Raw genomic sequence first — 63,487 nt, forward strand, 5'->3', positions numbered from 1 at the left:
ACCTGAAATTCGACATCCTCCCCAAGGAGGAAAAGGAGGCCAAGAAAATCCGAAGGGAAGCACAACACTATACCTTGGTGAAAAATATTCTCTATAGAAGGGGGATATCAACACCATTGTTAAAGTGTGTACCGACCTCAAGAGCCACCGAGGTATTAAAGGAGGTACATAGTGGAATCTGCAGGAACCATCTCGGAGCAAGGTCATTAGCCAGAAAGGTGATCCGAGCTGGATTCTACTGGCCAACCTTGCAGAAAGATGCCACAGACTTTGTGAAAAAGTGCCAACCATGTCAAATGCATGCAAATTTCCACGTGGCCCCCCCAGAGGAGCTCATCAGTATCACCTCCCCATGGCCCTTTGCAAAATGGGGAATGGATTTATTAGGTCCTTTTCCCCAGGCGCCAGGACAAGTCAAATACCTGATAGTGGGAATAGATTATTTCACAAAGTGGATAGAAGCAGAACCACTGGCCACCATCACTGCACAAAGAAGTCGGAGGTTCCTTTACAAAAATATAATCACAAGGTATGGGATACCTTATTCCATTACCACAGATAACGGAACCCAGTTCACCGACTCCACCTTTAGAAGCCTAGTAGCCAGTATGAACATCAAACACCAGTTCACCTCAGTGGAACACCCACAAGCCAATGGGCAAGCCGAAGCAGCCAACAAAGTCATACTGGCAGGGTTGAAGAAAAGATTACAAGATGCGAAAGGAGCTTGGGCTGAAGAGCTCCAACAAGTACTATGGGCTTACAGAACAACCCCCCAATCCGCCACTGGAGAAACTCCCTTCCGACTAGTTTATGGCGTAGAAGCCATGATCCCAATAGAGGTCAATGAGCAAAGCCCAAGAGTGATTTTCCACGACGAGATCAGGAATATACAAGGGCACAAAGAGGAGCTCGACTTGCTCCCCGAAATCCGAGAAGAAGCCCAGATAAGAGAAGTAACGTTGAAGCAAAGGATGACCGCGAGATACAACAAAAAAGTCATTCGAAGGAGTTTCACCCCAGATGACTTGGTCCTAATCAGAAACGATATTGGAGTCAACAAATCGGGGGAAGGAAAGCTCGCTGCTAATTGGAAAGGACCATACAAGATCAACGAGGTCTTAGGAAAAGGCTATTATAGGGTAACCGACTTCGACGGCAACGAGTTACCAAGATCATGGCATGCTTGTAATATGAAAAGGTACTACAGCTAAAAGCGAACCCTACTCCCTGATGTACTCTTTTCCCAATTTCATGATTTTTTCCCAAAATCAAAGGGTTTTTTCTGAAAAGGGTTTTTAACGAGGCATCATAGTAGGGGCTAAGGGAAAATAAATTATCAAAAGCCCTTAGTAGCAATAAGGTACCTCCTCAATTAATAAAAATCTCTTTCAAATATCTCTTTTAAATTCCCTTTTTATTCTCTTTCTACGAAACGCGCCGATTTAAGCTCGACAAAACGTGAAAATCCCATGAACCGACCTAGATGGTCGTCAGGATAAAACGACGAGGTACAAGTCGGCGTAAAGAGGCTATAGAAGTCGATCATGATAAACTCGGGAGCAATCCGACTCATAAGTCGGAAAGCGAAGCCGAGTAAAATTAAAATGAATCGCAAAAGTAGCCTAAGTCACGAAAAACTCAATGAAACAAAATTGAGTACTAGGAATAACAAAAAGAGATAGGAAAAAGCTAAGAAAAAGTTATAAGGCTGCCTTGAAGATCAAAAAAGATTCAGAAAAGCAGGCAAGCCCCAAAGGAAAGGTGTTTTTCCAGAAAAGATCAAAGAGTCAAAAGAACCACGAATAGAAAAGCATGCGCGCATAAGGTAACTCAAAACCCTTATCCGAAAAAGGGCATTCATTTAAACGCTAAATTAAACCCTTATTAAAAAGGGTATCGAAAATTTGTTTTGTTTACGGCCCTAAAAGGCCAAAAAATTGTTGCAAACATCAACAAATAAATATAAAAGAGTTTAAAAAGAGGGGCCCACAGGCCGGGCCCCAATAACCAAAATCACTTCTTAGCAAGAGGAGTAGAAGGATCACCACCACCAGGACCAGGAGTTGGAGAGAAAGTCGGAGGAGCGCCAGAAGAACTCGGAGCGTCCTTAGAGCGAGGAGGGGACTCTATGATCCTCTGCCCCCGAGTCTTCAAATCAGACTCAGACTCCACCACGGGGACAGGAGGATCCACGATGGCACCATCAATAACAATCTTATCAGGGTCCAAAGGAGAAAGGTCCAAGTCAGGAGCAATGACTCCGACCTGCTCCTTAAAAACCCTCCAAGCCTCATCAGCACCATCCGCAATAGAGTCCTCCAACTCGGTATAGGCCTTCCGGGCATTCAGCAAGTCATTCTTTACAGACACAAGATCAGCAAATAAACTGTTGTAGCTGGCTTGCGCTGCCTTCCTCAAATCCACCTCCATGTTGCATTGGGCTTGCAACTTCTTCTCCTTCTCCCGGAGGCTGCCTCTCTCCTCCTTCAGCTTGGCAACTTCCCCCTCCAACTCCTTCTCATGCTCCTGATATATGCGAAGCCTGCCTTCCAGCTCCTCAACCCTCGAGGTCGTCCCTAAAGAGCTGAGAGGAGTCTTCTCAAATATATCTAAGAGTTTGCCACAAACCCCCGCCGTCCTGAGACTCTCCTCAACCACAGTGGTGAGGTAGTGCCGAACAGAAACATCATCCATACTCATACGAGCATGGGGATAAATGTTCTTTCGGACGAACGCAAGAGCGTCCGCCTCACCAGAAGCGCCAGACTCTAAGGTCTTGCGCTTCTTCGGCTCTGGTTCAGGAGTAGGTCGGACAAGAGGGGGTGGCAGAGAGGAAGCAGAGGAAGAAATTACAATAGGTTGGGAGGGAGTCCCGACGTTCCGAGGAGGAGGAGGAGGAGAGACAACCGCCCTAGCACCACCAGATCTGGCACGAGACCTTGCCTTGGCTTCCTGAACCCTCTGGTAAGACTCTTGAGCGTTTTTCTTTGCCATCTCTGCAAAAACAAATTGGTAGCTAAAAGTCAGACAAGTCGGTAAAAGAAATTGCAAGTCAGAAATAAATGAGAAACGCAAAAAGCTACCTAGTTGTGACTGGACAAAAGTCGGCGGCCCCTGGAGAAATTTTTTAGTATCCAAGTATGGGGCCCTCCCCCACACTTCTCGGAGGAACCCTACGATGGCCGCCTCCACTTCGTCCAGGTCGTCCAGACCATATTTTTCACAGGGGGAGGCCTCTAACCAGTATAGAGGAAAGCGAGGAGAAGAACTCTCATCTAAGAAAAAGGGGTGGTGACCCTCTACTGCTTGAACTTTGAAAAAATAGCTTTTAAAATCGTGAAAGGATTCGTCAAAAAGGGTAAAAAGCCTCCGGCCTTGTATGGCTCGGAAGGACACCCACTGTTGCTTATTATTTAGCCCACTGAAGGGCTTGGTCATATGGAAGAGATAGAAGAAAATCCTCAGAGAAGTCGGGAACTCTAAGGCCTGGCTGATAAATTGGTAAATTTTCAAAAAGCCCCAAGAATTGGGGTGAAGCTGGGTGGGAGCAACCCGGCAATGACGTAACACAGACATTTCAAACTCTGAAAATGGAAGAAAAACGCCCAAACGGGTGACCATACTCTCATACATAAAAAAGAAATGAGGGGCCGCCTCGTCGGCCCTCCCGAAGCAAACCCGGTCTTCTGGACCCGGGACTACCAACTCATACTTCGGCTCATCCTCTTCAGAAGTACAAATTCTGTGGTGAGTACGAAGGTGGGTGATAAACTCGGTATCGACTGAAGGCTCCTCCCCTAGGACCGTGACATCAACCCACTGAGAGAGAACATCTACGAAAGCCATTTTCTTTTCTTAAAAGGGGTGACAAGAAACCTACAAAAAGAAAAGGAAAATCAACACACGATCTCTAAAGGGAGGGGGTACGGAACTAAAGCCTACAAACCAATCTACCCACAAAATAAAGGCACGCAAATAGAAAGCATGTTACAGAATGGGAAAAAGCTAACCTTTAAGTCTGAAATCAAGACTGGAGGAAGTAAAAGCCTTCGAAACGCAAGAATGCAGCACGAACGAATGCAAGGGAAATTTGAAAGATCGCAGAAACGAAACAACGAAAGAGAGGGAAAGTATTTATAAGAACGTTAGGGGCATAATGGTAAAATTGGGGCAATCATTAATGAAGATGCACCGTTACCAAGGCCATTAAATCCCTACGCACACCCCTAACGGACACGACGCTTGATTTGACGTAACTGTCAGAACCGAAAGGTCAAGAAAAATCACGTCGGTTCTTAAACCATCACGTCGGTCCTCTTGCAAATCGGCTACGACCCCGAGTTGAATACTCGAACCCCAATCCTAAAAAGAAATTGGGCTCGAGTAGGGGCACTGTTCATACCCTGACCCAATAATAAAGGTCCAGGATCCAAGCAAATAGGCCCAACCCAAAGGGTTGGCCCTCACCCAGTACCAGCCTTCATCCCAAGAAGTCGGTACTGAACACGACCTGCTCCAAAGAAGTCGGATACGAGGGTTAGCTGGCGGATAACACTCATTCGAATGAGTAACTACCCCTAGAAACTCTCTAACCACTTCATGGAGCCATATCTTAACCTCCCTAAGATATGGGAATGGTTATCCACCTAAAAAGGTGGCACTACTTCAGCGGTGGTTATTGGTTCACCACTATAAATACGCTGACACCATTCAGGTATCCCTAAGTTCCAATACTCTCTAACCTGCTCACACTCTTGCTAACTTAGGCATCGGAGTGTCTTTGCAGGTACCACCCCCCATTCTTTCACACATACAAGTCGGACGGAGGAACGCCGAATAACATATCCACTCGAAAGCCACCTCCTTCATACGTTTGGCCAACCAACGCCATCCAGCCCATTAATCTCCGGTTATCCATCGTAACAATACCAAAGAAATACTTTTCGTCTTTCTTACAAGGTCATTAAATTCATCTTTAATCTTGTTTATGACATTCAAAAGTGTTTCTGAGCCGAGATCATTCAATGCATCCGCAAAATCTATTTGTGAATATATTGAATACCTCACTTAAGTTCTTTATTGTAGCAGAAAATCAATAAATTCTTGCAGTAGAAGAAATTCACAAAGATGAGAAAATAGAATGAGAGAAATGAAAGATTAAAATGTTTGGACTGAATTAAGAACAATCACATTACACCTCTTTTATGGAATTTTTACTATTAAAAAATAAAATAAAAAACTTTTTTTTTAAAAGATATTAATCTAACTTTATATTTCGAAATTCATTTTTTTTTGAAGCAAGTTAACTCTATAAAATTCATAAAGTTCGTTGGATTAAAAAAATTAATTATATTTTTTATTTAATTTATTTAATATTAATATATAATTGATAAAATAAATAATAAATAAGATATATAAAAAAAGTAAATAAAATAATAAAATCGTAAGAAGGCCAATATAACTTATTTAGAAAAAAAAAATTTCATGTAATTTCTCTAATTAGTGTTATGATCATCATTAATTTACGAGATGAGAAATATTATCCTATTTTCTATCAATGCATTTATATATACATAGGTAAAGCAACGTAAAACATTTTTTTCTAATAGAAATTGATTAATAATAAAATAAGAAATATTTGACACGTAAGAGGAGATAAAATTCTAAAAATGAGTCTAGGTTGATCTTACTTGTTTGTGGTTCTTACTGAATATAAGTATATATTGAATTAATATTTTGAATCAATATCATAATAAATACTATACGATTAAATATTATAATATTTTAATATATATATATATATATATATATATATATATATTTATTGAATATATTTATAGGAGATTTTTAATTTAAATTAAAAAAATAATTATTTTTTCTATCTTTTTTAATTTTAAATATTATTTATTAATATAATAAAAAAAATAAAAATAACAATAATCACTCACATCGTTAAAATAGATCATCCTAATATATATATATATATATCAAGAATTATTATATATGATAAATAATTTTTTATTTTTTGTAATAACGTTAATTTATGTGTAAATTAACTAATTTTTATAACATATGATTTATTGAATAATTTTTTCTCTTAACATGAGTAAATGATTTAAGATATAAGATGTTATATATACTATTTAACATACTAAGTAACTTAAATCATCATCTAAGATAATAAGCATAATAGTATAAATATCTACCTACTTATTAGTGTTAAAAAAATATAAATAGTATAAACTGATATTTTTTAGTAGAATAATAATAATAATAAAGATTATTAATTAAGTTAATTATATAATAAAATTTATGAATAATTTTTAAATAATAATAAAAAATAAGATCACTATTTTTATATACTACAAAGTTATAAAAAAATTACTCTCAATAGATTAATATTAATTCTGTCAAAAAAATAAATAAATTATACATAAGATATTATTTATATACTAATATAATATATATATTATTGATTATTAAGTTATAATTAATTTTTAATTTAATTTTTAATAATTAAAATTTAAATTATTAAAAACATTAAATGCTCAATATTTTATATTGAACCAATTTTATTTTGTTATTAAAATTAAAAAAGATGAGTTGTTAATTTGAATTTAATTTTTTTTTAAAATAAATATTATTTTATTAAAATAAAATAAAAGTGTTTCCATAAGGAAGTACAAAAGAATTGGGTATTCTCATTTATCACCAACTGTGACTGAAAGACTAAGAGCTTAAAGAAGAGTAAAGTAAGAGTAAAGAAAATTAGTAGCATCTATCAGGTATGGTTCACGAGTTCACACACTAATTTGCTGACTTCTTTCACTATCTCTGGTGCCGGGCTTATTACCTTTTCTCAAAAACACACCGATTCCTCGCTTTCCAAGTGCTCCAATACAGCGCCGCTATGAGGAGGGTCTTTTGTCTACCATCGAATTGAGCCGCTGCCCAGTATAAGACTCGTTGCCACCAATAATTGAAAAAAGTTTCTTCTTCTCTCATCCATAGGTCAGGGGTTATTAAGTTTAGACTCCATATTATTGAAGACAGGGGGCATTGGAACAAAGCATGAGAAATTGATTCAGCCTTCAACATGCATCTTGGACAAGTGACAGGAGTGGATGCGAACCGGCTGTGAACTTGTTGCAACACCAGAAGCTTTTCATGAAGACTTTTCCATAGAAAAATCTTAATTTTATGTGGTAATTTCAACTCCCAAATGCTATTTCAGACTCTGTTGTGTATGTTCTGGGGCCTCAATGAAGTAGGAGAATGAAAGAATCCATAAGCAATTTTGTATCCTGACCCAACTTCATATATACCAGATTTTGTCCAGCACCAATTAACTTCATCCTCCTCCTCTGTTGGTTTGATTGAAAAAATTTTATTGCATATATCAACCGAAAAAATCGACTCAATCAGATTTCTATTCCAGCTTCTATCAGGATTTAGTAACGCACTAACGTAATACACTTGCAGATTTGGCGGGATTGTGAGTGCATTTTGAGGGACATTAAAGGGCACTGGTAGTGGGAGCCAGGGGTCATAGAAGATGCGAACATTAGTGTCAGAGCCTATTTTCCATAACAAGCCTTTCTCGATCACCTTGCGCCCTTCAAGAACACTTCTCCAACCCCACGATGATACGCTTTCTATCTCTGCATGTAGGAAATCTGTATATCTGAAATATTTAGTTTTGAGCATTCTTGATATAGTAGAATTAGGGTATTTCATTAGACGCCAACATTACTTGCCCAATAAAGCCAAATTTTGCGCCCTTGGATCCTTGATCCCCAGCCCTCCATCTTTTTTCGGTCTCGTCATTATGTCCCATTTAATCCAAACCATTCTTCGTTTTGCGCCTTTTTGACCCCACCAAAATTGCGAGAGCATGCTATGAATCTCAGTCAACAGCGTGTCCGGAAGCTTGAAACAAGAGAGTGTATAAATAGGAATCGCCTCCCCCACCGCTCTCAATAGCGTGTGCCTGCCACCTGATGACAATAGACTTCTTTTCCAACCCATAATCCTCTTCTGAACTTTATCCTTGATAGCTCCAAAGGTTGCTTTCTTTGATTTTTGAACTATAGAGGGCAGTCCCAGGTATTTGTCTTGTGCTTCGATATGTTCAATATTTAGTGTTTGAGCAACTGCTAGTCTTGTGTTCTGAGGTGTGTTGTGACTGAAAAAGATAGCCGACTTATTCAAATTGACTTTTTGTCCACTGAAACCCTCATAGGACTCTAGCAATTCTAGAATGCTTTGGCTTGTATTAGGTGCGCTCTTGCAAAAAATGATTGAATCATCACCAAACAAAAAGTGATTAACTGTTTGGCATCTCCGATTAACTTGAACTCCTTGAATTAATCTGTTTTGCTCTGCCTTGTGTAGCAAGAAGGAAAGTCCTTCTGCACAAAAAAGAAAGAGATATGAAAATAGGAGAGTTAAAAGAAATATTATTTTAAATTTTATCTCACTAATTAATTTTAAAATAAAAAATTATTTTATACATTATATTATTAGATAATAATATGGTCATTTTTTTAAACGATAATTATTGGCGGGTCGTTTTTTTTAATGACAATTATTATTGCCGGATAAAATAGTATATAAAACTTAAAAAAAATATTTACCAGTTTATAAGGGATGATTTTCTAATAGAATAAATTATATTTTAAATAATAAAAGTTGTTATAATTTTTTTTTTCACAAATTAATACCCAATGATAGTATTTTAATGTTACTAAGAAATATCAATCTCTCTAATAGATTTTATAATGATATAAATCTAAAAATTTAAAAATTATATCATAAAATGTAAAATTTTAACAAAGATAAAATACACGATTAAACCAGACTCAACTTAATATTATACAATTCACTTAAATAAAAAAATCTTACATAAATTTTTCCAATCACGTTTATATGTAAATTAAACGAGCTAGACTAAATTTAACTCTTTATATAAATCGAAAGATACTAATTCAATTTGTGTATACATACTATGGTAAAATTTAATCAATCTGTTTCAATTTATACATAAATACATAAAAACTAATAAATCTAATCAACTTCTTTCGATTTATACAAACATGTGAGCCCATAGTAAATCTACACATACCGTTTTGATTTAGTATTAAGACACAATGTTGATGTTCGACCTGAATTATCAATCCCCTTCGATTTTATTTGGGATTCTAATTTCTCTTCAGCTTAGATAGAGCCCATTAATTAGCAAAATAACAGTTGTCCCTAGCCCTACATTACTTATTTAATTTAATGATAATAAATGATTGAAAATTTGACAAAAAGCATGAAGGTGGAGGGTTATGCAAAAATAATAACAACTGTATTTAATATAATAAATTCTAAAATTTAAAAAATCATGATAAACGTAAATATAAAATAAATTGATAAATTTATTAATATATAAAATTATATTATAATTTTTTAATTTTGATAAATACAAATTAATATAAAGCTCTTTAAATATTTTAGAAAAACATTTTTTATTTTTAAAAAATACAAACACAAGCATATGATCATTCTAATATAATAAACACAAAATAAAATATTTACAAATTTATGTATTTTATTTTAATATTTATAACAATATTTAAAAAATACACACAAAAATTTATTATTTTAATATTTGTGGTAATATTTGAATAAACATTATTTTAATATAAGGCTAGAAGCCGTGGCTACACAAACGAACGACGAAAAAGAAAAATCAGTTCACTCAATTGAAAAATGGTTAGCCTTGCTAGAAAATACTTATGGACAATATGTCAATATCAACGTTCGCAATAACATCAAATAAAAGCTTCATTCAAGCCGTGTAAAATTGCTCAATATTTTGGATATAGCTCAAGAAATGTATAATTCCATGAGATGTTATGATGAGAGGATTGTATGAATATGGGGTGGAGAAAAATCGCTAGTAGCAATAATTTTGAAACGTAGAAATAGCTTTTAGGAAATATATATCAAAAATGGCAAAGTAATGAATAATTGGGCATGTTACACATGCATGTAATTATGTTGGTTCAATACCAGAAAAACTCAATACTATTAAATAAAACGTGAAATATATGCGTCCAACACATAAAAAAATTACTCTTGCTCAACGCTTCTTCTCCTCCACGCTTCTTCTTCTTCTCCCGTACTTCTTCTTCTTCTTCTTCTCACGCTCGTTTACGTACGGAACGTCTTCTTCTTCTTCGCCTTCTTCTTCGCGTTCCTCCTTCTCCTCCTTTTTCACGTTCCTTATTCTTCACGTATTTTCTCCTTATCGTCATTCTTTTGTTGTTGTATGTTGCTGCTGTGTTTTTTTGACTTTTCCTCCTTCTCTCTATGGTGAAGAAGCAGTAGAATGTGAGGAAGAAGAGTTTTAAATAGTGCAGAATGAACCGAACACAGTATTCATGGTGAACCGAACACAATACAATTGTATAGTACTGAGTGAACGAAACATAATCCATTATATAAAATCAAATTCAAACAGCTTTCGCATTCCTTTTTCTTCACATGTTTTATCCTTATCGTCATTCTTTTGTTGTTGTTGCTGCTGTATTTTTTTGTCTTTTCTTCATTCTCTCTCTGGTGAAGAAGTAATAGAAGGTGAGGAAGAAGAGTTTTGAATAGTGCAGAATGAACCGAACACAGTACTCATGGTGAACCGAACATAGTACTCATGATGAACCGAACACAATACAATTGTATAGTACTGAGTGAACGAAATATAATCTATTATATAAAATCAAATTCAAATAACTCTGCCTACAATTTAGATATTATCAATTCAATTCGGTACACCTCCGTCCATTTAATTCAATTCAAATTAGCAATTGCATGTCATTCAATTCGATTCAAAATTGAATAATCCAAACTTTGTCAATTTGATTCGTTTCAGAAGAGTAATCCAAATCGCTCTCCTGATTTGAAGTTGAGTCATTTATTTTTTCGATTTAGAAGTGCAGATCGAAAAAGAAAACGAAGAAGAATAGGAAGAAAATAAAATGCAACGTAACCAGATCGAAATAAGAAAACGAGAAGATGAACACGATCAGAGGAGAACGACGAAGGCAATGCAGATCAATAAGGAAGAATGCGAGCAGAGAAGAAGAAGGAGGAGGAAGAAGAGGTTTATGTTGCAGCAGAAGGTTTACGTTGAGTAAAATTTTAGGTTACAGCACGTTATATGTAGCGCGTGTATGACAAACGAGTAAAGGGTGAGAAATGCGCGTGTAGAAAAAATTAGTAAAAAATATATGATGCAGAACTTTTCCGTAAATAATAATAATAACTTTAAGAGCTGAAATTGCTAGACTCATTTTAGAGTTCAGAGTGTTTTCTTTTTTCAAACCATATATATATATATATATAAAATAATTAGAAAAAATATGAGAAGTCAATGAAATATTTGTACAATGTATACAATGGAGGATTAGGAAGTATTAAAGATATAATCATTAGTGTTAGCTGAAATTTTTGGGATGAGTAGTATCATGACATGATATTAGAGCTCTGGATCCGAAAGATCAAGAGTTTGATCTTTGGTGAATCCTAAAATCAGTTTAAACTTTTGGAATTTGGATCCTCTAAATTTTAAATTTGTACTTTAGAAAGTAAAGTGTAATCTTCTACCTTTGAATGGTTTCTCTTTCATATTTATTTTTTGTCCTACCTATAAAATAAATGGTGAGAGATCACACTTTATTCTCTAAAATGAAATTCAAACTTTAAAGAATTCAAATCCAAACTTTTGGAAAGATGTTTATTATCCCTAGTATTCAAATAGTTATTCTAGATAATATAAGAGATGTTTATTTTATAACTCAATAGCCCATTGTACAACGAGAATATTGCCAGTAGTTATTATCAAACAGATGGATTGCATAGTATAGATGGTAGGAAAATTAATTGAAATTTTATATAAAATAAAAAATAAAATAAAATACATAAAATATAAATCATAATATAATGTAAATAATCAAATCATAAGGTTTAACATAAAGCTTTAGAATTTATTTATTTATTTATTTTGTAGACTACTCACATTTATTTACTTAAGACAAAATATAATTAGAAAAAGGAAAAAAAAGGAATAAAGGATAATGTTGTTGCATGAGAGAAATCGTGGTGTGACTGCGTATTCGTCATCTTCTTGGGAATGAGAGTCGTTTATAACTTGTTCTCTTCCTTCTTCTTCTTTCTCTAATTCTCTTCTAAGGTTATAAGTGTAACAGTCATCACTAAGATTAACAATAGATAGGATAAAATAAGATTTAGACTCGATTTTAATTTTATTTATGGTTAAATTTTTTTTTAAAATTCTATCATATTTTATTTATAAGTTAAAAATTTCTTAATTTTAACTCTATCTGCATTCTAAAATTTTAAATTCTACCATATCTAATTTTATTCATAAAAATAAAAATTTTTTAAATAAATATAAAATTCAATAATTTTAAATTTTATATCTATTAATAAAATAAAAAATAAAAAATTAAATTCAAATTAAAATTAAAAACAATAAAATTTTAAAAAATTTAATATAAAATTACAAATAATATCAACTAATTCAATAATTATTTTAAATTTTTATAAAAAAAAGAATATGAGTACAAAATTCACTTTTTTCGTTACATTACATAACTTTATATATGTTATATAATATATTAGGGTGCGAATAAGATAGAATAAGATATACCTAAATTCGTATTCTATTCTATTTGTATACAAATTTACATCTTATCTTATCCTATTTTATCTGCTCATTGGAGATAAAGTAAACAACCCTAAACAGAACGAATTAGTCCGAATTAAATACCCTCGCATAGGATATATACTACGAGCCCTAGTCATCACCCACTACTCATTACTTCACTCGTGTTTCTTCTTAAACACACACTCTTCACTCTTCTCTCTTCTCTTTCTTCATCACCATCCATGGCTCCCCCATCACTCTCTCAATCTGAAAAAACTGAACAACAACTGCCACCTCATCACCACCACCTCCAAGACCTCCTCAATGTCGCCCGCCCTTTCCTTCGCCGGGAGCTACACTCTGTTGACAACAACCTCCCGTCGTTGTTTGACCTACTCTGCTCTGTCGGCGCCGGCGAGTGCTGGCACAAGCATGGCAGCTTCCTCGACCACCTCACCGACGTCTACCGCATCCTCAAGCTCTGGAAGGCACCGGACTCCGTCTGCCTCTGCGGCCTCTTCCACTCAGCATACTCCAACTCCTACGTCAACCTCGCCATCTTCGACCCTTCCACCGGCCGCGACGTCGTTCGCGGCCACGTCGGCGACGAAGCCGAGCGCCTCATCCATCTCTTCTGCATCGTTCCAAGGCAGCCGCTCATCCACGACGACCTCCTCTTTCGTTACTCCGACGAAGAACTCGTCGACCACCTCCGCGAATCAGAGATCTCACTCAACAACGCCAAGGAGAAAGGAATATTCAACGGAGAAGAACACTGGAGGAAGAAGGTGCAGGGAATCGTTCCGGCGGAGGGAGTTATCGTGAAGCATATCCGTACGGGGGAGGACGTTAGGGTTTCGAGGAGAGCGGTAGCGATTTTCCTGATGTTAACAATGGCGGACTTCTGCGACCAGTGGTTCGGTTTCCAGGACACGCTTTTCGAGAACGACGACGGCCGCCTCGAGTTTTCCGGGAACAATTGCGAGGCTCTATGGCCCGGAGACGGAAAGCCCGGGCTTTGGTTCAGCTCGATTTCGAGAATGGGCGCGGTTTATAACCTAATTTGGAGGGAGGAAGAAATTTTTGTGTTGGAAAATAAAAAAAGTAAAACTGATTATGATTTTCATTTTGATAGGGACGAGCACATTGAGCTGGTTGTGCCGCCGGTTTTCGATAACTGCACGAAGGTTGTGGCGGCGGAGGATGGGATAGCGGCGAGGGAGTTGTACTGGGATGCCGTGTGCGGCAAGAAAGAGGGTTTGGAGAGGAAGAAGGAGTTGTTGTTGGGGTCTATAGAGAAGAATCCGTTTGCAGGTGAGCCGTACGTGGTGCTGAGTCAGGTGTACCTGACCGAGGGGAGGTTCGAGGAGGCGGAGAAGGCGGCGGAGACAGGGCTGAAATTGTTGCTGGAGTGGGGGTGCCCTTGGGATAAGAGGACTTCATGGGAAGGTTGGGTTGCTTGGGTTAGGGTCTTGCTTTTGAAGGCTATGGAGAAATCTTGGCCTAACACGGGCTTCGGTATTCTCAACTTGGGCCTTGTAAAGTAAAATGTATCCATGGCCATTCGTATAAGGGATTTTTTATTTATATAAATTAAATAATTTTATTAATTACCGATTTACATTATTTCTAACGTTTTTACTAAAATATATTATATCTCATAGATTCATATTTCGTTTACAGTATAAACGAAAAAATTTTAAATGTATTTTATTTACACTATAAATGAAATAATTTTAAATATATTTTGTTTACACCGATTTAAAAAATTTTGATCAAAATTATATTTTTAATATTGTTTTATTATTTTAAAAATGATATTTTTATACCTATAAAAATTAAAATTTTTTAATTACTATTACCCGTATTTCATTTAGAAACAAAATACATAGAGTACATCAATTTTCAATTTTCACCTATTACGTGTGCAGCTGTATTACGTGTTTAAAATTTTCTATATTTCATTCACGGTGTAAACGAAATAGTTTACACTATAAATAAATTATGAGATGCAATGCATTTTAAAAAAAATGCTAAAAATGATGTAAATTGATAATTAATAAAATTATTTAATTTATATAAATAAAAAGTCCCTCGTATAAGGGTAGTTAACATAGTTTTGTGGTTAATAAAAATAGAATAAATAGTCATTTTTTAGTATCTAAATTTGATAAAATAAGATTTTAATATTTTGTTTTTAATAAAATAAACTTTTAAATATTAGTTTCATTTGATAAAATGAACTAATTATTAACGAACCACTCTGAACATTTAAATTATTTTGTCAAATAAAACTGATATTTGGTAGTTTATTTAGTTAAAAACAAAAATTAGAGTTTGTTTTATTAAGTTTAAAATTTTATTTAAGATCAAAATAATTATTTGTTCCTAAAACTATGAGCTGAAATATGGTTAAATAATTTAATAAGTTTGATACAACGTTAATTAGAGTATATGTTTATATTTCAATGATAGCTTTTCATACCTGTAATACTTATTATTATTCTCTACTCAATGGTAACAAGTTCTTTTATATAACTATGTATATAATAAGGTTTATCAAAGTACATATTAATATTTTAGGCTGGTTTGAGCTATTTGTTTGCTTCCATCTTAAGCTATTCTAATCTTATCGAACTCGTTTGTTGGATGGGTACCAAAGAAATGTGTAATGGATTAAAGCGAGGCTTCATTCAATGCATAGCAATAATTCATGGAAAATGACTCCACGTGAACAGATCTGAAACTGAAAGCTTTTGCCTCCATCAGCAGTGCTGCAATGAAGAATATGACAATGCATGGCAGGAATAACAATTCCTCATAATAAGATAATTTCGTGTAGTCAGAGAATTTGTCTCGACTCATTTCTTATCGACGAGTTATTTCATATTTACCATTTTCGCCTTGTGCATCCATTAAATGCTAAACAAGTGTTGATAGTTTGGATGATTGGTTTCTTTTTAATTTGTTTTAGATGTTACTTTCTTGTTAGTATGATATGAACTCTTTAATAACTATTTGACTCTACTTCTTGATTGGATACTTGCATACAGTATTATCTCTCTTGGTTATGGTTTAAAAAGAAATATTATCAGTACACTAAAAATAAGTGATAACAAATAATAAAAATTAATTTTTAAATAGTTAATATTAATATTAATATTTTTTTTATTGTAATTTTTTTTGAGAATTTAACGTTTAAAATTTAAGATATATAATTTAGAATTAAAAAAAAATTATTGATGTCAACTAAAAAAAATTGGCTCTGTTTAAATTTGTTGTCAAATTAGTTTTTATATATTTATATATATTTTATTTTTTATATTTTTAAAATGTATTTTATATTTTATACTAATTGAAATACATAGAAATACATAGAAATCTATGGAAGTGTCTAGATGCCTTTAAAATGTGAAAATGACATGTGACTATAGCCTATATGTACATGCAAATAATGACTAAATAATTGTATTTTGTGGGGACTACGGCTTTTATGACTTCTACGATATTTGATTTAAAGAGCTCAAGAGCTAATTGTATTATGTTTGTATAATTTGAACCACTCCAAATTTTTTTATATAATTGATCATAACAACCACAAAACTTTAATGTTTCACCTCATGGTTCATCTTATGACATCTTTTTTGCATTCAATCTGCACCTTTCTTTGATCAAGTTGGTTTATTTTCCTCCTAATAATTGTGGACCTGATTTCAAAATGTATGCTTTTTAAATCAGTATCAACAATATACAATTGATGAGACATTTAACCACACACTTATTAGGAGCTCATCTTATTCCAATGACCATGATGACATGTTGTCATGTTCTTCACATTATGCTGATAATGGAGACCATTACAGTCAAGCCCATCATAATTGAAAATTTGTGAACATTATGGACTATGATTCACAGAGATGGGAGTTTCTTGAGTTAGAGGACTCATTCCTATATGCTTTCAAAATAAATAAAAAATTAAAAAGACTTACTCTTTCTAATCAATTTATGTCATATATGCTAAACTGACTTTGTTGTAAATATCTATTAACTAATAGATGAGTACAAGAGTTAAAATTTGCACCGAAAGCACCTAAGGGTGTAGTGATTGTTGGACTAAAATTTTGTAAAGGGAGGTGGAAATGACCGTGAAGTGTGAACTTTGATTAGGAGAGAAAATGGAAGTATATATAAAAATCAGGAGTTATTTAGAAATTTGGATTCTGGATATTTGGATAATTTTAGGGGTGTACGCGGATCGGATCGGATATGGTCAAAAATTCTATCCAATTCGCACAATTTTCATCGGATCGGATATGATATCTGCGTTTTTTTAGCGTCAGATCCGATCCAATCTGATCTGATTCGCAGATCGGATCGGATCGAATATCGGGTATATCCGCATACTTGAACCTTCTTTTTTTAGTCATATTTCTGTGTTAAAGAAATTCAATAAAAATGTTTCTTTCACACTTTTAAACTTATTTATTTCTAAATAACAAAAATAAAATAAAACAATATATGAATAATAACTACTAACTAAAACATACAAGTAAATATAATACCAAATATATATATTTACATTTTTTAATTATTATTGTGCGGATCTGCAGATCTGCGTATCGGATACGCGGATGCAGAGCAGATATCCGCGATCCAATCCGTAAAGAGTGTAGATCGGATCCTATCCAATCCGATCAGACTGCGAATCGGATCGTATTCGCAATTTTCGGATCGGATGCGAATATTAACCGCGGATTTGCAGATACGATCCGGTCAATGAACACCCCTAGATAATTTGATGGTTGAGAATTGCACATATATGAATTTTGTGGAGAGTTGGAATTTGGCATGTAATAGACAGAATTAAAATTAAAATGATTTGGATGTATTGTCTCACAAAGTAGAAGAGAGAAATTTGCATCATATCTGATATCACTCTATTAATGAGTGAGAGAAGCAAAACTTCGATGTTCAAAGTGGGACTCGTCCCTTTACTATTCATGGAGGGAGAGAAGGAATGCTTTCCATCTGGACAAGGACAGTCCCATATGAGAGGAAAAGTTATTGGCAGTGCAAATCAGCCAGGATCTTCAGATGTTGAATTGGAACAAAACCATATCCTTGATCTTTAATGTTGTTGGACTTGATCACTTGGTGGCAATGACATCTGATTTTCTCTTAGGACTAAATGCTTTATAAGATTCCATAAGTCTTAACCAGTGAAAAATTAAATGGAAGGCTAAGATTTAAGCTTTTTCTTTTTATATACAATGTAATATTTTAACAATTCCTTATTTTCTTTAAACTTGGTGAATTGTACTGTGGCTGGATTGAGTCAAGGAGAATGTTGGGAACCAGGCAATTATATTTAAAAGTGTAATTTTATAAACTTTTTTTTTGGTCGTCGGTAGGGGTGGCAAACGGGCCTAAACCCGCCGGGCCGCCCCGCGTAACCCGCCAAAAAAGGCGGGCTGGGCTGAAAAATTGGGACCGCCAAATAGCAAAAACCCGCCTAACTCGCACCGCTTAAACCGCGGGTTTTGGCGGGCTTTGGCGGGGCGGGGCGGGCTTCTCCGCCGGGCTTGGTATTTTTTTAGTGAGGGGGTATTTTTACAATTTTTTGGCCAAAACCTAACTTCCCCCAACCTAACTTACAAGAGTATGAAGATAAAAATTGAGTGGTTTGAATTATGTTTATGTTACTTTGGAGACAATATTTATAATTATGTTTTAAATTATGTTTATTTTGCTTTGGAGAGAATATTTATACTTATGTTTTGGATGAAAACTTGGTTTATAATTATGTTTATTAGATATTTATAATTACAAAGATTTTATTGTTTATACATATAAAAAATAAAATTTTTTATGCCTTTAGAAATTATAATAGTTAAAAGTAAAAAATAGAAGAGATTTTTTTATATTTTTATATATATTATTTAATAGTTAAAAGTAAAAAAAAAAAGAGGATATTTGGCGGGCTTAGCCCGCCGGCCCGCCAGCCCGCCGTTAGGCGGGGCGGGCTGGGATTTTGGGACCGCCTCACTAGGCGGGGCGGGGCGGGCTTCTGGCGTGGCAGGGCGGGGCGGGGCGGGCTTCCCCGCTTGCCACCCCTAGTCGTGGGTAACTTTAAAATTTTAAGATTCCAAATACTATCAAGGTCTAGAATTCCTATTGGCCCACAGAAGTCATAACAATGATTATATTGCCTTTAACAGTGATTTTCAATGAATAAGACTCTACACATTAATACATGGATTTATCTAAGAAGTGTCATGGAAAACACTATGAAGACTCAAATTTGAAACAAAACATCTTTATTGGATAGGAGAGACTTGAATTTAGGTGGAATACCCTACTCAGAAAACATGCACATATAGACCAAATGCTAATTTATAAGAAGGCTTCCACAATGAAAAGGAGTATTATTTGCCAATTACAACAGAAGATAATAAGAAAGAGGGGGGAACCAAATCTTGTTTTCATTCCCACTACAAAAATGAAACATCAGCTTAGGGAAGCAATCCACATCATGAAACAAAGTTTATTATGTCCATTTGAACTTGTAGCTTAAGCAAGTGCACCAGTACAAGCAGTGACTGGAGTAGCTTCCTGCTGTTTCTTTGGAGTACTATATTTCTTGGTAATAAACCTGGAAAAAATTAACCAAAGTTGGGAGTTCGCAAACCATTCTGAGTTAACAGCCATGTTAATTGTCAAAAACAAGTATTCTTTGATACTTTTCTTTGTTGCTTGCTAACAAATATCACACCAACTTGTGTGTAGCAGATAAAGAGTTTATTCTGTGAGTCATCTTTTTGGGGTAATGGAAGAGAGAGAGAGAGAGAGAGAGAGAGAGACTACAACTTCCAAAGAAATAATTAGCTTTAAAACAGAAATGGTTAGTTTCATAGTTTATTGTGATAGATGGCAAAAATTAGCACTTATGCCACAATTTTGTTCCTTTCTGTTTAGTTGAACACTTCATGATAGATAGTTAAAAAAAATTATAACCCTTTGTGTGTGTGTGGAAAAAATAGCACTAATGCCACAAATTTATAACTTTCTACTTAGAAGATACCAAATTATGAAATTTTAAATTGTCACACCAAAAGTTCAGGGTTCATGTTTAAGATATCAGCAAAGGAAAAAATAGAGAGGAGCAAACAAGGTTACCTAAAGAAGTCCCTCCACAGCAACTCAAACATCAACCAATTTGTTCCATTGCTGGATGAGCCATTTCCACCATCATTAAGCTTTGATGAAGCAGCAACAGTTCTATTAGTGGCAAAATGCATCAGTAAATGTATATCCCAAGCATATGTGACAAAATGATATCATTAAATAAAATGAAAGAATACTTAAAATAGAACCTGCTGGCAGTTTTCTTTAGCTCCTCAAACATTGTACGAGGAGAGAGACATCCCATTGCCAACCATGGAGAAATTTTGCAGGAGAAGTTGGCACCATAAATACTATCTTGTGCACCATCTTTAATCCCTTTGTTTGGTTGAGCTTCACACTCAGCTGCAAATTTTTTGAGCCTTTGTAGGGCTTCAGTTTCCCCTCCAACCATAGAATTATTAGCAGCTGCTTTCCCCTCCTACATGATGAGCAATGGCAATCAATATCATCACAATTCACCAAAAATCTATTTGCCTTCTCCAGGGAACATAAGAATGCCAAGGTAGATACACTTTGGCAATAGAAAAGAAGAGATATTTTTGTCAAGTAAAAACTTATAGAATTCAAGTTAGGTCTCAATAAACAGGAAACATATTATGCTGGTAGTTGTTTTCATCCATTTCATGACAGTTTCCTAGACGTGATTAGTGCCTAGTATAAAACCATAAGCCATTTTGAATTCAAAGTTTTTTACAGCAACTAAAGGCTAAAGCACTTTGAGAAGATCTAGAACTACTTTATGCTGATGCCTGAATTAAACTGAACGCAGTACTACAGATTCATTTATGGTCCAACATCTATTGGTAGGAGGGAAAGATGCAGGACCCGGCGAAGATACCCGCAACATTAATCCATCCTACTTTGCCACTGGACATCCAGTCCAAACACCTGAATCAGGACACTAAAATCTGAACATTCCTAAATGGTTTCACCTATAACTTTTATTTGTTTTTCTCTACCTCTAGCTATTGTATTGGACTACCCTCCATCTGATCATTTTTATAAGTTCGCGTCTTCTCATATAACTAACCGATTAGGCAACATCTACCTTTTTCCTCCCACAATAAGTATTACCTAAGCATTTTCCTCTAATGCATTAATTCCATATCTTATCAGAACCAAAAAATTCAACCGAAAAACTAACTACATTACTCAATACAATGCTAGACAAATATGAATATAAGTATGCATCATAGCTCAAAATCATCATAAACCAGACCAAACCAAAGACACAAACCTGAGCCATTGTAGCAGCCGGATTAAGGCCAAGGTCAGTCAAAGTAGGAATATCGCCGGGCTCAACATCGCCGCGCTTCGGCAGACCTTTGAGCTGATCCAAAGCCTCAATAGTCTTCCTAATATCCAAGCCTTTCACCTTATCCCTAAACCCTCCATAATTGGAAGGCATATCTTCCAACCCAAACGGCAAATCATCAACATGGTACAATGTGCTTCCCCAAAAGCACTTCACTTCAACATTCTCCTCTTTCATAACCTTCTCCACCTTCTCCTCAGTTTTAACTTCATCATGTGAAACCTCTTTATGCATATACACAGCATCAGCACCAACGGCTTTAACAAGCTCAACTAAAACCGTTTCTGGTTTCCCAACCCTGACAACGAGATCCGACCCACGTTCTTGAAGATTCTTCCTGAGATTCGAAACCGATTGGATCAAGAAATTGGCGCGAAAAGGACCGGTCTTGTCGAACCCTGAAGAGGATTTGCCGTAATCCGAAGGGTCGAAGCAGTAAACAGGTAAGATTGAGAGTGATTCGTTGTGCGCGGTGTTTAGGGTTTCGTTGTCGTGGACGCGTAGGTCGTTGCGGAACCACACGACGGCGGCGCGGCGGAGTGCGGCGGCGCCTGAGGGGTCAGAGGGGCGGTGGGGGAGAAGAGGGAAAGGGGATTGGAGTGGATTGTGGGAGATTGTTGACTTGAACGAAAGCTTGTTGTTAATGGAGTTTGAGGAGAGAGAAAGTGGGGTTGATGTAGAGAGAGAAAGGTGGGTGAGGGAAGAAGCTTGGGTTGGGACTTTGAGCTTATTGGGTTGTTGGGGAGAGAACAAAGTTTGGGTCTTTGGTTGGAGGAAGAAATGGGTTGGGAGGATGGTGGAGAGAGAGAGGGATAGTGAAGCCACTGCAAATGGTGGTGGTGGAGGAGGTTGTTGTTGAGTGGTGTGTTCTTCGGAAAGAACTATGCTTTGGTTTTGGTTTTCATTAGTTTGGTCAGTGTTGTGTGGTGGTTGTGGCATTTGGTGGTTGGAATCCATTGGTGGTGTTTGGAGATTGAAGATAAGCTATCTCTATTTTGGGGTGCTATTTGGTTTATGTATGTTTGTACCTACCTATCTCTGCTTCTGGGTTGGGTTGGGTTTCGAGGATGATGGTGTGATTAGGAGTAGGTGAATGTGAGTGTATGTGTCAAACTGTTACTCTCTCTTTTTGAGTTGTTTTGTTTTTGGCCTTACTTAGGCTTAGAGTTCTGTTTGCAAATATCAAATGTGAAGAATTTTGTAAATGTAATAATCATTTGTGGGGATTTTTATATTGTGTGTTCCTTGATGACTTTCTTTTTGTAAAAGTAGGACTTGGAGATCACAAAGTTACGGTTGCCACCTAACCTTTCTTTTTTTTTTTTTTATTTCTATTTTTTTCCTACTAACTTTTCAATAGCGTTTGGTCTAATGCAATACATTGAACATGCTTAAGTTCATGTTTATTCTACATTTTTGAAATAGCATTAAACTCATGTTTTAAATGACATCCATGTAGAGGGATGGCCTTCCATGCTCACAAACCATAAATCATCATAATTTATTGTTATTGCTACTATTATGCAAGAGTACAATATCACCTAGTTGAATTATCTTGTGAGATTGATAGAAAATAATATATTAAAATTTTGTATATTAATACTAAGATTTCTAGTTTTAGCATGATGCTAAAAGAAAAGAGATAGATAGAGTTTTAATCCCTTACTAGTAATACTAATTTCTAAAAGTTTTATTAGGTTTTTGCTAAGATATATTTAACCAAAATAAAGGTTACAATTTATAAATCATTTCATAAAGGATACCAAACATTTTGGTGAATTTAAATAATTTTTATAAGAAAAACACTATATTAAACCAAATTTGGTGCTTCTTCTTCAATTTATTAAAAATTTTGTTATGATAATTGTTATAAAATAAAACAAAATTTGTATTTATTTGGTTTATTCATAATTTACTTTTACCATTGGAAAACATCATAAATTTGGTATTTTTTCCTATGTGGTCAAATATTTCTATAAAATTAACAGCCAGATTAACACATTCTCTGGTAAAAAACAGGAAAATCTAGTAAGTGGGCCAGAACTAGAAACATAATCTTTGGTTTGCATCAAATAGTGTACTGTTACACACAAAGACAAGGTTTTCTCCTTAGTCTTTTCCTTCATCCATTACAACAAACAAGAAACTACCACATACAAATACATATTTAACACAAGGTCAAGGTCATGGTCAGTGGTAACTAGTTAAGGTGAAAAAGTCAACAAATTTTCATAGCTTAATGGCTTTTTTACATGTACCTGCCATTGTTGATTGTGTTAACATGAACATGAACTTTCACCTTATGCCACTGAGATGCAACTCCAAGAGAACATTCTGTGTTTCTGCAGTGAATCTCAACAATGACAGCATTAGCAATAATGACCCTTTACTCCTTTCAGCAACTACCTCTGCTTTTCTTCGTTCTCAGGAAACTCTAAGGCCAGGCAAACACTACATCATAGTTCTTTTTTCTCTCTGTGACACATTTTATCAAGCATTTGGAGTTCACTACCTTGTATATTCATTGTGTGCTCAAGGTTCCTTAGTTTCAAGTTATTATCTTAAGATATGAATTGCGTAAATAATACTCTCTTTATTTCATTGTTACTTCTTGGTACAAATTGTATCCAAAAATATTGATACAAGACAGTAACAAATTGTATAAAAAAATATTGTGCTAATTAATATTATGTACTTTTGTGTGCCTTGTTGTAAATAAGAGCAACACTCATAGTAACTCTTCTTCACAAGTGCAGACCCTTTATTTGTGGACCAGTATGCTTCATATCTTGTCCCTCAAAATTTTCACAAGGAAAAGGTGCAGGATTTGAACCCCTATTGCCTTGCAACTAAGTTCATTGATGATAAATTGCTTCATACAGTGAATCTTATTGATGGAGTTAAGCAGGTACTAGTTGATTGCATTTACATATGACATAAATTTGTGCTTCTTTTCATGTATTCTGATAGTTTGATAAGGTTACTTCCTCTAATTGCAGGTTGTTTTGTTAACTGATGGCATGGATACGCGGCCGTACAGACTTCGGTGGCCTGCTTCAACCATAATATTCGACATATCACCGGAAAGGATATTTCAAATAGCAGCTGAGAAGCTTGAAGGTGACAATGGTTCATCAAGTTATTGTGGTATTTTAAGCATGTATTATTTGTCAAAATTTAATATCTTTTAATCATAGTGACTATGATCCGAGTGGGAAAACCTGTGTGATTATGTAATCACTGGCATCTAGGCCAGTCAATTCTTAGGGATCAAATTCAAGACCTCTCTGGTTAAGGAATCAAGAGATGTACCACCTTAGAGTGAAGTGAGTTACATTTTTATGTTTATACCAGAAAACAAGTGTATGTTACATGGTTTTTTCAACCAAATCAAAGACTTATATGATACCAACCACCAACCGAAAAACTCTGAACATGTTTCAGGGGAAGAAAAATTATGAAGTTATAGACACCTAATTGTGTTTCTTTCTTTTGATTCAGGTGCTGGGGCTAAGGTTCCCAAAGGTAGCTTACTCTATCATATTCCTTTGGAATCATCTGACATAAAGCAAAATTTGCAACTTAGAGGATATAATGGTAGTAGGCCAAGTATATGGGCAATGCAGGTGATTAAGTTTATAATTCTTTCACATTGATAAACAATTGAACTCAAACAAAGTTGGCAAATCATGAAAGAAAGAAAAAAGAGGAATTCAAATAATGTTACTCATAAGAGTTTATTCCTGCAGGGGTTTCCTATGATGACATTGGCAAATTTTGAAGAAGTTTTGTCAATGTTAAGCAGTTTGGCCATGGAGGGAAGCTTTTTTCTGGGAGAGTTGCCTACATTTTTATCTGATGCAGAAACAGAAATTAAGGTTAGTTTGCTATTAATTTTCAAGTAAATTGAGTTATGTTAAGATGCATTGAGTTATGAATGTACCAAATTTTCTAAGTAAACAAGCTTTTTTCTGCTGATGCCTTGGACTGTCCAACACAAAGCAATGGCTGGATAAACTCTTCATGAGCAACGGCTTTCGTGTCGAAATGATTAATCATAAAGGAGTTTCTGAAAGTTCAAAAGAAGAATTTGCTTCAGCACATTACAGTAACAAGCTGTTTGTTGCTGAACAACTACGACTTTCAGATGATCAGGTGAGACATCTTCTTTTCACTACAAATTTGTCTTTCCTTGGCCTAACTCCTTCTTGGTAAAAATACACTAACTTCTCTTAAGATTTCTGTTAAATAACATCTATTTATCTATTTATTTTTATTATATAAAAGTTGATACCAACATCTTTTACATTGAGTTTAAGCCATGTTTTCTCCTCTAATGATGTCATGTCAGCAACTTTGATTACTTGGCAAAACTTAAAAATCAAGTAAAAGATTTTTAAGAAATTAAAAAAAAAATCTTATCTATTATTATTATTATTACCCAATTTTTGTATGTTTTTGATATTTTGCCAAGAGATGTGTCGTGTATAATATCATGTAACTCCGAAGAGTGAAATCTAATTTACCCTATTTTCACATCTATATGGTTTTTGGTTATGTGAAGACATCAATGATGGATGGTGTCTACAGAGATCAAGCTTTTTTATGTGATACCAATTTTCATTTCATATTGTATTGAAGTTACAATTGGCATTGTAAAACTCAAGTGACTATCAGGCATTGATATTTTGGCAGATGGAAGCATGGAGAAGACAATTCCAAAGGGTAGAGGATGAAGGAGATGAAGAAGGCTTTGAAGAGTTATAGAAGTAATTAGATATATTTCTCTAGTGTTGGAAGTTTGCATGCATAATTGTAAGTTTATAATTTGATTGAGCATATTCAAATTATCAACTATCAAGTGCCAGTTTGCTCAGTGAATAACCTTCATTATGCAAACTTGTAAAAAGAGTCAATTTGATTTAATGTGATCCTTTGCTAGGCAAATGAAAAATGGCAATTTCCATGAAAAATTACTAGATGGTACAGAACATTAAGAGTGAGAATAAACTTGTTAATAAAGTCTCTCTTGTGAAAAAGAACAGAAACTTCAATAAACCTTAAAATAAGTTAAAAAAAGAAAAGTGACACTATATACACCAATCACTGCTCATAGCTCTCACACTACTAAGACAACAAAATATCCACCTACCAGCTACCATCTAAGAAGCACACGCATGAAACCACCAAACTGAATTGTATTTACAATAAAATAAATCAATGAGCTAGTAATGAAGTGGAATTTCAAAAGGGCAGTTGCAAGATGGTCAAATGGAAATGGCCAGCAGATAGCAACTTGATTGTCAACACTCAACAGTCCAAAACTCATCCTCGAAACAAGGTGCGGCGGATGAATAATGTGAATGTACTCAACTGAAGGTCACATGTCAATACCCCCTATAAAAACAACAGAAGAACTTTGAAGTTGCAGTGGAAGGATACTACTGTTGATTCAAAACAGGAAGTGACGGCCGTGGTCTGACAACATTCAGAACTCCCCTTGCAGTTGCCTGTTAAGGGACAAAACAAGAGCTCGATTAAGAAAACTGATCTAAACAATTCAGTCAGAAAGACAGGATTTTCTTGCTTTTGTTATTTCTTTCACATAATCTTAGAAACAAAAAAACAGATTAAAACAAGGAAGCACTTCTGTATTAAAGACTGAAAACAAGAAATAAAAAACAGAGAATAGAAAAGGAAACTAGATATACACCATGTATCTATCTGACTGATTTACCTCGAAGAAGGAATTCAGATTTAACCGCAAGAGAAAACGTCTTAAGAATGGAGCCCGCTGACTCCCAGCAAGCCTACTGCTGCGCAGTATAGTGTACAAGGAATTTGATTTCTTGTTGAATTCCTATAGAAATTAAAGCAAACATAAGAATATAAATTGAAGACAATGGTTTAATAATAAAAGGTCGAGTTAAATGAGACTGGTTTAGGACACAAAGTGTATGATCCATATAACCAATCTTAACTAGAGCGGTAAACGGCTTAGTTGTTATTATGTATTAATTTCTTCCTTACCTAAAAATTTTCAGGCATACCTCTAATCAATATATAACCTGTATGAGAGAATAATGGCTATACTCATTGTGGAGTTATTTGACAAGATCAGTGATGCACAATTACCTCGGCTATGTGTTCCAGTTCCACAGTATTTGAACAATGATCTTGGTTCTCAAGATTCCAGCAGAATTGTAGGCAGAGCTTCATGATACTATCCAGTATCCTTGACACAGAACCAATGTCCAAGAACGTTTGCGAAATTAAGGCTAATAGATACCTGTTGGAGACATAACATAATGTATTAAGGATGCTGTAATAAGCAATATTTAGAAGAGAAAAAAAAAGAAGGGGGGGGGGGGGATATCCCATAAGGAATAAAAATATCAACCTTAACAAGATAACAAAGCTATAAATTTGGTAAATACATAGTTATTTGATGGTCAACAACAAGCCAAATTTAATTTGAATGAATACATTTATGACCATAATAATTTTGCACGTTAAATAGTTTGGTAATAATACATATTTACGTCAACCTATAAGATGTGAAAAATTTAAAGCATGCAATTGAGAAATTATTACTCTTGATGAAACCCGACAAGTTCAGTAAAGTCATGAGAGTCTTGGATATGTGTTTGTAAGATATTCCATTGAGACTCTATTACATCCACCTGCAAAGGAAAGCAGAGGTTATAAAATATGAAATAGATTTTTTTTTTTTCCAGCGCTCCGCCTTCTTTATCAATACAACAGAAGTATCTGCCTACAACTAGTAATTTACATTTACATTTAAAAATCACTCATGCTAACCCAAGCAGTAGAAAAACCATACAAATTTGAAATGACATCAAAATTTGTAAATGTATTGATCAAATATTCGCAAAAATGAAATATGCAGAAATGAAAAGAACATAAATTGTACAAGATCTGTTGATCACCATTTGTTCCATTTCTGCTCATATGAAGCATTTTAAGTAAGTTATTAAGTGCATGAGTATGTAATTAGCACAACAGCACTGAACTAGTGTAATAGATCATACAACAACTTCTAACAATGATTATTGCAGTCATCTAAAATTTTTAGCATAAATATCAAGTCATGTAGAACAACCTGAATATAAAATTGGAGATTTCTGATCAAGAATGCCATATGTTCTCTAACACGCCACATTGGTCGAGATCGCTGAGATTTCTGCTGTGCCGTTGGGCTCTTAGCTCGATCCTTTTTGCGTTTGGCAAAATCACGGTGATATTGATGCATTACAGATGCCCACAGTTTCTCTAACTCCATTTGTGTTCGTTTGAGCCGCAGTAAGTATTGGAAAACTCTAAGATATCTGTTAATTGTGCCAAAATTTAGTGGCCTATTGAAAAATATCATGTTTTATTAAGCCATGTAATGTCACATTATTGTCCTAATACGTGAGCAGGATTATTGAGTCTCACATAGATGGTCAAAATTAACAGACAAAGTCATTTGACTTTTTTAATTTTATTCTAAGAACTCATTAATCTTGACCATTTAAACTAAAAATAAGACCATAGTCAAGATTTATTCATAATTAATAACCAATGATCTCTCACAAGATATATCCTCTACAAAAGATGTCTCTCCTAAACCAAATGGTCCCTTTAAGGTATTCAACATCTCCTATATGCCTTGATGACACGGTTTGCATCTATGAGGCCATAACAATTTCTAAATTTATCATTTCAGAAGGGAATTCAATCACATCGAGTATATCTAAGCAGGACAGGAAGAGGAAAGAATCCACCATTAACATCAATATTATAGGAGTAAAACCTTACTTAGAGAGGACTTCTTGAGTAAAGAACAAATGCAAAGGCCAATCAACAGAATACTCAAGGGCAAGACCATCCCAACCATCAAGTGACATTTCTGAAGAAGCACCAGAGCTTCCATCTGCTGAAGTGTTTGCCCTTGATACATCTAATGGGGAAGGTCTAACTGTGATTCCATAAGATGGCATCCTAGAAGAGGGAAAGTACATTTCATAACAGCTCCAAGCTAACTAAAACAGAAGAACTAAAAATGAAGGCAGAACCTTACCGCAAGGATACTTTAGAGAAATATTTATCTTCTTCACCAATAGTTTTTAACGCAGCCTGCATTTCAAGGAATTGGAATCAGCTTTCATTGATGTAGTTAAAACATGAACAAGCTTAAATAGTTAAACGATGAACCGCGATAAGAAGTAAAGATCATATGCAAAATTTAACTGACCAGCTGAAATGGCACCATAAGATCAGCTTCAGCAGTTGATTGCCGAGGTGGCAAACGCATTAGCTGGCGACTTTCCTCGAGGAAACACTAGCACAGAAAATGATGCATGTATAAAAGATTTCAGTATTTTTTTCATAAAAGACAAAATATTAGTAATTAGAAAAGGTTACTACAAAAGGCAAGGAGGACAAAAGATCCTCATACAAAAAATAAAAAAGATCAATAAAAAATAAGAATCAACACAAGTCAGCAGAAAAATGTTAGTAGTATAGATAACTTTTCATACTTTACCTGGAAGAAATCTCCTTTTGCCAAAAGAAAATAGTCTTTCAGGGCCTTCAAGTGACCATTCAAGTCAGCTCGTACAACCACAAGCTGTGGACAGAGAGAATCAACATGAATGGTGTAGAATGCAAATGCACCAAATACTAATGAACATATGAACTGAAATATGATGTTAAGCACCTGCCAGAGACGACTGGCTGCAATAGCCTGAATAGAGTCCACAGCACATTCAAATGATCTTTTATGAAATTCAGATGATTCCTGTGGAAAACTAACTATGAGTTTGCAACTTAAGCCTAGTTGGAAAACGGGAAAGAGAATCCATATCAGAAGGCATAATCCATCAATCAGTTAGCATTGTCAAAGTAAACCGAACTATACAAGTTCACCAACAACCCAACGTACGTGTAATAGAAGGCAATAAAATAACAAAATTAGTATAAAGAATACAGTTAAGTGATAGGTTAGGAGACGAAAACCTTTAGGTCGAGGAGCATTGCTTCAATCTTATCCGACTCATTTTGTGGAAGTAAATCTTCTCCCATTCCTGAATTAATTAGGGGCTCCCTCTGAAAATGAAAACGTCCTGCTAATCCATGTATTTTCTGAAAGCTTTTTGGTATTTGAGGATTCACAGTATCCCCAGACTGGAAGGAAGGACTAGGATTCCGCAGAACCCTAACAGCTTTACCAGCAAAAAGAATTGATTCTGCAACATGCATAGGTATATACTCTGGCAGCATATCCTGCAAAACAAAAAGTATAAATAAATTGGCAAAGTTCATTAACTCATGAGTTTCAAAAATAAAGTCCATGTATTGGAAAATTTATGAAATTTATTTGTATGAACCTTCGTATCCTGCCACTTTAAAGTAAAAGCAAAATTAACTCCACAATATATTAACTAGAACAATTTTCATCTGAAACAAACACACTGCATCATATGTCAGGAATTAGAATTAGAATAATTACCCAATAAGGATGAAAGCCCAAGTGCCAATCAGATAGAGATGCATCATTAGTTGACATGCGTGCCAACTTGTCAGAGATGTCTGAATTAGATGAGCTATTCTCTACCTCTCTATCTTCTTGCCTAAAGTGTAGAATGAATAAGGTCAAGTATATAATTTGCAAAGTAATTGAAAATATCAGATCTCAGAGACTAAGAAATCAGAAATCTTCAACGTTATCCAAACAACTGCAAAGTTTTAAAAGAATTGAAGAGACATATACATGGATATCAACAGTATACTAGCTAAAATATTGCTTTACCTCCTAATGAAAAACTCTCCATGCTGGTCTTGAAGAATTCCATAAACCATCCATGAAGCAAGTTGATTATACATCACCTGATGTGCGTGCCAAAGAAGCCTAAGCTTTGAAAAACAATAACCGCAAAAAGGTCAACTAATTAGCAGGGAGCGAGATCAAAGTCAATACAAAGAGCTTAGCATTTCAAAAACCACAATAAAATAAAACATCACTAAAATGCAACCCAACCCAACACAATAGCCTTCAATAATTTTTCCCTTCACTCCAATGATTTGTCTACATTATATACTATACCAATTACTAAACCTAACATATTTACAAGTTAAATATGTAAATATTTTATTGACTTGTACAAACCCAAATTTTATACAGAACATATAGCTGGAAATGACATAGCATGCATCTTACCAATAACCAGAATATTGTGAGAAAAGAACCATATACCTTTGCATGCATGTCTGCAGTTCAGGAACTCCACAGTGGCATCTTTTATATAGAAGATTAAGAAGCTGACCCCCTCGAATATCATCACGCTCAATCTTTAGGATGAGCTCATACAGAGGTGGCAAGATGGTAAAAAACTGAAAAGCACACCCAAAAAACAAAGTCAACATAAAAAAGAAAACCCTGCATCAACAAGAGAAAAAAAGAAAAACAAACGAAATCCACCTTGTTAAGGCCTTGAGTGACTGTAGCCAAGATTGGCTTGGTTTCAGATAACAACAACTGTTCAATATGCAGAACAGCTGACCTATAAATCGAGAGAACCTCAACAATTCCATTGGCTAGTGCCCTACGATAAACACTAGGCTTTTCTACTTTCGACACATCAGAAACATTCCCCAAAGGTTTTGCATTCAAATATGCAGTTGAAGACCTAATCCAGCTTAAATTTCTAGACTTGCATGTGAATCGATCAAGCTCCCTATAATAAAATCCCAATGCAATGATCTTCTCAATAAGCTGCCTGCAACAACACACAATCAATTCCAATCCCTAAGTGCAGTGTCACAGCTCAACAAGTCTCAATTGTTAGAAGGTTTAATGGGGTTTGGGAAAAGATTTGAACTTTGGGGGTAGAGAGAGAAGAGAGAGAAAGCAGAACCTGTCGCTAGGGTCGATGAAGGAGATATCGGGAGCGAGAGTGAAGGTGCATTCGTCGGAAATTGGGGTTTGGTCGGAGAGGAGGTGGTTCTCCTCACGGCGGTCGACGATCAAGTCGCCGGTGTAGCCCAGCAACGCCATCAGAAGCTCGTGCAGCATTTTTTTTTTCTTTTTTGAAAATGCGAGGTTTTGGCGCAAAATGTAGCTATGGATTGTGGTAACTGTTCATGTGAATTTTGTGAGGGATTATAAATCGTTAATGGTGTTAGTGATTAACAATGAGAATTGAGAGTGATTAGAATTTGTGGTTGGTGCAGCTGAGAAGAAAGTTGGAAGAGAGAGTCCAAACTCCAAAGTGAAAGTTGCAGGCTTTGCTTCCTTTGCTACGCTCATTTTTCTTCCCAACCGCTCGGAGAAAATAAAATTAAAAATAAAGAAACAAAGAATAAAAGTGATTATTTTGGTTTAAAAAATTAACTTTTTACTGAAAAGATTGCCTTTTATATTTTGCTGTAAATTTTTTAAAATAAAAATCTGTATTAAAAAATTATTTTTTAACATTTTTTATAAGTGGATAATAAGATTTGTTTAGATATTATTAAATGGTTAGAATGAAACTTTTTTTCTATTTTTTATTGTATTTGACAAATTTTTAATGATAAAATAAAAGTATTAGAAAAAACAAAAGATATTTTTTTTTAGAAACTACAAGCTTATAATTTATATTTAAAAAAATATATTTAAAAAATATTTTTATATTACTATCTTTAAACATAATTAATAAATAAAAAAATTAATATAAAATATTTAAACATAAAATTACTTTAAAAAATCGTTAAAAAAATCGAAAACTCATCCAAATAAATCATAAAACTAACTTCAACAAAGATTGTTTTTAATTATATAAGAAATTAAAACATACATTCGCTATAAGAAATAATTATAAACAAATATTTGCTATAAATTTTTATGATATATACTATTTTAAGGTATAAATTTATGATAACACCATGTTTACCATTAACTTTTTTTTTTTACTTTTTGGCCAATAATCCAACATAACTGAGTGTTATTATAATTAAATTTTTTTTGTAAGATTACTGTCTTCCGGTTTTCATTGCTGCAATAAGTTCTGAATCATCTCTAACAATTATTTAGAAAATTAAAGGAAATTTAATTTTGATGTATTATAGTGTAAATAGTTTTACACGTGTATCTAATTATATAATGTTATATCATTAAAAATAAATATTATTTTTATTTGACTGCATAAATAATCATCTAAAAAGTCGAATATAATTGTAAGACTGTGTAAAATTTTACACTTTAAATATATCAAAATTAAACTCAATTAAAGTATGGGCAATATTTCTCCACTCCAAAAAACTAGTACTTAATAGTTAATACAAGTTGCTTTAACTCATTTAGTAATTTTACAACTTTTATATTAGTTCAAACATCTGCAAACAATATATATATATATATATATCACTACTGAGTACAATGAAGAGATTAAAAAAGTTTTAACATTGATGATAATATTACTTTGGGTTGAGATGTCTCCAAACACTTTAAATATTTGTAAAATTATTTATATATTATCCATTAAAATGGTTCTCAAAATAGTAATGAGATTGAGAACTAAATTTATAAAAAAATATATGTTTATTATCAATTGCTTTAATTCGATTTTTTTACTATAAGTGTATTACAGTGAATGGTTGGTTCAAGTACATGTATATATGACATTGATTGAAAAAGTGTAAAATAGTTACATAGTTAATAAGTTAAACTAGCAACAAGTCTGTGTGAAAATTTATTGTTCCATCTAATATAAATTTCATAGTTGCTTACCCTAATTTAATTTGTCATAATGTTTCCCTATATACTATATAGTATATACTATAGTCTAGAACCTCCCATGGGAGAAAATAAGGTGAAAACATTTAATGTACATTTCATTTTTTTCAATTACATTATTACAATCTAATATCTATACATACTTACATAGGCCTTGTTCATTTGCAGCATTAACTTGTATTACACTCCAAAAAAATATTACTAAATCAATATATAACTATCAATGGCTGATTTACATGCACTAAGCTGACATTTGGTCTATAGATTTCAAACCACGAATACCATACATTAACAACCATGCTTAGAATGTATGAAATTAAATTATATATTATTCGTGGGGTAGTCATCAATAAGCTGATATAATGATATACAAATTTATTTCATCTCTTAGCGTGTTAGGATTTTAATTTTCTCTCCTTAAAACCATGGTTTGAAGTGGATAAAAGCTCAAGTTTAACTCATTTGAATGATTTGAATGATTAAAAGGTGATTTTATAAAATGATGGCATAATTTGTAGAAAACATATACAAATGACAGTTATAAAAATATTGTGAATGAAAATTGTAATAGAGAAGATAAACAATACGATGTATCCTGGTTTAATCCCAAAGTGGGATCTACATCTAGTTTCTACCACAACAAATAGTAGAATTTTTCACTATAAACAAATTCATGTTACAAATACCAATTCAAGGCAATACAAAAAAACAGAAATTGAAACATCCTAGCTCTCTTGCCTTTTTCATAACAGAAATTGATTCTCACTTTCTAAGCTCTCTCTTTCGTATAAATAGAATAACTCATATCAGCTCTCCTAAAATAGAATGAAACGATGAAGGCATGAAAACTCTTAAGGAAAAAAAGATAATTGTTCAGTGTAAATAAAAATATAAAACTAAGTTTGTCCTTCCTTTTTTTCTTTGAAAATTTTGTAAGCTTTCTGCTTATTTTTGACAGGTTGCTCCAACTGTATCCATATCATTGAAGGTAATCATGTTGCATTTTGATTGGTCTGTTTGTCCTTGCAAAATTATGTTTTTCATCATCCATTTCTTCTCTTGATTTTGTACGAGGATGATGTCTTCCATGAATTCTGCTTTTGAATTGATGCAGAGACTGCACCTCATCTGATTTGTTTGGGATTCATTGTTCCTCCATCATTCTTGCCCAGATTCCTTTGGTCTCCTAATTAGGCTTAATCCAAGTTTGCTCCGATTCGTCTCTTGCTACGCCAAAACAAACACATTAGAACAACTCATACAATTTTTGCTTAGTGCATAGTCATCACAAGGTTAATTAATTTCTTAATTCAACAGAAGTTAATAAAAAGATAGTAAACAGCATACCAAACCAACGAGGGCCACGAGCAAGCAAGAGCAACACCAAGAAATGTAATAAAGGCCTTAGATTTGGGTGAGTCAGGGGGTGGTGCAAAAGTAGCTGACAGAAAACAATAAAAAGAAGAAAAACCATTAATGACGAAGGCAAAAGTTGAAAGTAGAAGATTTCATCATTCTCAAGGGTTTATCCTTGAATTAACAAAATTATAACCTCCTAATAAACATTCTATGTTGTATGTAGTTTATATATAGCATTATGGCCAAAATCCCCTAACAGTAATAGCCACATAATACTATTCAAAACTTACTCAAAAGACATGCCTCAGAATTCATTTGTTCCTTTAGAGGAATACTGTTTTGAGATCACCATACCAGCCACTCAACCTTGCTTTCAACATTATTTGCTCCAAATAACCAAGTTTTAACATGCTCTCAAGTAGGGTAAAAAAAAGGTAAAAAAGCAACAATCTAAGAATTTTGTGGAAAATTGGAAAAAAGACACGAGATAAATTTAATGCTTGTGCTTTTTTTATTATGATCACAGTAAAATAGGCTGTACCATGGGCATGATGATTGTCTTGTACATACTTCAATGTAGCAAAAGCAAAACCCTTATTCACAATGGTTATAAAAAGGTGCATGAGAAAGTATATTGTACAAGAAAATAGTCACAAGAGTAATGCAGTGCAGGATTATACCACTCTAGCTTGAAGTTGCTGCCTGAGACAACAAAGTTCAAGTATATACATAGCTCCTTGTCCATGTACTCAACCAGCAAAGAATTAGTACATAGAAAACTTTTAAGATCATCTGCATTAAGAAAATTCAAACGAATAACTCAATTATTCTACAAGATCTTTATTTAAGCATGCCCAAAGATTTCCTATGTTTGTTTAATGCAGATTTCAAACATGAGACTTTGAAGAGTATCGAATGATAAGAGCATTTTTAATGTTAAGATTGTACTTTAATGGCAATTAATTCTCCAGGAATCCTTTAAGAGAATAAAGCAAATGTTAATTTAAATCCAAATAGATATCCTTACAAGATTGGAGGCGCAGCACCCAAATGCAATAAATTGACAAGTCCCAGAAGAATCAATAGATGTCCCTATACATGAAGAAAGAAAGAAGAAATAATAAAATAAAGGGAGAGGAGGGAATTCCAAAATTGACATTGTATCCTAAAAAAAGTTAACAGTTTTGTGATACTATATGTTGGGGGAAGTAGGCATTGACTGGAGGGGTGATTAAGAGTGTTAAAAGAGAGGAATGGGTTTTGTATTTGCCTCAAAAAAGAGTAGGATAAATTTTTGAAATAAAAGGAAGATATGTAGGAGAGAATGAATATGATGTTGGGAAAATGAAGTGAAGTGGGTTTGGGATATAGAGAGATAGCAAAAGAGTTACCTGTTTTAAGATGTTGAGTCATTGAGGATCTTTGTGCCGTCAACATAAATTTGAGGGATGTGGGAAATGGATGGCCAAATGTGGGGGTCCTTCCTCTCTATGCCTTCACCCAACAACCCACATTCTCTGATTCTGAGTTCCCTTAAAGAGCCAGGCACCCTTATTATCTTCTCCAGCTTAGGGCACTCTGAAATTATTAATTCTCGGAGGGACTGTGACTGTGACAGCTCCAGAGATGTCAAATTTTCACTTCTTGCGATTGTGAGAAACTTCAGATTTGGAAACGCTGGCAATGCGAAGGATGTAAGCGAATCACAGCTGTTGTCTATTGTAAGACTCGTTAGTGAGTAATGTTGTTGGTGTTGCATTGGGAATTCTACATTCTTGCAATCGTATAGGCGCAACTCTTTCAACGAAGGGGGCAAAGAATCCCCTGGAAATGATATAGCTGATGAGCACTCTGAGATCCTTAGGTCTATGAGAGAGGTTGGTTGGGTGTGGGTCATGGCCTCAAACACATACTCCACCTGCTGCTCTCCATTAACCCATAGTCTCTCCAACATGGAAAGTGGTAGCTCCCGCATTCTTGCTTCCTGTTTGCCATCTATTATTAATTGGCGTATGATGGGAGCTCTTGGCAGATAACAACCAAGCTCCTCGCATCCTCTAATGTGGAGTTCTTCCAAAGATGGAAGGAAAGTGGGCAAATCTCCTCTTAACTTAGGGCAGTCCTCTATTATAAGCTCCTCAAGTTTCGGAAATGGTGCATCATCATCATCATCATTACATTCATATGACTCCCATTCCTCCCAGCAAGGCATATCACGGAATGCCAGATATTTAAGGGATCGGAAGGGTGTCTCCTGATGCTGATGAGTTCCATCACCCTTATAGAATGACCCACCAATCTTCTTCACCTTCTCGAGCTCTTTAATGACTAGCCTCTCCAGAGAGGGTAACTGTCCAAGTGATGGAACCACCCAACAATTCCTGCATCCCCTCAGCACCAACACAGTTATGTTGTGGTACGAAGACTGCCCTACCCAATCCGGAAACATGGTACCTCTGTAATCCCAGATGAATAGCTTCTTCAAGTCTTTGTGAGGACGTAATTTGTCAAGTACATCTTTTTCGATTTCGGAATCAACAATATCACCATCTTCAGCTGATGTCCACTCCAACCATAGATTATTGATGTGTTTCTTATCAACCATTCTTGCTTTCCAAGCTTCACTGCTATTAACGGCATTCTCTAGTTGCTTAATATGAAATGACCCTTGAAGATTTACAAGTTCTCCCAATTCCCCTATCCCATTCTCTTCATGCTCGCCAACAATATAGTAATGCAGAATCTGCAAATCTTTTAATTTGCTCATCCCTTTTGGCATCTCTTCTAAATTAGTATCTTCAATATCCAGATAGCGCATATTTACAAGATCTTGCATCTTGCTTGGGAGCTTTTTGAGTCCTCCACATCTGCGCAACTTCAATATTTGTAAATTATACAATTTGCTCAATGACTCGGGAAATTCCACAATAGGCGTACGAGAGAGATCCAAATGACGTAAATTTACAAGATCCTGCATGTTGGTTCGAAGCTTTTCTAGTCTTTCACACCCTGTCAACTTCAGTGTTTGTAAATTATGCAATTTGCTCAATGACTCGGGCAATACCCCAATTGCCGAATAAGAGAGATCCAAATGAAGCAAATTTACAAGATCCTGCATGTTGATTGGAAGCTTTTCTAGTCTTGCACAATGACTCAACTTCAGTGTTTGTAAATTATAAAATTTGCACATTGACTCTGGCAATGTCTCAATAGGTGAATGAGAGAGATCCAAATAACGCAAATGGATCAAATCACCTATTGAATCGAGCAATGAAAGAGGAAAGAATTTAAATGACAAAACCCTTAAGCGCTTCAACTGTGCAAATAAGCCACAAAGATCAACTTCCTCTGTGGAATCCTCCCATGTTTCAAAACTGATATTCAGCAATGTCCTTGCATTTTTTAAATAATCACATACTTCCGAGATCTCTGAGAATAACGAATCATCGATGACAAGACCATATGAAAGATGACGAGGACAAGCATCATGCTTGTCTGCAGTTTTGAGTTCAAAGTTTCTAGAAAAGAACTTTCCACCGTAGAATATTGCTAAATCATGCATGAGATCGTGCATCACAAATAAATTTTCATTGGTTTTAGAATGTTGGAAAAACGATCTTGAAACCAAATCATTAAAATATTTAGAACCAACTTCTTCTAAAGTGCTGCCACTCTTCGGTTGCTGCAAAAGACCTTCTGCCATCCACAATAACACCAGTTCATCTCTTTTGAATTCATAGTCTTTTGGGAATAAAGAACAATAAACAAAGCAACGTTTTAAGTGGGAAGGGAGGTAGTGATAACTAATTCTTAATGCTGGAAGAATCCCACTATCTTTTTTGGGAAGTTCCCAAATTTCATTCCTCAATATAAACTCCCAATCTGCTATTTCTTTTCTTGCTCTTAATAAACCTCCAAGTGTTTGAGCAGCCAAAGCTAACCCATTACACTTTTTGACAATTTTTCGACCAACTACTTCTAAAGCAGAACGGATATGAGGTTCAGCAGAATTAAGACATGCATGATCTGCAAACACTGACCAGCAGTGATCATCACCCAACAAACTCAAACGGAAAGTTGGAATAGTTTTCACCATATCAGCAATCGAATCAAGACGAGTTGTTACAAGAATCTTAACACCCCCGTTACTAGATTTGAAAGGCTTTAAAAAACTTATCCAGGCATCATAATTGTTACTCCACATGTCGTCCAAAACAACCAACAACTTCTTCCCTGCTAGGACTTCCTTTGAACTCTCCTGAATTGTGTTTAGCTCAGTTGAGTTGCAAGAACTAGAAGTTACTTTCTCCATCACCGTCTTTGTCGCCTTAAGAACATCAAATTCTTCTTGCCCATCACAAACCCATGCCTTAACATCAAATTTTTGTTTCACTCGGTCATCATTGTAAACCATCTGAGCCAAAGTAGTCTTTCCTATTCCACCCATGCCGACCATAGGAATCACGGATATTCCACCGTCATTGGTAACATCTAACAACAGTTTTACTATGGCCTCCCTGTCTTGGTCCCTGCCATATATTTGATGCACACCAACCAGAGATGTTGAGGGGATCCTCCATGACATGTCCTCCACCGGTATCTCCTTCAAGCCAAGACCATCTTTCTCATTTACAATTGACTCTAATGCAGTAATGATCTCTTCTATCTTGGTTACTATCTCACCATCACCATGCAAATTGACATAGCGAGACAGAGAGTTACCTTGAACCTTTTGAATGGCAGCTTTGGTGGTGACTTCATCAAGTATGTCTTCAGCATCGTACACAGCATACTTCAGCCTGTCCAGCCAGTGCTTCACAGCTTCCTCTTCGATCTGCCTCCGCTCGGCGTCATTGATCACAGCATGAGCAGCCTTCAGAACTGTCTCCAGCTTCTCAACCAGCTTCCGGTTAAGCTTCTTTCTCTGGATGAAGTTGACAAGTAAGGGTGAAATCAGCATGTCGTAGATAGTGCCAAGTGCAGAGTTGAGAAAAGCTTCTCCCACAAATCTTGCAGCCATGTTGATCTCAAGATAAGAAGAAAGAAAACAAAGGGAAGTAGTGGATGATTGTTTGCAATGAAGGTAAAGGAAGAAGTAGCAGCAGGTTCAGAAAGTGATGGTTAATTGCTTATGTATTTTGTTTTCCTTGTAGCAAAAAGACATTGACTTCACACATGCTTATTGGTCTTTGGGACAAAATATGTGGCTAGAAATGATGTGTACTGCTGAAAATAATTATGCTATGTTTGTCTTCAGACTTTATGTCATTGCAAATCGGGTTAAAGAGATTTAGAAAAATTAGGATGAGACTCACGTAATGCGCAGGACCTAAATTAATCATGGTATACAATAAATATTAAAAATTATTATGTTTTGTAAAATTAAATTAAATATGTATTAATTAAAATTAAATTTAAAGGTATTTTATTTAAAATAATTTGTAATACAAAAGATTTAGATGTTGGAGTTATAAAGTAACATTTTTATTTAATGGTTTGATTTTTGCATTTATTTTAGTTGATGTACTTAATTTTCTTATGTGGTGCTTATCCTCTTTTTTCTTTATTGGTTATTATTAGAGTTGTTGCTTTCTTCTGTTTTTTTTTATGTCGTAAGTTCTTGTGAAGGCATGTTCTTTATGAATTGTTGAGTTATATTTGTATGCACTTTCTTTTTTTTGAACAAATGAGCTCAACACCTACAAACAACAAAAAATTAACGCCTACAAACAATCCCTTGTGTTATCTCCGGCATTGTCATCAATAACAAAAGGGATCCAAGTTACACCAATCTCTGTAACTGGTCAAAGATCTGTGGAACACCGCTTCTACTCTAGACTCCTTGTTATTAAAGATCCGCCCGTTCCTCTCTAGCCACACATTCCAAATAACTGCAAAGAAACATATGAACCACTTGTTCCACTCTTGTTTCTTGTTAACCACTCCTATCCAACTCTCAAAATGTTCTTTCAATGAACTCGGAATAGTCCACAACCTCCCAAGGTCAGATAACCAAGCACCCCATACTTGTCAGGTAAACTCACAACCAAGAAACAAGTGATAGATATGTTCAACATCTTTCTTACACAATACACACATGTTATCACCATGACTAATAATTCCTAGCCTAAGCAGCCTTTCTTTGATATTCACTCTGCCTATCAACACAAACCAGACAAATAACTCCACTCGTGGCGGAACCAAGCCTTTCCATACTGTTTTGGTGAAACTGTAACTAGAGATGTTCTCCAAAAGTGTATCTGACTGCATCACCTGCACAAAAGAGTTAGTTGAAAAAATACCTTTCTTGTCAAACTTCCAAAAAACTCTATCCTGGGTATCACATGCTAACTTTATAGGCCGTAAGGTCTCATGCAAATGATCCACTAGTTCTAACTCCCAATGGAATAATTCTCACTTTCACTGGAAGTTCCAAATCCACTCTAATCCGTCCCAAAACCCACAGTTCCCTATGACAGATCCTCTTTGGTTTGAAACAGAGAAGAGTCTCGGAAAACTCGACTTTAACGTCCCACTTTGTAGCCAAGTGTCTTCCCAGAACCAGGTCCGTATTCCATCACCCACCTCCATAGACAGCCCAACAATCATCTTATCTCTCACATTACGATCTTTGAACTACAACTGGCAGATATCTTTCCAGGGACCCCCTCGACTAGGTAGTGTCTGAGATGGTAACATCATATTGAGGTTTAAGTTGTGGCAGGAGCACACAACCTTCTTCCATAAAGGACACTCCTCTTTTGAGAACTGCCACCACCACTTGATAAGAAGGGCTGTGTTCCTAACCACGGCATCACCCACTCCTAGTCCACCCAATTTTTTAGGAACCTGGACTACTTCCCACTAAACCAACGCCATACCATTCCTACCTTCCTCCTTGCTCCATAGGAATTTTCTCTGTAGCGAAATCAGCTTCTCTGCCACTGCCTTTGGCATCTTATATAGGCTCAAATAATAGATCGGCAGGCTATTCAGAAGAGCTTTAATAAGAACTAGCTTACCTGCTTTATTGAGCACTTTCGCCTTCCACAAGCCAAGCTTCTCCACCACTTTATCAATTATCGGTTTCCACGTACTTACCCGCCTTGGGTTTGCCCCTAATATAATACCAAGATATCTGACTGGAAGGTTAGCCTCCTTACATCCCAATAAATTACACATGTCGTAGGTCCATGGCGGTTCGCAATTGATTGGAATTAAACTTGACTTATCAAAATTGATGCTTAACCCCGACATCAGCTCAAAATACTTTAGTAGCCTGACATAGTTTCTGATGGTCTCCTTCTCTGGTGGGCAGAACAGTATAGTGTCATCAGCAAACTGGAGATGTGATAACTCTATATTATCCTTACCAACCAGCAAGGGCGAAATACGTCTGTTCCTGACTGCTTTCCCTACCATCCTATGTAGGACATCAACCACAAGAATAAAAAGAAATGGAGACAGTGGATCACCTTGTCTCAAACCTCTTTCCATCTTAAACGGTTTTGTCAGTGAGCCATTTATCAAGATCGACATTGAAGCTATACCAATACACTCCTTCACCCATTCCCTCCACCTCCAACCAAACCCCATCTTCTGGAGTACAATATCCACGAAGCTCCACTTTACCCGGTCATAGACCTTCTGGAAGTCCAACTTGATGATCGCTGCTTTATTTTTCCTCATCTTTAACCATTGTACTATTTCGCACACAATAAGTGCCCCATCGTGTATTTTCCGATCCTTAACAAAAGCACTCTGCGTCTTACCTACTAGACCTGGCATCACTGCTTTCATCCTTCGGACCATCACTTTAGATATTACTTTATATATGTAACCAACCATGCTAATCAGCCCGAGGTCCTTAATCTCCTTGGCTCTAGTGAACTTTGTTGCTAGGGCCACCCAGGTGATATTCGAATAAGAAGGCAGCCTTGATGAGTGAAAAAAATCTAGTACAACTGTCGTGAACTCTACACCAATCCGTCCCAGCACTTTTTAATGAAGTTCATGTTGTAACCATCGCTTCCTGGAGCTTTAAATGATTCACAGTCCCAAACCACCTCTCTAACCTCCTCCATTGTCGGCACCCTCTCCAATGCTACTGCCTCTTCTTCATCAATCTGATTTACCAAGCCATCCCTAAAGCCCAAAACCGGCGATCTCTCCTGACGATACAAATCCTTGTAAAACTCTTTGATAGCAATCTTGATCCGAGCTTGATTTCTTATCAGCCTTCCATTTATTACCAAAGCATCAATTCTATTATTGCTCCTTCTTGCCGACGCCAAGTTATGAAAGTACCTTGTATTTTTATCCATGTCCTTCGCATGCCTGGACCGCGACATTTACTTCCAGTGTATTTCTTTTCTCACATACCACCGCTTGCAACAGCTTACCAGAGCCTTTCTTCTAACCTCGACTGTACCATCATAAACTCCATTGCCAGCCATCTCATCTAGCTTCTTTATCTCCTCCTCAAAGCGTTGAATCTTCTTATCCATGTCACCAAAGTTGTCCTTATGGCATCTCCCCAAAGGCAAAGTTAGAGCCTTCAACTTTTCTGTAAACTCGAGTTCTCCAATATTCCTCCACTACTCCCTAACTGTTCTTAAGAAACCCTCATGTGTAAACCAAGAATCTAAACTCCGAAAAGGACGTGGACCACCTCTGAATTTGGAATCCTCCACTATAATCGGGCAGTGATCAAACAAGCCTCTCGGCCTACCTTTTAATCGAATTTTCGAAAATTTCTCAAGCCATTCTACACTTAAAAGAACCCTATCAATGCGGCTGCAGGAGCGGCCTCTGAACCAAGTAAATTTTCAATCATTCAATGGTAAGTCAACTAGTTGCATATCTTGGACCCAGTCCTTGAATTGTGCTGCCGACGCTGATAGTCTATCCTGACCTTTCCTCTCTTCAACCTGTATGATCTCATTAAGGTCTCCCATATAACATATCGGATCTTGACATAGCCCAACTATAAAGCTCAGTTCCTCCCACACAACCAGTTTCTCCATTCTAGTATGAGCACCATATGCCAAACAGAATGCATAGTTGAACTCATTTTTTAAAAGGACTCCTTCAACACATATTCATTTTTCCCCTTTGTAACAAGTATTCATTTTAAACTGCATGTCTGATGAATCCATATTTGATGGTAATTTTTGGTTGGATTTGAGTGGATTTTATCATACAAACCCACATTTATTTACCTAAATATCATGGTTTTGTTTTTTCTCTCTAAATTATGTCCAATTGTGAAAACATGCTATTTTGTGCTTAATTTAATCAATTTTATTCCACTTTCATTCCATTCGATGCCTTGATGGTTTTGATGAGTGATTTCAGGTGTAATAGGTTATAATGGCTTGATAAGAGTGGAAGAAAAGCATGGAATTGGGAGAAAACATGAAGAAATCAAAGGAGAGAAGCATTTCAGAGTGTGCCTACGCACACTTTCTGTGCCTACGCACAAGGGTCAAAATCAGCAAGTGTGCCTACGCACAACTCCTGTGCGTATGCAAAGAATGGAAATCAGCAAGTGTGCCTATGCATAACTTCTGTGCGTACGCACAGGAGGAAAAATCAGCAAGTGTGCGTACGCACAAGTACCAGCGCGTGACTTCATTAAAAAGTCATGTGGCTTGCGATTTGAGGGACTTTTTGGCCCATTTCTGAAAGCTTTGATGCATCTATGAAGGGGCAAGCAACAACATATACTACCATACTTCATACAATACATTTAGGAGAAGTTTTAGGGTAGTTTTAGGTTAGATTTTCTCTCAATTTTCTTAGGGTTTTTAATGTTTTGTAGAATTTTATAGTTCAAGTTTTGATTTTGGATTCTAGCAATTTTCATTGTAAGTATTTCTTTAATTGTCTCTTTTATTATACTACTTGTTCTACACCTTCTTATATTTTACTTTTCTTTGTCAATATATATATAGTTTTGCAATTTTGAGTTTAATTGATGAATTTGATGTTTGATGGTTTTTTCATGATTATTGAGTTGCCTTTGTTGATTTTGATCATTTGTGGTTCATAATTTTTAATTATTTTCCCAATTTTGCTATGTTTTGTGAATATACCTACCATGTGTTTGATGAAATACCAATTGTGATTATGGGGTAGATTTTCACCCCTTGACTTGGGAAAATAAGTATATGGATTACTAGAGTCATAGTGTTCGACATTTAGTGATGATTCTTGGGTTGTTAGTTGTTATTGTCTCCACTAACGCTAGCTTCTTATTAAGGTAATTAGTAAGATAGTTAGGATTTGTGGATTAAGCACAATTATACTCACTTAACTTACTCTTCGATGTTAAGGGTTGACTAAGTGAGATTAATCCATCATAATTATCATAGTTGTAGTTATGCCAAGGAAGGGATTCCGTAACTCATCCCAAGTCAAGGTTCCATTTATGTTTTGAACCACATTTTCATCAATTTTGAGTCTTACTTATTTATATTACATACATAGTTCCTTTATTCCTTTATTAGTTTATTAATTGCAATTTTGATCGTTCTTTTATCTCTTTATTGTTTGCTTGTTTATTGAAAACACCCTTTACTTTTCACAACCAATTTTATGCACTTATTGACACTAGTTCCTAGGAAAGACGACCCGAGATTTAATTACTCTTGGTTATTTGAATTAGAAATTTAAACTTTGATTGAAAGGGTTACTTGTTGGTTTAGACTATGCTATCAACGAAGAAATTGTTTTGCTAAATTTCCAAACCATCGTGATTTTCTTACATCAAGTTTTTGGCGTTGATAAACCACTATTTTATGGTTTATCTTGTGCTAAATTGAGTGGTTTTCAACTTTTCATCAGTCCTCTGCACACTTATTCAGGCAATTCGCATGTTCTACGTTTACCTTCCCAATTTTATGTCATGATTGAAAACTTGCTTCCTAAGCCTTTAAACTGTCAATTTTTAATTCCCCTCTATACCATTCGATGTCGTGATCAGTGTGTTAAGTATTTACAGGCTTTATAGGGTAGGAATGGCTCAGAGGACGGAAAGGAAGCTTACAAAAATGGAAGGAATACAAAGAAACAATGGAGCTGACCAGCGAGGACGACGCGCACGCGCATCTGGCGCGCACGCATGCATTGGTGCAGAAGACCCTCGACGCGCACGCGCACCTGGTGCATACGCGTGACGTGCGCGACGTACTGAAATTACAGAAAACACTGGGGGCGATTTTGGACTGAGTTTAGACCCAGTTTTTGGCCCAGAAATACAGAGTAGAGCCAAGAGACAGTAGAGACTCAACACACAATTCATCATTCATTAGTTTTAGTTTAGTTTTTGAATCTTGGAGAGAGAATACTGCTTCCTCCAGGATTCTTCATAGTCATACGTTTTCTAGTGCTATATTTCGGATTGGATATTGAAAAGAGTCACTACCTCCATTGAAGTCTTGTTAGTATAGTTTGTTTTTCCTATTCCCTTACTCTTCCATATCCTTTAATCTTTGTTCAGAGTTACAATTGGATTGATTTTAGAATTTATTAATGCAAGAGTATTTTTCTATCTAATTCTATTATTTGTTTAATTGCTTCCAAATTAATTTTAATTACCATGTCTCCTTTCTATTCCTTTTATATGTTTATAAGAATGGCATTCATGTTAACCGAGTAAATCCTAACTTGACTTGGGAGTTGATTAATAGGAGACCCTTGAGTTGGGAGACTCAAGAGCTAATTGGTAATTGGAAGTTGTTGGCTGGCTCTCTAGTCACTAACGCTAATCCTTCCCAAGGGAGAGGATTAGGACTTGTGAATAGAAATTGGTTCATTTACTTGACTTTCCCTTATTCAGTAAGGGTTAACTAAGTAATAACAGCAATCTTTTACTATTACTCTTGAGAAATTTCAATAAGGATAGAACTTCCGATTAATCTTCTCCCAGTCAAGGCTTTTTATTCAAATTACATAAACCTTTTGCCAATTTTCATCGCTTTAATTTATAATTAATTATTTCTCTATTCCCCAATTCTAAAACTTCTCATAACACTCCTGACCAATAAACTGCACTCTTTTGTCAATTCGTTGGGAGATGACCCGAGAATTCTACTCCCAGTATTTTTATTCTTAATTAGTGACAACCCCTTTCTAAATTGATACGCAGAATTTTGTCGGTAGAGATCTATACTCACAACGCAACTATTTCTGAAAAATCTTTACCATCAGCTTTCCACGCTCATCAGGCGCCGTTGACGGGGAGCTAGTGCAATGAGTGCTATATTTTGGTTATTGTGAATATGTGAATAGTGTGAATAGATACTTTTTTGGTTGTTTGATTGTTTTGCTATTAATTAGGATTTTGTTTCTTTTGTTAATTGATGTCTTTAGTTTTTATTTTCAATTTTCTCTATGAGTTATCACCCTCTTGGTTTGGAGTATAGTTGTGATCATTTTATAGGACCTGATAACTTCAATTTTGGATTGTATCATGGGATTGGAGCATCAATTTTGGAAGGAGCAACCTCCTCTATACTACAATGAGCAAAACCTTCCCCAATATGCATACCCAAACCAAGAATATGGTGGACTTCACTTTGATTATGCACCTCCACCACCATATACCTATGACCCATACCCCCAACATAATTCTCAATCACCATATTTTCAAACACCACACCAATACCATCATCCACCTACTTACATACCACCTCAAGATACTCATCAACATGAATCATCTCCCACATATACAACTTTTTCTCCAAATAATAAAACTCCTTTTTCACCACAATGTGAAGTTTTCCCACCATTGGCCCAAGACCATCAAGACATCCAAGTCTTTCTCCAAGAACAAGAAGGATTCTGAAAGGCTCAAGGGCAATTCATGGCTACCATAGCCGAAGCGGTGAACCGCTTGGTTATACTACGCTCATCGGATCAAGGCACTCCTCTTGAAGAATGTGAAGGATCGACTAAAAAGTGTAGTGAGGAGGAGAACGTGGAGCCTCAAGGGAAAAAAGAAGGGTTAGAGCATAAATTACAACAAGAGTGATGGTTTCAGTGGCTTAAGAGAAGGGGGGGTTGAATCTTAAGCCCCCTTTTTGCTTGATAACACTTGCTGACTTGTCAAATTAATTCTGGAAACTTTTACTCTTTTTATCTCTTCACTGCATACGAGACTTTTTGTTTTGTCTCGTCCCTAGCCACAAGATTTTTCTTTTTGTCTCGTCACTTGGCACGAGATAAATTTGGTTTATGCTCCTGTGAGTAGAAAACAGAAATGGAGTAGAAAGAGAGAAGATCACACCTAGATATATCCTGGTTCGGCTGCTAAGTGCAGTGCAGCCTACATCCAGTCTCCATCACTAACATGATGGAATTTCACTATAATCAATCTGATTACAACTTGTAAAGTGCTAACCCAACTTACAAGGGGATTCCCACAGAATCATGAAACACAACATAGATGAACAAAGGACCTCTAAGACATCTATGGCTTTTTCTTTTAATTTTGCACTCTCTGCCTTTTTCCGCTCTATGGCTTTTTCTTACAAACCTCACTGTTTGCCTTTTACCATGAGACTCAAGACATGACAAAATTAAACAGAAAAATTACAAAACAGAATACATTGAAGGAGAAGAGAAAACTGTTAGCTCAAGTAGCTCTGAGAACTCTGTGCCTTGCACTCTCAAATTTTCTCCTTGCTTCAAACAGTGGTTGTCCACCCTTATTATAGAAGAGGGAAGCCTTCACTTATTGAAGCCAAAAACCGAACCAACTTCTTCCTCCTTCAACAAACCAGTTCGGCCACATAGAGAGAGAAGAGATAACCATGTAGAAACCAACATGCAATTACCTCCAGTTCTTTCTTGACCATCACTCTTCATCAATCCGAGCTCTCCATCCTTGACTTGCTCTCCAAGATGGATTTCTGGCCCTTGATGCTTCATGATGATAATGACTTCATCTGCTTCAATCTCTGCCTCAACCATCACTTCGCCACTCTAGCTACTCCCTGTGGTAGTTGAGCAGAATCAAAGACAAGCCATTCTTCAAGAATCTCCCTTGCTGGCCGAATCTTCAACCTCCATTTTTGAGCATGAAAGGCTCAAGATGATCTCACCAAATCTAACCACATTTGGTGAATATCTCAGCCACAGCTCATTTTTATTTTAGTATGTTTTCTTGCCATCATTTGCTTGATGGTCTTGATGCATGCAACTTCTTCTTTTTCTTTGTTGATGAGCATTGCTTCCATAGTTCTCTGGACAAGGACCGAAGAAAGAAGAAAAAGGAGAAAGAGATGAGAGAGAATGTGAAGTTAAAGTAAAAGCAATTAAATGAAAACAAGACACATTGATAGATTTCTTTTACTTCCCTTGCTTTGAGTAGCGTATAGCATTAATCATAATGATTCCCATCAAATCAAAGTCAAGTTCTCTCTCATGTTTCCAATGCTAGCTTATTTAAATTTGAAATCCATTTTTTTGCAAGCAATGGAATCCGTTGGAGAGTATGAAGCCTTTTTCTTTGCTTCATGGATTCGGTCAAGGCATGATGAACTCTCCTTTCAAATGGAATTGGGCTTGGTTGCAAAGATAATTAAGTCAGGCCCAAGAGTAACATTTGCTTTCCTGATAAATTTTGGAGCGCACATAAAGCATGCAGGAAGGCATTCTTTGGGCTTTGAAGTAATAAGATTTATTCCAGCCCAACATCTATTGTGACCATTCAGCCAAAATGCAAGAAACATTAAACAAGGCTGAATTCAGTTTTGATTTTGGGCTTGCTGCATTTTGTTTATTCTCGGCCCAATAAGAAACTTGTACATCAAAATTAAAATAATCAAAATTATATTAATAATTTTGCTGTTAATAATGTTTGATAATCATTAATTTAGTTTAGAGTTTTCCAAACTCATCAATCTCCCCCTTGATGACAAACATTATTAAAAATTGAAATGGAAAGAAATTTAAAGTTTGAGTAAAGAATACTCCCTTTGAATTTTTGAATTTCTCCCCCTTTCAAATTGTCACATGGCTCCCCCTTAATATATGCCATTTTTACCAAGGGAGGCACTAACCTGTAACAATTTTAATCAAGCTTCAAGTAACAATGTTATTCAACATATTTATTTTGAGATGTTGAATGCTTGATTTATGAGCAGAATTGGATGATAATCAAAACTCATTTATTATCAATAAATTGATTTTCTGCTCAAACTATTTCATACACAAAAATATCAAAATATTTTTCAAATCCTTTCCTGTTAAGAATATCAGAGCAACACAACATGATGGAAAAATATTTGATCAAACAAACAAGGCAGTTTTAATATATTACATAGTTTAAAGGAACTGCCAAAAATAAGTTTTTCCAATAAGTTTATCAATGATGATTCAGTAAACAGGCATTAAAATAATTCAACCATCATTATAAACCAAATGCCAAATGAGTATTAACTAATCATGATAAACTAAGCAGCAACCATAGTGAATGCATTATGATAAACTAAGCAGCAACCACAGTGAATGCAATAACAACATGCATTCTTTGAACAAGGGTGATCATGAATTTTCAATTTTGAAAACTTCATCCCCTGTTCCCCTGTTTTCCTCCAGCCCCTGTTTCGTTCCAATTTCAATTTTGGAACCTAAATTTCCTCCCCCTTTTGTCATCACAGGGGCACCTGCACAAAACATTGTTATAGAAAAAAACAGAATATGCAATATAACAGTCCAAAACATAATCAAACAGTGTCAACAAAGTATCCTCTAGGTAGCTATTGTCAATTGCAGCCCTAACAAAAAAACAAAATAACTAATTGAGCCAATAAGTGCCAATATCAAATAGTAACCAGAAAGTTAATCATCAGAAAGATTAAACTCAGATTCCTCCTTGGCGCCATCACTGCCAGCTTCTTCTTCAAGGCTCTCCAACATTAGACTGACCCTCTCTTGGCATTTCTTCCATGCCGACTCATTCTCATAAGCAAGTTTGCGAGCAGACTTGTGAAATTGAACCATGAGATCAGACATATTGGTGAATTCTGTGAGAATTTCTCTGAGGGAACCAGTCGTTTTTGAGGATTCGGGGCGGCTTTCAAAATTATCATCAGAAGCAATTGATTTCTTTCCCTTTTTCGTAGTCCCGCCTCCCCTGATCTTGGAGACCTTGTTCTCAACATCCTCATTGGTTAAATCTACCTTAAAGTACTAAAAAATGCATGTAAGAAACATTCCATAGGGTAGATTGGCCTTTTTTGTACTTTTCACAGACTCCCACATATGACGAATCATGATATAACTAAAAGAAATGGAAGTTGAAGTAACAAGAGCAAATATTATAAGACAATCAGATACGGTTACCCTGTTGTGAGAACCACTTTGAGGAGTGAGAATGTGAGTGATGATGCGGTGCAGCAGAGAGTTAGTTGGGCCTAAAGCTTTATGAGTCGGAACAGTTCCATCTAGGCCAGACAAATTTTCACAGATTTGATGAATCACCTGCTTGTATGTAACTCCGACATGTGAGTCCCATTTATCACTCATGTAAACCTTTGGCCCTTCATCAATGTATCCAAGGGCAGCAGAGATGGTTTCAGAATTCAGGGTGATCTGAACCCGTTTCACATAAGAGTGAAAGCTACCATCAATAAACCTTAGATTTGCATAAAACTGCCTGACCAGCCCTGGGTACACCAGTTTATGAATATGGAGCAGAGGTGACCATTTAAGACCTTCAAACATGGGTTGTAAGTCAATTCCTTTGGATGCCAGAGATTTAAGATTCACTAGGTAAGAGAGACACAAATGCCGTTTCTCCAGGACTTCATTGTGGAATTCAAAAGCAGCACACGTAGAGAACCTGGCAGGATCGAAATGTGAGTGTGGTTTATGAAACTTGTTCTTGAACTCCATTGACCCAAGGTTCGTGGGTTCTCTGGTCTCATGGAACTCAAAACCCTTCGTCTTCTTGGAGCTCTTTCCTGATGCATGTGGGGTGGTTCTTTTCGGCGATGATGGAGGAGGTGAGGTATGAGACTCCTCTACTTCTTCTTCAACGCTGGGCTCCTTCGCCTTCTCGATCTTTCTTCTTCCAGAAGATTTTTGAGCGATAACCTTGCGCCTCATAGTCTCGGTTCGCTTGGAGGGGGGTGAAAGAGACGAAGAAGAGGTGGAATGGATGTGAATGTGGGTATGTGTTTGAGGTGTAGAGGGTTTTTGAGACTGGCGAATTCTCTCACTCTTCCTTGGGGCTGTTTTCTTTTTCATAATGAAGAAGATCAATGGAGATGGAAGATGGAGAGGAAAAGGTAGCCGAATAGTGAGGGAGTGATGGGAGGTTAGAGAAGCATTAAATGCTTAATTGGAAAGAGAATGAGGGAAGTTATTACCCATTAATGGAGCGGTTATTATCCAAGGGAGTTTCAAAAACTGAAAAGAAGTTTCCCTAAATCAAGGGATTACTTGGAGGGAAAGATTTGATTTGACAACATACTTCTTCCAACAAGATTTGATGTGACAAACAAGAGATTTTTGTTGATTTTAAAAGAAAGGAAACTAACAAAACTGTCATGGTGAGGTCAAAGAAGTTTGGTGGGGCCCATAAAATTTGAATTCTGCGTTGCCTCCCCCTTGACCACAGCTTCTTCCATCATGTTATGATTTTATCTCATCCAAACCTACGAGCAAAAACTTAAACAGAGTCACATATTCACAGATTTTCAATAAAACTTAGATCAAACATTCCCAAACTTTTTCTCAAGGTACAGAATCTGTCTTCACAGAGGGGTTTTGTAAAAATATCAGCAATTTGGTCTTCAGATTTTACAAATTGAATATCAATAGTACCCTTTTGCACATGTTCCCTAATAAAGTGATATTTTATCTCAATGTGCTTTGTTCTTGAGTGCAGAACAGGGTTCTTTGAAATGTTTATGGCACTCATGTTATCACAGAATAAAGGAATACTATTGATTTTTAATTTGTAATCTTCCAATTGTGTTTTTAACCAAATTAATTGAGAACAGCATGCAGATGCAGAAATGTATTCAGCTTCAGCTGTGGATAAAGCCACTGTGGCTTGCTTTTTGCTTGACCACATGTTAAATGAGCTTCCAAGGAAGCAACACATGCCAGATGTGCTCCGCCTATCCACTCTATCTCCCGTATAATCTGCATCACAACACCCTACTGCAGAAAATTCATCAGATTTAGGATACCATAAACCATAATTACAAGTTCCCTTAATGTATCTAATGATGCGCTTAACAGCCGTAAGGTGGGATTCTTTTGGATGAGATTGAAACCTTGAACATACACCCACACTTTGGACTATATCCGGTCTAGAGGAGGTAAGGTACATAAGTGAACCTATCATTCCTCTATACCTTGTTTCATCCACATCTTGGCCATCATCATCCTTTTCAAGTTTAGTGTTGGGATGCATAGGAGTACCCATTGATTTGGAGTTTTCTAGGCCAAACTTTTTGATAAGTTCTTTTGCATATTTTCCTTGGTAAATAAAAGTGCCACTAGGAGTTTGTTTAATTTGGAGGCCAAGAAAGAAAGTAAGCTCTCCCATTAAACTCATTTCAAACTCACTAGTCATGAGTTTTCCAAACTCTTCACACAAGGAAATATTGGCCGAACCAAATACTATGTCATCAACATAAACTTGAACAAGGAGCATGTCATCATTAGCTGCTTTAATAAATAAAGTAGTGCCGGTGGTACCCCTTTGAAATTGATTTTCCAACAAGAAGGCACTAAGCCTCTCATACCAAGCTCTTGGAGCTTGTCTAAGACCATAAAGAGCCTTAGTTAGTTTGAAAACATGATTTGGAAACTCTTTGTGTTCAAAACCGGGGGGTTGAGCCACATACACTTCTCTATCAATAAAGCCATTAAGGAAAGCACACTTAACATCCATTTGAAACATTTTGAAACCTTTATGAGCGGCATAGGCAAGAAGCAACCGAATTGCTTCCATCCTAGCTACCGGAGCAAAAGACTCATCAAAATCTATACCCTCTTCTTGATCGTAACCTTGGGCCACTAATCTAGCCTTGTTACGAACAACTTGTCCATCCTCACCAAGTTTATTTTTAAATACCCACTTAGTACCGGTAACTTTCTTACCATCCGGATGAGGTACTAGTGTCCAAACCTTATTCTTGTCAAATTGAGCGAGCTCCTCTTGCATTGCTTTAACCCATGATGGGTCTTCAAGAGCTTGTTTGACATTGTTGGGCTCTATTTGTGATAAGAGAGCAAGATTGCTAGGTTCGGTTTGCCTTTTGGTGGAGGATCTTGTAGTTACTCCTTGAGAGGGATCACCAATAATGAAATCATGAGGATAACCCCTCATGGATTTCCACTCTCTAGGCCTTCGGACAGGTGTAGAGCTTTGATGAGCTTCTGGTAGTCTTTCTGTTTCAAATGCTCGTGCCTGCTCAGGAGACAAAATGGAAGTTTCTCCTTCGATCTGACGAGCCAAAACTGGACTGGCAGATTCTTCATTTTGGACAGATTTGGGATTTTCTTTGCTTGTTCCAGCTCCTTCTCCATCTGAATCATTCTCTATCACAGTACTGGGAATTAAGTCAGAATCACAAAAAGTAGCATGTATGGATTCCTCTATAGTCCTATGCTCCTTGAGATAAATTCTATAAGCTTTGCTTGTGGTGGAATATCCAACAAATATTCCTTCATAGGATTTTGGATCAAACTTTCCAAGGTTTTCTTTATTATTAAGTACAAAACATTTGCATCCAAAAACATGAAAGTACTTAAGATTTGGAGAGATTCCTTTCCATAGCTCATAAGGGGTTTTCTTTAACCCTTTTCTAATGATAGTTCTATTCAAAATATAACATGCTGTATTCACAGCTTCAGCCCACAAAAATTTAGGAATCTCATTCTCACATAGCATAGCCCTAGTCATCTCTTGAAGGCTTCTATTCCTTCTCTCAACCACCCCATTTTGTTGGGGAGTTCTAGGACATGAAAAGTTATGAGAAATTCCTAAATCATCACAAAATTTTTCAAAATCTTGATTTTCAAATTCCTTTCCATGATCACTTCTCAAATGGACAATTTTTAAATCCTTTTCATTTTGAATTTTCCTGCAAAGAGTTGAAAAGGCATGAAAGGCATCATTCTTATGAGCAAGGAAAAGTACCCAACCAAATCTAGAGTAATCATCTACCACTACAAGGCCATAGTGTTTACCTCCTAAACTTTGAGTTCTAGTAGGACCAAAAAGATCAATATGCAACATTTCTAATGGCCTTTTGGTTGAGATTCCATCTTTTGATTTAAAAGAGGATTTTACTTGCTTGCCTAATTGACATGCATCACAAGTAAGATCCTTATCAAACTTGATGTTTGGAATTCCTCTAACCAAATTCTTTTTAACTAGCTTAGAAATTTGGTACATGCTAGCATGTCCCAACTTTCTATGCCAAAGCCATTTTTCAGTTTCAAAGGATGTAAAACATGTTACATTTTGTTCCTTTAAATCCTCAAGAGTTAATCTATACACATTGTTGCATCTCTTGGCTTCAAATAAAACATCCCCAGTTTTCTCACAAACAACCAAACAAACAAACTTCTTAAAAATAACATCAAAACCTAAATCACACAATTGACTAACACTAAGTAAGTTATGTTTCAAACCATTTACAAGAAGCACATCATTTATACAAGATGAAAAATTTTTACCAACTTTCCCAACAGCCACTATTTTTCCTTTTGCATCATCTCCAAAAGTGACAAGCCCTCCATCATATTCATCAAGCTTAATGAAGAAGGTTGTCTTTCCGGTCATATGCCTAGAGCATCCGCTGTCCATATACCACATGTTCTCCTTCCTTTTGGATGCAAGGCACACCTACAACACAATGCTTAAGAAACCTTAGGTATCCAAATCCTTTTGGATCCTTTTACGTTAAACCATCTTTTATGTCCTAAGCCATTGTAATCAAAAACAACTTTACAAACCTTATCACCAATCATTCTTTCACCAAAGAAACATTGAATAGGGAAGTGTCCATTTCGGTTACATTGCCTACAAAATCTTGGTGTTGCTGTTTTGTTAAAGTGAGTTGGGTCTTGATACTTTGTATCATTTGAAGATGAAGCAATGTTTTCAAAATGAGTTTTTTCAGATTTATAAAACCCCAACCCAGCCTTATCATAAAGAGGTTTTTGACTAGCTAAGATTTGATTCAAATTTTCAGAACTTTGTGTAAATTTGGCTAAGTCTTCCTTAAGTCTTTTAACCTCCTTAAGTAGCTCTTCATTTTTTTTAAAACAATCCACATAAGCAAGAACCGAATGGTCACTTTTACAGCTTCTAACTTGGGCTCTTAACTGCTTATTCTCTTCAACAAGATCACAAGCAGTTTCGGCCTCTCTCACTTTTTCTTTTAAAAAACTATTTTCAGCTTGAAGAATGGTGATTTGTTGTTCAAGTTCTTGATTTTCCAGTGAAAAGCATCTTATTTTTTCAGAAAGGTGGTCTATCATAAGATGAAGATCTTCAGTGTCAGGGTTATGAAAGACTACCTGATTTACATGATCCACCATGAGGCACTGTTGTGACTTGGTCTCTGATTCTTCATCATCATCATCTGAGTCATTTTCCAAATCTTCCCATGAAGCCATTAGTCCCATCTTCTTTCCTTTTCTCGGCTTTTCTTCCTTCTTTAGCTTGGGACAATCAGATTTGAAGTGCCCCATTTCCTTGCAATTGTAACAGATTACTTTGCTAAGGTCTTTCTTTATCCTCCTTGAGCTGCTGCCTTTGCCTTTGAGCTTAGCCATTTTCCTGAATTTTTTTGCAAACAACACAAACTCATTTTCAGAAGAGTTATCACTGGATTCATCATCCAGAGGGTTAGTCACAGAAGAAAAAGCAACTCCTTTCTTTTTTGAATCCTTTTTTAAATAGGTGTTTTCAAAAGCAAGAAGATTTCCTCTCAGATCATCAAGTGTCATGGAATCTAAGCTACTACTCTCAGAAATGATTAAAGCTTTTGTTTCCCACTCTTTTGTGAGACATCTTAACACTCTTCTCACTAGCACAAATTCTGAATGAGTAATTCCAAGAGCATCTAAGCCAACAATGATAGCATTGAACCATTCGAACAGTTCATCAATGGACTCTCCTTCCTTCATTGCAAACATTTCATATTCCCTGTTTAACATGTCTGTCCGAGTCTTCTTTACGATGGTGGTTCCTTCATGAGTGATCTGCAACTTGTCCCAGATTTCCTTTGCCGTTGTGCATCGTGATACTCGTCGGTACTCCTCAAAGCTGATAGCACAGTTGAGCAGATTTATTGCCTTGGCATTTAACTCCACTTTCTTCCTATCTTCTTCTGTCCATCTTGTTTCTGGTTTAAGAGTGACAACTCCTTCAGCATTTGTGGTAGATGGGTATTGAGGGCCTTCTAGGATGATCTTCCAAAGTCTGTAATCCACTGCTTGTACAAATATCTTCATCCTCTCCTTCCAATAGGTATAATTTTTTCCATTGAAGAGGGGAGGTCTGTTGCTTGATTGACCTTCAGTTAGATTATAGGACACCACATTTGTGCCACTGTTTTCTGCCATGGGGATCTTTACTCCAAGCTGCAAAGCTTGATCTCTTTGAGACCAAGCTCTGATACCAATTGATGGTTTCAGTGGCTTAAGAGAACGGGGGTTGAATCTTAAGCCCCCTTTTTGCTTGATAACACTTGCTGACTTGTCAAATTAATTCTGGAAACTTTTACTCTTTTTATCTCTTCACTGCACACGAGACTTTTTGTTTTGTCTCGTCCCTAGCCACGAGATTTTTCTTTTTGTCTCGTCACTTGGCACGAGATAAATTTGGTTTATGCTCCTGTGAGTAGAAAACAGAAATGGAGTAGAAAGAGAGAAGATCACACCCAGATATATCCTGGTTCGGCTGCTAAGTGCAGTGCAGCCTACATCCAGTCTCCATCACTAACATGATGGAATTTCACTATAATCAATCTGATTACAACTTGTAAAGTGCTAACCCAACTTACAAGGGAATTCCCACAGAATCATGAAACACAACATAGATGAACAAAGGACCTCTAAGACATCTATGGCTTTTTCTTTTAATTTTGCACTCTCTGCCTTTTTCCGCTCTATGGCTTTTTCTTACAAACCTCACTGTTTGCCTTTTACCATGAGACTCAAGACATGACAAAATTAAACAGAAAAATTACAAAACAGAATACATTGAAGGAGAAGAGAAAACTGTTAGCTCAGGTAGCTCTGAGAACTCTGTGCCTTGCACTCTCAAATTTTCTCCTTGCTTCAAACAGTGGTTGTCCACCCTTATTATAGAAGAGGGAAGCCTCCACTTATTGAAGCCAAAAACCGAACCAACTTCTTCCTCCTTCAACAAACCGGTTCGGCCACATAGAGAGAGAAGAGATAACCATGTAGAAACCAACATGCAATTACCTCCAGTTCTTTCTTGACCATCACTCTTCATCAATCCGAGCTCTCCATCCTTGAATTGCTCTCCAAGATGGATTTCTGGCCCTTGATGCTTCATGATGATAATGACTTCATCTGCTTCAATCTCTGCCTCAACCATCACTTCGCCACTCTAGCTACTCCCTATGGTAGTTGAGCAGAATCAAAGACAAGCCATTCTTCAAGAATCTCCCTTGCTGGCCGAATCTTCAACCTCCATTTTTGAGCATGAAAGGCTCAAGATGATCTCACCAAATCTAACCACATTTGGTGAATATCTCAGCCACAGCTCATTTTTATTTTAGTATGTTTTCTTGCCATCATTTGCTTGATGGTCTTGATGCATGCAACTTCTTCTTTTTCTTTGTTGATGAGCATTGCTTCCATAGTTCTCTGGACAAGGACCGAAGAAAGAAGAAAAAGGAGAAAGAGATGAGAGAGAATGTGAAGTTAAAGTAAAAGCAATTAAATGAAAACAAGACACATTGATAGATTTCTTTTACTTCCCTTGCTTTGAGTAGCGTATAGCATTAATCATAATGATTCCCATCAAATCAAAGTCAAGTTCTCTCTCATGTTTCCAATGCTAGCTTATTTAAATTTGAAATCCATTTTTTTGCAAGCAATGGAATCCGTTGGAGAGTATGAAGCCTTTTTCTTTGCTTCATGGATTCGGTCAAGGCATGAGGAACTCTCCTTTCAAATGGAATTGGGCTTGGTTGCAAAGATAATTAAGTCAGGCCCAAGAGTAACATTTGCTTTCCTGATAAATTTTGGAGCGCACATAAAGCATGCAGGAAGGCATTCTTTGGGCTTTGAAGTAATAAGATTTATTCCAGCCCAACATCTATTGTGACCATTCAGCCAAAATGCAAGAGACATTAAACAAGGCTGAATTCAGTTTTGATTTTGGGCTTGCTGCATTTTGTTTATTCTCGGCCCAATAAGAAACTTGTACAGCAAAATTAAAATAATCAAAATTATATTAATAATTTTGCTGTTAATAATGTTTGATCATCATTAATTTAGTTTAGAGTTTTCCAAACTCATCAAAGAGGAAGAAAGTGAAGTATTTGAACTAGAGGAGAGAGAGGGAGCATTGAGGAAGATTAACCAAAATGTGGATTCCATCATCGATGATTTTTTGTCCACAATGGTCAATCTCCTTAATGATCTTAATGAACCTCTTTTCATTGAACTTGAAAGAGATATGGAGGTAGATTTCTCACAAACTCCTTGTTATGACTTGAGTGATGGGGAAGAGGAAGTTGGTGAGGAAACAATTCCGTTCCAGGAGCATATTGAGTGGGTGGTAATCTCACATATAAACTTCATTGGCCCCCACCAATATGCTATCTTGGAGACGGATTACCAACTCAAAGTCCTTCTTGGGTTGGTACATGGTGGAGAAAGGAGTGGTTGTTGCCAAAGGAGTCCAAGGCCCTTCATGAAAGCCGATTCAAGCTTTGGGATTCAAACATGGTGTGAAGCACAATTGAGTGGTTTCCGGAGAGTGTTGGGGTACTTTAAGGGTAATTTGAGAGCTTGTCCATCCGGCTTGAAGCATGTAGATCAATGACAAACCCCAATTTGAGGGTTTATCTTGTGCTGATTTCAGGGGTTTTATCAATGATTCCACACACTTTCTATATGAAAATACAAGATTTTGCATTCCTTTCCTAGTTTTGCCTCATGAATGAAAACATGCTTATTTCGCACTAAAATAGATACATTTCTAATCTTCTCTTGATGCCATTCGATGCCGTGACTTGTGCGTTAAGTGGTTTCAGGATATAGGGTAGGAACGGACCGAAAGAGAGAAGGAAGACGGGTACAAAGGAAGGAAGCATGAGGATTAAGCTTTGAAAATTTCCGCATGGGCGCGTGCGCGCACTTGGCGCGCCCGCGCGGATAGGGCAATGTGAAGCCAAAGCCAAGAGCCGGCTTGAGAAGCGGCTAAGCCAGGATCTTCATGGATGCGCACGCGTACATCACGCCTCCGCGCACATTACAAGACGTCTCAACGGCGCGTGCGCGTACCTTGCGCGTGCGCGCCGATTTGCGAATATGATTTTTTAAGAAGTCACGTGACTTAGGCGTGGAGGCAGTTAAGGATCCCACTTTTGGAGAAACACCTTGGCGGGAAAAGCTTAAGAAGACCAAAGGAGCAAGGGTTAAGGGACTTCTAGTTCATTTTCTAGATCTAGATATTTTTCTTTTTTTTTTTGGGAAGAAGAGAGTTAGTTACACCTTGGGGAGAAGAAGAGGGAGATTCCAAGCTTTTCACTAGGGTTCATCCTCATCTAATTTCTGAATTTTCAATGACTTTTTGGTGAGATCCATTACAATTCTCACTCCACTTTGTTCATGTCATAGATTTTCTTCTCCAATTTCAAGTAGTAGATACAATTGATCAATTCTCATAGCTCTAGAATTCAACTTTGTAATTTTGGATTTCGTCCCTATTTTGAGAATTCGATTTTCATTGCTACTCTTTGAGGATTTGTTGTTAGATCTTTGTGTTGCAATACTTTCAATTTGACTTTTCTTCTCATTTTACTATGACTTTCCTTCTTGCTCATCACATGTTTGATAAAATGACAACACTAGCTATGGAGTAGAATTCTCACACTTGGCATAGGGTTTGGTCCTTGGAAGAAGTTGAATAGTTGTATCAATAGTTGATTTGGAATTAAGGATTGCAAGTTGGCTTGGAGTGCACTAAATCTAGATTCCCATAAGGTGAAGCTAGGACTTGTGACTCAAGTTGATTGCTTTCATTTGACCTCCCTCTATACCTAGGGGATAACTAAATGAAGCAAGGCCTAATTGTTATCAACATTGAATGGACTATAAGGATAGAAATTCTAATGCCAACCCTAAGCCAAGTCTTTTGATAATTGATTGTTTGTTTCTCATTATTTTGCTAAAACCTTCAAAGAATCCCAACAAGGCTTACTAAATCAATAAGATGCACACTTTGGCAATTCCAAGGGAGAACGACTCGGGAGACTAGTACTCTCGGATATAGATTGTAGATTTGTTTGATGAAGGATTTTGCGCCGGTTTAGACTATACTACGATTGATCATTTGATAATTTCTATACCGGCAAAAATTCATTTGTCAATCAACAAGAAGGAGAACGAGAAACTAGAATATGAGATCCCGGAGGACCTATGAAGTGCAAGATTGGATGGAGATTCAAGGAGGAGTGGAAACATAAGCCACCCTAAGAAGAGTCTCCTCAACAAGTCCAACTTAAGGACTATAAACCAAAGTATTAGGTGGGAGACACCCCACCATGGTAACATTGTTCCAACCCTTCTCTTTGTTTATAATTTGCCTTAATTGCATTTTTGTTTGTCTTGGTTAGCTTAGGATTAGCTTAATTTTGAGCTTAGATAGGTTAATTTTTGTATAGATCATGAATTTATGAATGTTTGTATGTTTGGGGTTGAAATTTTGGCTGAGCTAAGGTGCAATGCCTTAGATTTTGAAAGAAAAATTTTTGGAAAACAGGGCATGTGCGTGCGCACACCCTTGTGCGCACGCACACAACAACAAAATTTTGCGCACGCCACTGCCTACTGCCCGGTCACATATATCTCTTTAAATTACAAATCCTAATTACTCTCATCTTCCTCACCAAATCAAGCATCATCAGTTCCTTTGACACCAATTATATCATACTCCCACTCACTAACCCTTACTCCGTAACCCAAAACCAAATTAATAGACCTTAAACAGAGTTTCTAGTTTTTCCTACAAGTTCCAAAATTTAATTTTTACACATAACTTCCGACGTCCATAACTTCCTCTACGAAATTCCATTTTTTACAAAGTTTATTCCATCTTACAGATTTTAATTAATTTGAATCAAAATTCACTCAAATTCAATATCCGAGGCTCAGGTTATGGATCGTCGAAGTTCATTAAAAATCTACTTTTACCAAAAGAGTTCAAAACCTTTATTTTTCAAATTCTCATTTTCAAACCAAGTTTCACAACCCAAAACAACATTAAATACACTCAAAACATTTCCATAACCATTTCCTTCATTCCACAAAACTTTAACACTCAATTTCATCAACTCTAACCCACACAATCATAACCAAAGCAACAATACTCATAAATCATCAATATAACATCATCATCATTTACAATCAAACTCGAACCTCATTATTACTCAATAATTCAGCAACACATTCACATAATCAACTCCACAGTTATACCAATTCACTAAACTTTAACAAGTCATCCTGGTTCAACCTAACCCACGGTCAACTAACCTAAGTTTTCACAACACATTATATTTTAGTTACGAGAAACCGATACCGTTCCTCAACCTCCAAAGGTCCCACTCCTCACCAATTGAATTTTCAGCTTTTCAGGATTCAATTCCAAACTTCTAGTATCCACCAATTTAACTCTAATTCAACAAGATACACGATCTAATTCATATAATATCACAATAATCAACATTGAGCTCACTAAATTACCAATTCACAAGGGTTAGGGTTTCCTTACCGTTATCCATGAGTCAAATGGATAAAATCCGATGATTATCCACTGCTAGAGTACCTCTAAACCATCAAAATCATAAAATCTCTCAATTACTAAAACACAAAATCACGAACTGAA

The 63,487-nt window shown here is 36.0% G+C and overlaps 5 protein-coding genes across 22 annotated transcripts; 2 read left to right on the top strand and 3 right to left on the bottom strand.

The window, feature by feature from the left end:
• Nucleotides 1–12,473: 12,473 nt before the first annotated feature.
• On the top strand, nt 12,474–14,328 carry LOC112728552 (uncharacterized). The gene has a single exon (XM_025778735.3). It carries the CDS (start codon nt 12,961–12,963, stop codon nt 14,263–14,265), a length of 1,305 nt encoding a protein of 434 aa, XP_025634520.1. The 5' UTR covers nt 12,474–12,960; the 3' UTR covers nt 14,266–14,328.
• A 4,767-nt stretch (nt 14,329–19,095) lies between these two features.
• On the bottom strand, nt 19,096–22,516 carry LOC112728553 (blue-light photoreceptor PHR2). The gene is made up of 4 exons (XM_025778736.3): nt 21,141–22,516; nt 20,092–20,321; nt 19,895–19,996; nt 19,096–19,370 (listed from the first exon to the last, which is right to left on the bottom strand). Exons 1-4 carry the CDS (start codon nt 22,173–22,175, stop codon nt 19,289–19,291), a joined length of 1,449 nt encoding a protein of 482 aa, XP_025634521.1. The 5' UTR covers nt 22,176–22,516; the 3' UTR covers nt 19,096–19,288.
• A 787-nt stretch (nt 22,517–23,303) lies between these two features.
• On the top strand, nt 23,304–26,191 carry LOC112728555 (O-methyltransferase 1, chloroplastic). Of its 8 annotated transcripts, none has more exons than XM_072209899.1 (7): nt 23,304–23,662; nt 23,975–24,126; nt 24,218–24,338; nt 24,720–24,844; nt 24,968–25,096; nt 25,221–25,373; nt 25,914–26,191. In XM_072209899.1, exons 1-7 carry the CDS (start codon nt 23,458–23,460, stop codon nt 25,983–25,985), a joined length of 957 nt encoding a protein of 318 aa, XP_072066000.1. In that variant the 5' UTR covers nt 23,304–23,457; the 3' UTR covers nt 25,986–26,191. The 8 variants fall into 8 exon arrangements, with proteins under 8 accessions (XP_072066000.1, XP_072065995.1, XP_025634523.1 ...); XM_072209894.1 differs by having other exon boundaries at nt 23,321–23,755; nt 24,218–24,365; nt 25,896–26,191; XM_025778738.3 differs by having other exon boundaries at nt 23,321–23,755; nt 24,218–24,365.
• Nucleotides 26,192–26,211: 20 nt separating this feature from the next.
• Nucleotides 26,212–32,575, bottom strand: LOC112728554 (gamma-tubulin complex component 4 homolog). The gene is made up of 16 exons (XM_025778737.2): nt 32,138–32,575; nt 31,702–31,999; nt 31,477–31,613; nt 31,033–31,131; nt 30,733–30,853; nt 30,240–30,506; nt 29,941–30,021; nt 29,767–29,850; nt 29,476–29,562; nt 29,302–29,357; nt 29,040–29,222; nt 28,342–28,567; nt 27,813–27,901; nt 27,354–27,507; nt 26,956–27,078; nt 26,212–26,728 (listed from the first exon to the last, which is right to left on the bottom strand). Exons 1-16 carry the CDS (start codon nt 32,293–32,295, stop codon nt 26,660–26,662), a joined length of 2,232 nt encoding a protein of 743 aa, XP_025634522.1. The 5' UTR covers nt 32,296–32,575; the 3' UTR covers nt 26,212–26,659.
• A 1,959-nt stretch (nt 32,576–34,534) lies between these two features.
• Nucleotides 34,535–40,679, bottom strand: LOC112728556 (putative disease resistance RPP13-like protein 1). Of its 11 annotated transcripts, XM_072209904.1 has the most exons (7): nt 36,747–40,679; nt 36,383–36,447; nt 36,036–36,147; nt 35,897–35,948; nt 35,646–35,768; nt 35,344–35,437; nt 34,535–35,223 (listed from the first exon to the last, which is right to left on the bottom strand). In XM_072209904.1, exon 1 carries the CDS (start codon nt 40,373–40,375, stop codon nt 36,752–36,754), a length of 3,624 nt encoding a protein of 1,207 aa, XP_072066005.1. In that variant the 5' UTR covers nt 40,376–40,679; the 3' UTR covers nt 34,535–35,223; nt 35,344–35,437; nt 35,646–35,768; nt 35,897–35,948; nt 36,036–36,147; nt 36,383–36,447; nt 36,747–36,751. The 11 variants fall into 11 exon arrangements, with proteins under 11 accessions (XP_072066005.1, XP_072066008.1, XP_072066004.1 ...); XM_072209907.1 differs by lacking the exon at nt 35,646–35,768 and having other exon boundaries at nt 34,535–35,219; XM_072209903.1 differs by lacking the exon at nt 35,646–35,768.
• Between the last annotated feature and the right edge of the window lie 22,808 nt (nt 40,680–63,487).

This window comes from Arachis hypogaea, chromosome 12 (assembly GCF_003086295.3).
Source record: "Arachis hypogaea cultivar Tifrunner chromosome 12, arahy.Tifrunner.gnm2.J5K5, whole genome shotgun sequence".
NCBI lineage: Eukaryota > Viridiplantae > Streptophyta > Magnoliopsida > Fabales > Fabaceae > Arachis > Arachis hypogaea.

Coding starts and splice junctions, on each gene's coding strand:
- LOC112728552 (XM_025778735.3), top strand. CDS start 12,961: ATGGCTCCCCCATCACTCTCTCAATCTGAAAAAACTGAACAACAACTG.
- LOC112728553 (XM_025778736.3), bottom strand. CDS start 22,175: ATGGATTCCAACCACCAAATGCCACAACCACCACACAACACTGACCAA. Junction 20,322..21,140: donor CGGCTGCTACAATGGCTCAG/GTTTGTGTCTTT, acceptor CTCATCATGTAG/GAGGGGAAAGCAGCTGCTAA. Junction 19,997..20,091: donor CTAAAGAAAACTGCCAGCAG/GTTCTATTTTAA, acceptor TGCCACTAATAG/AACTGTTGCTGCTTCATCAA.
- LOC112728555 (XM_072209894.1), top strand. CDS start 23,458: ATGGCTTTTTTACATGTACCTGCCATTGTTGATTGTGTTAACATGAAC. Junction 24,366..24,719: donor TGGTTCATCAAGTTATTGTG/GTATTTTAAGCA, acceptor CTTTTGATTCAG/GTGCTGGGGCTAAGGTTCCC. Junction 24,845..24,967: donor CAAGTATATGGGCAATGCAG/GTGATTAAGTTT, acceptor TTATTCCTGCAG/GGGTTTCCTATGATGACATT.
- LOC112728554 (XM_025778737.2), bottom strand. CDS start 32,295: ATGCTGCACGAGCTTCTGATGGCGTTGCTGGGCTACACCGGCGACTTG. Junction 28,568..29,039: donor ACTCAAGAAGTCCTCTCTAA/GTAAGGTTTTAC, acceptor CACAATTAACAG/ATATCTTAGAGTTTTCCAAT. Junction 27,079..27,353: donor AACTGGAACACATAGCCGAG/GTAATTGTGCAT, acceptor TAATTTCTATAG/GAATTCAACAAGAAATCAAA.
- LOC112728556 (XM_029290903.2), bottom strand. CDS start 40,375: ATGGCTGCAAGATTTGTGGGAGAAGCTTTTCTCAACTCTGCACTTGGC.